The sequence below is a fragment of the Mirounga angustirostris genome, unplaced genomic scaffold (genome assembly GCF_029215605.1).
Source record: "Mirounga angustirostris isolate CCGP_5_RB_7025 unplaced genomic scaffold, mMirAng1.0.hap1 SCAF_5, whole genome shotgun sequence".
Taxonomy (NCBI): Eukaryota; Metazoa; Chordata; class Mammalia; order Carnivora; family Phocidae; genus Mirounga; species Mirounga angustirostris.
In genome coordinates, this window is record NW_026991713.1 from 65294064 (window position 1) to 65366152 (window position 72089).

The window sequence follows — 72089 nt, forward strand, 5'->3', positions numbered from 1 at the left end:
CTGTGGGGATGTGGCATAAGGCATGCAGACTACAGAGAAGGAGACAGACACATGGGCAATGGCAGGACTGTGGACCATGGTAGTGGTGTGCTGTGATGGTTAGGATGGGCTAGTTGCTGTAACAAACTGTAACATTATTAACTTAATGCTATTTGACTCAGCTCAGTAGACAGTTATTTCCCTCTTGCATTACAGACTCATGCAGGTGTTTGAAAGGCAGTCATCACATGGCTCCGACAATCTCCATGGCCTTGGAGTTCTCTTCTGGATCCTTGGCATCTAGTCAACAGATGGAAGAAAGAGACAACTGGAGTGTTGCACAGAAAGGTTTTTTGGGCTAGGTTTGGAAGTGGTCCCCACAAGCCATTTGTCAGAGCTTAGTCACATTTTCTCCACAGAATGCCATGGCTAGGCAGCCACTTTCTGGCAACAATTCTACACGATGGAAGGGGAGTATTAATCCTTTGGTGAACAGTCAACTGTTTCTGGGACTTACACGCAGAGGAGGACTGTAAGAAGAGAGCTCAGAAGAGAGATAAAGCCAGCTGTGTGTGTGGTGGGGGAGGGAAGGGATATTATGGGGGGGGGATGGATGGCTTCCCAGAAGAATTGATATTTAAACTGAGTTTTAGAGAAAAATAAGATTTAAGTCAGGAGGGCAGTGAGAAAGGACAATTTAAATAGTAGAAGCAACATGTGCAAAGGCACTGGAGTATTCATTCATTTGTCTAGCCAACAAATCTTCATAAAATTGCCTTTAAGGTGCTAGGAACCATTCCAAATGGGGAATGCTGCTATACATAAGACAGACAAGTTTCTCACACTCATCACCCTATATTCTAGTGAAGGGAGATAAACTTTAAACAAACAAACAAACAAAAAAGTACACAACTTGTTATACAGGGGAGAACTGCCTGACTTTAAGTAGGATTGGAGCTAATGGTGTATGTTGAATGTGGTGGTGCAAGAAGTGAGAAATGATGAGATTGGAGGAGATAGAAAAGACCAGCCAGGAAAGGACCTTTCATGCATGAAGGGGCATCAGGAAGAGGAGACAGGCTCAGCTTTGAATTGTGGAAAGGTCTTTTTTCTATAACATCACAGAAAAAAGCCAAAAAATTAGGATTTCTACTCTGTATTGTTTTATTAGACAGTAGTGGGTACAATTTATTAACTTAATGTTATTTGATTTATGCATTTAAGTTAGTTGGCTTCACTACTTCCATTTCTTACATCCTCCATCTGTCTTGGTCCTGGGTGGCCCTTGATGTTGCCTGACCAGGGAACAGGAACAGGACAGCACAGGGAAACTCCTCAGAGCCTTCTGTTGGCCCCCACCACCATCTCCGAGCCAGGCTGGAGCCAGAACCCCTCTGCTGGGGTGCTCCTTTCGTTTTACCTCTTCACATTTCACTTTCATTCAGCCCTCAAATGAGATGGCTCAACATTCTTCATGACCAAGCTGGAATTTTAGCTACCATTTTTGATTTTGAACTAAAAAAAAAAAAAAAAAAAAAAAAAATCAAATAGCAATGGATAGTTTAGAACTGATTTGCTATTCCAATAGAAGTGTACAGATATATTTGGGATTTGGGGGACTAGGAAAGAAAAAGAATATTGTCGTAACAAATGCAATTATTATTACACAGAACAACTTTCTTGAAGACCAGAGTGTCAATCTTCCTACGTTTTTAAATTAACTTACAAATGATGTGACTAAACGTGCCTATTCTCTGATTACAGCTCTGTGTATAGCTGTGGCTCCTGGCGTTTTTAGCATGCAATTTTATAGTAACGTTTTGTAATAGGAACATGGCTGTCTTCTAAAAGAGATTTGAAATATTTCTCAGAATAAATATGGCCATCAGCTGGGCAGGAGACTGTTAGAAAGAGAATTTGGTTTCCTAAGGTATATCATCAGTAGAAGTGGCTTTATGTTTAAGACCTTCCCCCCTTAGGTAGAAAAATGGAACCACAGTAGTCAAGGCAGAACATTATGCTTGTCATCTTCCAGATTCAAATGATTGGGCTTTAACCTGAGTGTAATGAAATTTCAAAGATGAAGTGAGAAGGGCAACTCCGTAGAGCATGGAGGGAGGAAGGAAAAGCATCAGAGAGGCATCCCACGATAACTCTATTCACTCCAAATGTTCTGGAAATGTGACAGATGCTGCTGCTAAGGCAGGGCTTCAGGTTGTGGAGCATTCGCTCTGGGCAGCACCAGAAGATGTCCCTGTGGAAGGAGCTGGGCTCCTACACCTATCCACTGCAAAGGAAAGGAAGCAGGAAGTTTGGAGACTGACTTGTTTCCTTAGCGAAGCCGGCCAAATCTAGGCAGAGATCAGAAGCCTGAAATGAACAGTCCTTCAAAGTTCAAGGTGTCCAAGAAAGAAAACCGATTCCTTTCTGTTGTGTATTTTTAATGAGAAATGATGTGCTAGGTATGAGTATGAATTGAAAACCAGTGTGATCAATTGCTACATGTAGACGCTACATTTAGTGTCAGGTTCTTTAGTTTCCTAAAGTCTAGAACAGTTCCTCAGTTGTTGTTTTTTTTAAGGATTTTATTTATTTATTTGTCAGAGAGAGACACAGCGGGAGAGGGAACACAAGCAGGGGGAGTGAAAGAGGGAGAAGCAGACTCCCCGCGGAGCAGGGAGCCCCATGTGGGACTCGATCCCAGGACCCTGGGATCATGACCTGAGCCAAAGGCAGACGCTTAACCAACTGAGGCACCCAGGTGCCCCAGTTCCTCAGTCTTTACTCCATGACCTTCTGAAGATTTTGAATATTGTTGACCCATTATGTTGAAGAATATCTCTTGATTTGGGTTGTCTGATATTTCCTCATGATCAGATTCAAGACTGTGCATTTTGGGAGAAATATCACAAAAATTTTGTGTGTTCTCATTTCATAATTTCAAGTTGTTCCATTACTGATGATGTCGACTCTGATCACTTGATCAAGGTGGTCCACTATAGTTACTCTTTTTCCCTGTGTGACTAATAAATAGGTGGCGGGAAGAGACTTTGGAAGCCCTGTTCCTCAACAAACTTTGGATTAATTAATTCATATCATGGTTTCCTATTCTATTCGTGGATTATGGTTTGTTACTATCATTACTGTGAGGCTCCAACGGTGCCAGATTTGACTAGTAGGAGCCTCTTCAGGATTGCTTCGGTGTCCTTTTGAGATGGTTCCATTATTCTGGGAGTATTTCCTAGCTTTCTGGCACAAGGTGTTCAAAAGTTGGACTTTCCCTGCCCCAGCCCTGGAATCAGCCACTTCTCCAAGGATACCTGGTTCCTTTTACTGGAGAATGATGTTTAGAAACTAAGATTTATGTGCTAGCTGTGCTTGGTATTATTGTGGTGTCTGCTCTCAGGCCATATCAGTGGACAGATGAATATATATATGTGTGTGTGTGTGTGTGTATAAATTTACATCTATATTTCTATCTCTATGAATATACTGTGAAAACTGAGGTCACCTTAATAGCTCCAGTTCCTATTTAATATCACAGGATTCATTCCAGTTTTCTCTCTTTCTCTTATTTGTTACTTCTTTCTCTGACATGGAGTAATCTGGCTCCCATTTTTCTTAATAGAGTCACTTATTTGCCCAGTCCACCTTTTTGCAATCAATCTCCAATCTCCCATCTGCTTAAAGTCGAAGCTCTGTATTGTTAAATTTGAATTGGAAATTTCCATATGAACATATGATTTAAAAATATACACATGTATATTTCCTCCTACCTTTATCCATTGAAGGGCCTAGAAGCATTGACAATCCAGGGGCAGTGAGTACCCCTAGCAAGCAGATTTTGATTTCTAACTCTCATTCTCACTGAAAAGAATCAGGACTTTTTAGGAAAATGGCTGATTCTGGGTCTGGGTGAAGGAATGAGCCTGGGATACCTTGCTGGGCTAGAAAAAGAGCCAATTTAAAGAGGAGTCTTATAGGACAAAAATGGAAAAATTTGAACTTCAAAAAGAGTGACTGCAATGGGATGAAACATGCTAACTATACAAATCTGTAAGTCTATAAAATGATACTCAGAAAAGAGAAAACCAAAGACAAAACAAAACAAACAAAACACCATTTGTCACCTATTCCTTACTCTGAGAAGTGATAATTCAAGATAAATAATTATTTACTTTGCCTTTCCAGAAGGAGCAGTTGATGAGATAAATCTCTCTCTTGCTCTTCCTCTCTCTCTTTCTCTCTCATAAAGGTCATCAGCTAATAAATATAGAATGAATGATAGAAATGGAAAAAATAATCACCATTTTTCAACCCCTAATGAAGGAATTGATTAAGGCAAGAATCATCCGTGGTTGATAAAGCCATTAGGTGCTATATTGATGGAGAATTAGATGCTGTAGTGCAGCTGAAGTATTGCTCCACAGATGATCTGATGGTTTAAAAAGAAAATGGAAATTTACAGTGGAGGGAGGAAGCTAGCTCTGGTTTACCGATAATGGTTCAATTAGATATGATACACCTCACAATGTGTTGCAATGTCATGCAGCATAAATAATGATATCTTGCTTAAAATGTTTAACCTGGATGTGATCCAGAGCTCCAAACAGGGAGCTTTACAGGATGCATGCATGAGCGGAATAAATTACATGACACTACAAATACAGAAAGTGGGCCATTCTGAGGGACGCCTGGCCTCATCTGTCTAAGTTAATATCATGCCAAAGAGTGGGGCAGGGGGAGCATTGTTTTAGGTCATAAATGACGAGAGATATAACAATCAAACATAATGTGGATTGGATCTTGGTAGGACTAAACTGGGAGAAACATACATTTTTGGAGCAATTGGCAAAATTTGAATATGGATTAAGTATTAGAAAATAATAATAAAGAATTATCATGATTTTTCAAAGCAGTATAATGATATTGATTTTAACAAGGAAAATATTCTTTTTTTTTAAGATTTTATTTATTTATTTGAGAGAGAGAATGAGAGAGAGAGAGAGAGCATGAGAAGGGGGAGGGTCAGAGGGAGAAGCAGACTCCCTGCTGAACAGGGAGTCCAATGCGGGACTCAATCCCGGGTCTCCAGGATCATGACCTGAGCCGAAGGCAGTCGCTTAACCAACTGAGCCACCCAGGCGCCCACAAGGAAAATATTCTTATTTTTGTGATGTCCATATAATTTATTTAAAATACTTCAGTAAAAAAATTGGTGAGGCAAATATGATAAAAATGTCAACAACTATTAATCTACATGATAGCTATATGGGTGTTATTATACTCTATTTTTCTCTGTTTGAAAATATCATAATAAAAAGTTAAAAATAATTCTGATTCCCAGTCCCCAACCCAGACCTACTGATTGAGCCTAACCCTCAGTTGGCATCTTATTTTATCAAGTGTGCTATCTCAGTGAGGGACCAGATGAATAAATGTACTTTTCATCTGTGTCATCTTCTTCAACAAATATTGATCAGGTCCCTACTGAGAGCCATGGACTTTTCTAGGTCCTAAAAATTCAGCAGTGAACGAACAGATACAAGGGATCTTAAACCCATGGACCTAGCATCTTGCCTTCTCCATAGTAGAATTCTTTAAAACAAACAAACAAACAAGCAAACTTTTAAGAATTGTTAAATATAACAAAAAACACAGAAAATGGACAGCATAATGACTTGTTGGACAGTAACAACCTTTGCCCCATACAGGACCCAGAACCCTCTCAGTCAGCCAGGACTCTTCCATGTCCCCCAGCCCCCAAGTCACAAACCTCTTCCTCCCCAGAAGAGTAGGTTTTAGAAGGCTATCGTAAGTTCAGAACCCTGCCCTTAATATTCTTCTGAGTAGGACTCGACCCCTCAAAAGTGAGGTTTTACATTGTTCCTTTGGTTCAACAGATTTTCATCTCAAAGTTTTACAAAACAGTACAATTCAGACATGCATTATTAGACATGCGATTTTCACTTCATCATTTCAGGTAAATTGAGCAGCTCTGGGGCAGACTCATTCCTGATTCATAGCTAATTCTGAGAACATAGTATCATAAAGGATCTTCAGATGCAAACTCATAATTCTAGTGGGTTGGGATGAAGAAATTAAGATGTTATTTAAAATAACCTCAGTGCCAGCTTCAGATGAATAAACTTAGGGTCTCGAGAGACTGTCTGCAGAGTGATTATGCTGTAGTGCTGGTAAAAGGTGACCCGAAGCATTGCTCGTTACCTGGGCTGCCCGAATCAAGTGAAAAATACGCTTCTCTCCTTAGGAAAAAAACAAAAAAGAACCCCCAAAAAACAAAACCCAACAAAAAACTTTCAGAGAACTTTAATATTCTCTACGTTTTATTTGATTTTTTTCTCTTCTCATTTAAGTCTTTCAGTTCCAGACGTGAAATATTGTAAAAATGGGCAACATGTTCCCTGCCCGACTGTTCTCAGAATGCCCAAATCTTGGTTAACAACCACAAGGATGGAAAAGTAGAGATGAGCGCATTCTGTCTGGAAGTTTCAAAGCTCTCATCCTAGGTAATGCTAAATGCACAATGACACACTACCTTCCCCAGGCTGTTGCGTGCCCTGAATAAAATACTAAGCACATAGTGCAGCATGGGGGGGGGTACCCCCAGGAGTGTAGGAAGAGTTTGTGGGGCTGCTGAGGTGGCGGGAAGGGTTCCATACTGGGTGGGACCTGGTCTCCCCTTCCAGCAACTCCATCTCCCACCTGGATGGCCAGGGGCCCATCTCTATGAGGTGAAGCCTCAGTCCCCTCCTGGGTAAGTGGAGGCAGATTCCTCACAGGGATGCTGTGAGGATGCACGTGACACCTGCCATTGACTTCGTGCTTCCTGTGGGCCACCGTGTCCCTCACACCTGCTGTCTCCCATATTCTCAGCGTTCCCACCCACGCCCCTGTGACTCATGAGCAGCTAGAAAACGGATGAAGCCTAAGCATTTTGAAAAGGGCGCGCTTTACCCTTTCCACTCCCAGCCCCTCAGAGAGTAGGCTGCTCGATTGCATCCTGAGTCCTCAGTTAATAGTTTTAGTCTCTCTCCAATTACTTAATCTCTCAAAACCTGAATTTCCTCACATGAAAAATGAGGATGAAAGGAGGACCTCCCCACTGGGTTGGCGTGAGGATTAAATGAGGTGACGAGTTTTTGCTTTGTGAGTCAGGTGAGAGGTGAGTCAGGAATATTCCGCCAAGTCTGGAGCCGGAGGCCCCGTTGCCCATGTGGCAGGCTTCGCTGTGCTGCGAGGACCCCCATCTCACCCCTCCTGGTCTGAAGGAGGGGGAGACGACTTGGGAGGAGCAGTCGGCGCTCCAGGATGACAAATGTCGTTTTCAGTATGTGACGGGAACTCCTGCTACGGTCCAGGCTTCCCACAGCAAGCCCTGGAAAACATCGGTGAGAGATGGGGAAAACACAACTGTATTTCCCTTCTCTTTCTATCTGTCACTGCCTTTCTCTGATCAATAAACGTCTCCCAGCTCTTGCCTCTGGCAGCTTCCTTGGGGTGTAGAGCCTGGCGCTTCAAGTTTTAATGAGGAATAATAGCCACATTAAGTACCCCCTCCCCACCCGCCTTGTGCAAAGCCTTATATTTGCTTTCTGGAAGAAAAATAGAAGTGTATCATGTTGTCGGTCTTGGGCTGGACATTAGATAAAAACAGTCAAATTGCAACAACATTTCAGCAATAGGCTCTGGGGTTTCGGAGAGTGAGGGGTTGGGAAGGGTGGCTCCTCACAGAAGGAGCATGGGCTGTTTTCTCTCTGAAAGTCTTAAAGGGCCTTTTGTATCAGAAAGCCATTGGGCCCTCAAGTTGTGTACTGTCTACATTTTATTTCTCTTCATGGTGCTCATTTGAATGCAGGATGTGTGCCCAAGGACTAGGGGGAATCAGGCTGCCCTGAGGACCCTCACCTCCCCTGACTCTCTCCTCTGGCCATTGGCCTAAAGTTTGTCACCTGCCATCATCCCCAGAAGGCCACTGGTGAGGGATTACGTGGGAGGTATTCCTTCCCAATGGCAAAATCCAGAAGAGAGCTTACATGTCCTACAGGGTTCTTTCTCACCTTAGGATTTTAAGCAATACCTACAATTTCATCTGAAGGGATGGTCATAATGATGTGACTGCTTACACTTGTAGGAACACCTCATTACTTAGAGAAATAGAAAATCTCAGTCTTCATGACATCCCTATGCAGTAGGCTGGCAAAGAGACGTTATTCCAATCTTATAAATGAGAAGATCGACTGAGGGCTTGAGCTACTTACTTAGGGATACATGGTAGTCCATTTTGCCTCAGCAAAATCGTCAGACCAAGGGTGTAAAATAGTTCCTAAATGCACCCTGGTATCCAGTGGCTTTGGAAACAGAATCTTTGCTTGGATGGAAGGAAACTGATATTTATTGAGTGCTTACTCTGTCCAGGGCACCAATGATAAGTCGATTTACCTGTATTCTTTCATGATGGGCAACCACCTTCTTGTGTTTTTATGTATGAATTATCCCCACTTTACAGAGAGAACTGAGGTTCAGGGAGTGTATGTGGCTTGCCCTAGAGGGAGGTGGAGATGGATTTGAACCCGTCTTCTCTTATTCCAAAGCCCAGAACGGCCAGGGATCATGGAACACAACTTCTGACTAGACTTTACTAGCAGGGTCATCATAACAGAGCTTCCCTCAAGCAAGGGAGGTCTTGGCTGGGTGTGGTTGTGCAACCCGGGCCTGATTGTCCCAAGAGCCACAAACCCTCTGTGACGAACCGGGCACATCATCTTTGTGGAGATTCGTGGAAATCCTGCGTTAATGTCACTGTTGACAATTTAACGTATTTATGCTTTAGGCCATATTTCTTCATGCAGTAGTCAAATCATTTAAAAACGCATTTAAGTAGGCCTATTTATTAGTTATGCTTCATCTGACTGATAAACACAATCTGTTGGACTGGCTTGAACTAAAAATGTATTTATTATTAAAACATTACTGAAATATAACCAATTTCCTGGTTTCTTGGGTTTACATGAAATCTCATGGTGTTGATACATTGTCCACTCTGATATTTAAATATTTAATTAGGCTCAAAATAAATCATTTTTTCTCTCTTTGTAACTCTTGCTTTGTCATGAAGTTTGTTTGGCTTAATGGCTGGTTAGATCTCCCCATAACAAACTCTTTTATAACTCCATATTTTTTTTTTCCCTAAGAAGACAGAAGTTATAAATATGCATGGAGCAGGAGGCTGTGGGGAAAAAGCAATTTGCAGCTCTTGGTAAATTTGGACGAACCACGCACAGCATCAGAGAACGGAGAAGTGTTGCCGTGTGCGCAAATGAGTATGGTTGTTTGTTGGAAAATCAGCACTGGGGGTAAAAGTCCAATGGATTGAAAAAAAATTTACACGGAATCCTTTTTCTTCAAAGTTTTGAACTGTTTGATTCATGAAGGAAATATATTTAGGTAGGTGCTGCTGAATTGGGTTTTTAAATGGACCCTTACGTAAAGTTTCTTTCCTGTTCAGGAATTCTGAGCTTAGGAAGAAGTGTAGAAGAAATTTGTTTCCATCTTCTTGATAGAGGTCCAAAAGGTAAAGTGACTTGTCTAAGGACACAGCTGGTTGGGGCAGAGGCAGAATGTTGTTCCTGCCCCAAATGAGGTGAGCTTGCCTGTGTAAGAAACAGGAAATTCACATGTTGGTGAATGGAAAGTTTCCGCACCTGAATGGTAACCCACAAGAGGGTGACTGGTAATGTATATATTTATAATGTTACATACCTGTAAAAATTTCAAACAATATAAATATGTATAAGGTATGTAAAAGTGAAAGCCTACCTCTTCCTGGCCCCTTCTCATCTCACTTCCCAGAGCTCACCACCAATATCCTGGTTTATAGCCATCTGGATTTTTCTAGGCACATTTAAAACTCTCCCCTCTTGCCCAAGACACACAAAATTTACTTTTAAAAATTAAAATTAAACTGTTTATATATACATAATCTTCTGTTATCTACTTTTTCATAGCAAATTTTTAAAAAAGTTATTATGATCTATTTTATAATCTATTTCAAGAAAATAGATCATGGGCTTCTTCCCATGTCAATATATATAAGCCTATCTCCCTTCCTTGTGTGGTATTCCAGTAGGTAGAACAGAATTTATTTAACCAGTTTCCTATTGGTATAAACCTTGCTGTATTCTATTTGCAAATCATGACCATGGCATATTCTTTTTTTTTTAAAGATTTTATTTATTTATTTGAGAGAGAGAATGAGAGAGAGAGAGAGAGAGCATGAGAGGGGGAGGGTCAGAGGGAGAAGCAGACTCCCTGCCGAGCAGGGAGCCCGATGCGGGACTCGATCCTGGGACTCCAGGATCATGACCTGAGCCGAAGGCAGTCGCTTAACCAACTGAGCCACCCAGGCGCCCAGACCATGGCATATTCTATTAGCAGAGTCCAACACTATCCAGCCTGCCTCTTCCCTCCCCTTGTAGTTGTAAGAGTTCCTTCTACCCACCTCTGACCGTCATTCAGTCTTTGGTTCGATATTTCCAGTGAGGCATTAAAGTCACCACCAGTATATGCTGGGCACAACGCAACACGCTGCTCTAAAATGCAACATAATTTGTGCTCCTGTAGTGATTCAGAGTTTTGCAGAACTGTAGGCTCATTATTAAGAATATGAACAGCCATTATTCCGTAGAAGCCAGGCAGTGCTGGTTACTAGAAGCTTGGACTGAGAAATTTCAAAATCAGTTATCAGCAACTCTCCATCTGAAAAATACTGCTAATTCTTTCTTCTCTTTTCTTTTAATATGACAGTAGAGGAAGTGAGTGTCTGAAATTAATAAACTTAAAAAATTCTACATATGATCCCTTATGTCATTCATAATTCAACGGACATTTATCGAGTGCATGCTCTATGGCAGGTTCTGTATTAGCCCTGAGGCTTCAATGCACATCACACATGGCTTCCACCCTGAGGTGCCCCAGATGCTGATGTCTGAAAAGACAGTGTGTTCTTTGGTAGGTATTGGATGCTTTGCTAATATTAAGAAAAGGAAAGAAAGACAGACAAGATGAACATGGAGAAAGAGGAAGAGAAGAGGAAGAGGAGGAGGAAGGGGGGAGAGGAGAACTTCCTTCTGAACCCTGTATACCTGGAGCAGTGGTTTTCATATTTCAGTGGGTATCAGAAAGGCTAGCATGCTTGTAGTCAAGCCTCTTGCCTAAGTTATTAAGAAGGAAGGAAAGAAAGAAAAAGAAAGAAGGAAGAAGACAAAAACTCAGCTCACAGCGATCTCTCCTTTGTCTCCCCAGTGCTTCCCTCCCCTCAACCGTCCGTTCCTGCCCCCCCCCCACCAAGGGCTTTACCGTCCCCCAGCCGCTCTCCAGGGGGAGTGAGGGGCCACATCTGCAAGAATTCAGGCTCCCTGCTTCTCCTCGCCTGCTTGGTTTATTGGACTTCCCATGTCATATTTTATTTTATCGAGTCCCACTGCTAAAAAGCAGAACAAACCAACCAAATTTGAAAGATATTGGCCTGGAGGATGAAGCCCAGGCCCCAGCCTGGCATTTAAGACCACCCCCTGTCATCTGGCTCAGCCTCTCCTTCCCAGTTCACCTCCAGCTGCTCCGCAGTGGGACCCTCCTCTCTTTGGATCTTCTTTGGAAGAGAAGAACCAAACACCCTGCCATCTTGCTGCTTTTCCTTGTGACAAGTGCATCCAATGCCTGAGCCCTCAGCTCCAGGGCCCCCCCCCCCAGATTCTACCTCCACCCACCCTGGGGAGCCAGCCAGGGCAGCCTGCTAGGTTCCTGCTGGAGCCTGCTTCTTGTGATGTCCTTTGTGTGGGTGTTAAAACCAAAATGAGGCCCTGTGGCCTGAGGACTAGGGGTTTGGACTCTGAAATCAGAGCACCTGGGTCCTTTCTCACAATCTGTGACCCTGATGAGCAAGCTCATGAGCTTTGCAAGCCTTCGATTCCTCACCTATTAATCATTCCCATTTTATAGGGTTACTGTGGGGATTAACTCTCTCCAGTGGCTTCCCATCTCACCCTGAGTAAAAAAAAAAAAGCTAAAGTGGTAACAAAGCCTCTTGCCCCCCAAGGTCCAACACAGTCTGCCTCCCTCACACCCCACTCCCTTATAGCCTCATTACCTTTCCTGCCTCATTTATACTCTTCGTTGCTCATTCCTCTTGAGTTCTTCCTTAAACATGTCAAGCACACTCCTACCCCAGGGCCTTTGCACTGGCTGTTGCCTTTCCCTGGAATGTTCTTTCCCTCAGTATCACATTGCTCCTTCTCATCTCCTTCCACAATTTGCTCAAATGTGGCCTTCTCATTGAAGTCTTCCCTCCCAGGCCACTTTATCTAAAATGACCACCTCCCCCAACACACCAATGGCACTCTCTTTCCCTCTTTCAGATTTTCCTCCTCCACCATACTATAGTACTTATCACTATGTAACCATAATTCATCTATTTATTGTATTTTTTGTCTGCCTGGATTTTTATCTCTTATTCACTCCAGCATCCAGAACACTGCCTGGCACACAGTGGGTACTCAATAAATATTTGAACACATTAATGAATGATGAAAGAGATAATGCAGGCAGATAATTTTGAGGGACATGAGCTTTTGATGATTTGGAGCCTCCGTTTGCTGGTTATGTAGCCTAGTTGTTTTTGTACACATGTGGAAAATCATATTTGGAGGGAGTCACAAGGACTAAACTCACAAGTGTTGTTCTGTCCTACTTTTTTTTTCTTTAAGATTTTATTTATTTATTTGAGGGAGGGAGAAAGAGAGAACACATGAGCAGGGGCAGAGGGAGAGGGAGAAGCAGACTCCCCGCTGAGCATGGAGCCCATCACGGGACTTGATCCCAGGACCCCGAGGTCATGACCTGAGCTGAAGGCAGACGCTTAACCGACTGAGCCACCCAGGCGCCGCTGTCCTACTTATTTGTTTGCAGTGAGCCACACTTGGCCCAGGTCCAGCTCCTGCCACTGGGGAAAGGAATCCTCTTCTTGGTGTACACATCTGTGCAGGAGCCCAAAGGCTCCTCAGGAGACTGCCTGATGCATGAGGAACCAGAGCAGAGAGAGCTGGTTATTCTCCAAAGACCCTTCTCATTTATGATTCATCTGTGTTTATGGTTCCTTTGGTTTAAAGAATAAGGAAATGTCAGAATCTCCTTTCTTTGGAAGATCCTGAAAAACTGCTATAACTTTTTACTCTCTGACTCTGCTTTTTCTGTTCTTTGGGGGCCATGGCCTATGCTTACGAGCCAAGAGTGCTTCCTTCCTTTCATTATTTCCTCCTTTTGAGTTACATATCTTCAAGATTACAGACCATCTTTCACTGATTTTATTGTAGGTTGCTCTTCCCTAAGGGACCTATTCCCCACCCCTACTTTTTTTTAAGTAGGCTCCATGCCCAGGATGAAGCCCAACGTGGGGCTTGAACTCATGACCCTGAGATCAAGACCTGAGCTGAGATCAAGAGTCTGATGTTTAAATGACTGAGCCACCGAGGCACCCCAAAGGATCTATTTCTTAAGACCCTTGGGAAAGTGATTCAAATGTGATAGACCCCCATGCACTTTTCAGCTGAGATCAGATAACATTCCTCATAGCTTAAATAAGATGGCAGATGAATACCTTTGCCACTGGAACTATTCTGCAATTTTTCATACTGATAAGCACTAATCCTTATCAACCTCATAACTTAAATGAACTTCATAGATGCCTCAGTTCATTCTGGCTGCTGTAACAAAATATCACTGCCTGGATGGCTTATACACAATGGAAATTTATTTCTCACAGTCCTGGATGCTGGAATGTCCAAGATCAAGGTGCCAACATGGTTGTGTTCTGGAGAGGGCCCTCTTTCTGGTCCATAGCTGGTGCTTCTCCCTGTGTCCTCACATGGTGGAAAGGGCTAGGGGCTTCTGTGCAGTCTTTTCTAGAAGGCTCTGATTCAATAATGCAGATACCTCATGACCTAATCACCTTCCAAAGGCCCCATCTCCTAACACCATCACCTTTCGGGGTTAGGATTCAACATACGAGTTTGGGGAGCACAAACATTCATAGCAATAGACACAATTCCATCTGATTAGACTCAAAAAACATGGGACCCCATTTTAAAAATGACAATCATTTCATGCACTGTAGGCATTTAACCTCATTGTCATAGCTCTCTTCTCTCTATCCTGCAGTTCTGGGTTTCCAGGCTGACATTTCATATGAGGAGCAAAGGAACTTAGCCTTCCATTCATTGTGAATCCTCCAACTTGCTCTTGAAACTTTTACTGACCTCTCCTTAATACGTGGCTCTATGATAGTAGCCTGCTTTGGCTCAGGCTGAATGAGTTCTGTATGGATTCATAGTTGTTGATATTAATTCAAGTCATGATTACTATTGTAGTGACCCTTAGCACCTCTATCACAACACATAATTACCATTTCTTTTTTTGTGGTGGGAAAAACTAAGATCTAGTGTCTTAGCAAGTCTGATGTTCATAATACAGGACTGTTGTCTATAATTACTATTACGTGCATGACATCTCCAGGACTTATTTATCCACTAGTTGCAAGCTTGTACCATTAAACAATATCTCTCCTTTTGTCCTACCTCCAGTTCCTGGTACCACCATTCTATGCACTGTTTTTAAGAGTTCTTCTTTTTTAGGCTGCATATATAAGTGAGATAATATAGTATTTGTCTTCCTTTATCTGACTTATCTCACTGAGCATAATGTCCTCAAGGTCCATCCATGTTTTTGCAAATAGCAGGATCTCCTTTCTCATGGGTGAATAATATTATATATACATATAAGTCACATCTTCTTTACCACTCATCTATCGACAGACACTTAGGTTGTTTCTGGCTTATCTTTTGATGATTCAACTAACAGTGTCCAGGAGCATAAAGCAGGGTTGTATTCTGCAACCCCTTTTGTATTAGTTCAATATTAACTATTTGAAACTGACTTTAGTAAATGTGGATGCTTGTTCATTGTCCATAAAAATAGTTGAGTTTCTTCCTGTACACTAATATTAATGTCACAAACTGAAAGTGGCCTGGGGGGTGATGCATCCTATGATCACACCACTAACAGTAAAACTAGTCTTTTTTTTTCCCACACCACTCAGAAGTGTTTTATTAAAAACAAAAATGAAACAAAAAAACCCTTTAAATCAGTAAGTCTGATTAAATTCAATATTAACTCAAGTTCTCAAAAACCCATCAGGGAAAGCCAACAGGTACATCAGAGAAAGCAGGCAGCTGCTGACAAGTCTTCAGTGGAAAAGTCAGTTGCACACTTACTTAAGCTGCCCTAATGATTATCAAGCCCACGTTCTGTTTTTCAAAAACAGGTTTCAAGGAAAGCACACGGACACCCCCAGTAGTACAAAGATGGAACAATGAAGTTCAAGGAAACAGGAAAAGCCAAATATGACAATACACACCAATAATCTATAAAATAAAATAAGTCTTTCCATCCTGGAAGAAAATGGGAAACCTCATGAATGTTAACACATAAAAAGAGAACCAACCCCTCTTGGAGCAACCCTAAACATTTTCCCAATGACTAAGCCACAAGTGACAGCTTAGGACACCATTAACATATAGTTTTTACATACAATATGTATGTAAATTAGAGGGTTTTTTTACTCAATTAGCATTTTTTTCTTTTGATCGTTTCCCTAATTTTCTCTAGCAACATTTTTCCTTTGGTTTGACCAGTTGAACTCAAAAGTTTTGGAACCTAAAGTGAGTATCAACTCCTACTGGAATACAACTTGGGAAATGCAATCCTAGAAAACGCAAATTTTAACTGAAGTGGCTTGACAAAGTTAAGCATCCATTCTCAATGTGACAATGTCCGCCATATTAATCACTAGGTGAATGGCTTCTCTTGGCTGGATCACATGACCCAGAATGGTAATGGCATACACTGTGGTGAGGTATTGCAGAACTATATGTACAAATACCCACCTACTTAAGCTTTCAATAAATACAACCATTTTAAAACATCTAAAACCATTTCAGTAAAATAAATAAAAAAATATTGCATTTCTATTGGTCTGTTTTGCCTCTTGAACTAGCTTGGAGTGTTGTTCATGACAGAAGACACAACAGTTAATTAGTTGCTACTCCAAGCTCCATAGGCTTCAATATTTCCTGCTCTTCAAGCCTCAGCACCTTTTTTGCAATGATAATGGTATTCTTCATCAGCATTGCCACTGTCATGGGACCAACACCCCTGGGACTGGAGTGATGTCACTAGCTTTCTTTCTGACTCCTTCAAAATCCACATCTCCAACCAACTTGGGGTTAACAGTTATGGGATCCTGAAGTCTATTTATTCCCATATTGGTGACTACTGCTCCCTCCTTTAAAAAATTTATTTTATTTTATTTAAATTCAATTAATTAACATATAATGTATTATTAGGTTCAGAGATAGAGTTCAGTGACTCATCAGTCTTATATAACACCCAGTGCTCATTATATCATGTACCCTCCTTAATGTCCATCACCCAGTTACCCCATCCCCTCACCCCCATCCCCTCCAGCAACCCTCAGTTTGTTTCCTATAGTTAAGGGTCTCTTATGGTTTGTCTCCCTCTCTGATTTCATCTTGTTTTATTTTTCCCTCCCTTCCCCTATGTTCCTCTGTTTCGTTTCTTAAATTCCACATATGAGGGGCGCCTGGGTGGCTCAGTTGGTTAAGCGACTGCCTTCAGCTCAGGTCATGATCCTGGAGTCCCAGGATCGAGTCCTGCATTGGGCATCCTGCTCAGCAGGGAGTCTGCTTCTCCCTCTGACCCTCCTCCCTCTCATGTGCTCTCTCTCTCTCTCAAATAAATAAAAAAACTCTTTTTAAAAAAAATTCCACATATGAGTGAAATCATATGATAATTGTCTTTCTCTGATTGACTTATTTTGCTTAGCATAATACTCTCTAGTTCCATCCACATCTTTGCAAATGGCAAGACTGCATTTTTTTGATGTCTGAGTAACATTCCATTGGAGGTATATACCACATCTTCTTTATCCATTCATCTGTCAATAGACATCTAGGTTCTTTCCATAGTTTGGCTATTGTGGACATTGTTGCTATAAACATTGGGGTGAAGGTGCCCTTTTGCATCACTACATTTGTATCTTTGGGGTAAATACCCAGTAGTGCAATTGCTGAGTTGTAGGTTAGCTCTATTTTCAACTTTTTGAGGAACCTCCATAGCGTTTTCTGGAGTAGCTACACCAGCTTGCATTCCCACCAACAGTGTAAGAGGTTTCCCCTTTCTCCACCTCCTTGCCAACATTTGTTGTTTCCTGACGTGTTAATTTTAGCCATTCTGACTGGGGTGAGGTGGTATCTCATTGTGGTTCCTATTTGTATTTCCCTGATGCCAAGTGATGTTGTGCTGCTCCCTCCTTGATCATAGCTGCTGTGATCAGATTTGGACTGCCTGTAGCAGAGACCACTATATCTGCAAGAACCGTATGTTTCCTCGGTTGCTCTTTGGGAGGGTTCGGATGAGACACGGTAACGGTGGCATTGCCTCCAGGGCCTTCACACGCCCCATCTGTGTGTAGTAGCTGTGCAATGGGCATGCCAACATTTTTGACCTTCCAGCCACAACCACATTCTTCCCTGGGATTGGAATGCCAATTTGCTTAATTATTTCCTAGACACTCCATGAGGTCATCGGTAACATGGACTACTGTCCAAACACATTTGCCCTACACAAATGACATGAAAGCCATCAACATCCTTGTCTGGAGAAACAGCATTATAGATCTCTTCCTAGTCAGTGTGCTCTGGAAGAGGCAGCTGAACAAGGAGGCCACCTGTGTTATCATTATTTAATTTATTGATTCAATTCAACAGGTCTTCCTCTGAAACTGAAGCCGGTTTCACAATGGTGAGGCGATTTCCACATCTGCAGCTGCCCTGGTTTTGTTGAGGTTGGAGGGGTGACTTGCAGGATTCTCACCAACCAGAACCACACTCCCAACCACCTTGCAGCTTGTGGCCCAATGTCACCCATTCTTCCACCTCCTGCCACACTTCCTGCTTGATCTGTGGGCAAGTTTCCTTCCAGAAATGACAACAGCTTCATTTCGATTACTGAGAGGTGGAAAGGGCAATGGCGGAGGCGGCAGCTCTTTAGGGGCCAGGGGGGCAGCCAGGGGACAGCCGGTGGCCGATGTGGACACAGTGGGGTGGGGGGATGCAGCTGCCCTCACCTGTGCTGGTGTCTGCCTGGTGAGTCTGGTCTTCAGTCAACTATTTTAATATTAAAATAATTATTATGTGGCTGTTCTCCAAATGTAGTGATTCTAAGCTTAATAATTCCATTCAACCAGCTAATTTTTAAATTAAAGCAGCAATATCCCAACTGTTTTAATTACATCCTCATGAGTGAAAAAATGTATCCGCATGCTCTCCCAATCCGTATGGATTTATTTATAAATTATATACCCATGCCAGGATATCAATATGTTATCTACATTAGAAAGCATGCATAAAACGGCAATTTAAAAAGATGACATACAGATAAAAATGAGTGGTTTTTTTCTTACTTTACTCATTACTAGAACAATATCACTCAATTATGATGATGACTAAGCTGCTTCCTTTTAAAAATGCCTTGCTAATCCTGATGGCTTCATGCTCCCCCCGGTAGCTAATACAACAGGCACAACACAAACTCAAGGCACAGCTAATAATTAACAAGAGGGGAGGTAAATCCATATTTTAGGTAGTCTTCCTATTAAGCTTAAGTTTGGAGGTTGATGTTTGGTCGGATAGATCAGAACCTTGCTTTACCTCATAATGTGGCTGATAAAAAGCTCGCCCCTCTGAAGGATCAGAGACGTGCAGGTTGTGCCATTTCCTTTTTGTTTACTTATGCTTGTTATTTGGGGGGATTTGTCTTTAATCCTCTCCATTTTGTGAAAGGTAGTTTAGTTGAAACCAGATGCTCCATGCCATACACCCACCGAGACACATCTGAACTCCAACATGTGGCCATTGGGTGAGAGTGAACAGCAACAACAAAAAATGTGTCAACTCCTTGCTTGAGGAACTTTCCACATCCCCATACCTAGAGAACCACGGAGGGGGGTGGGGTTGGGTCCCAGGCAGGTCACACCTGGCAAGCTGACCAAGCAGGTGAGGGGCCTGGATCAACGAAAATATTTAAATAGTAGTACAACTCGACTCATTTCATGGTTACGTATAAATGTAGATCTAAGTGCATCCTGTGTTACAGGGCCCCTAGAGACTCCAGGCAGAAAGGTATTTGCTACTAGCTCACCCTGGAAAGTTCACTGGGAACCACTGCTGCTTATAAATGGACGTCCCAGAAAGCTGCTTCTCAGGCGCCAGGTGCTTCCATCATAACTTCACAGGTTTGCCTTACCTACACATCCTCTGTACTCTTCATATTGATATCGATGTTGATGTATTTTTTAAGTTACATTTATTTTAAAAATTTTAAAAAAGAAACATTGTGCTGCCGGCATGAATGGAAAACTTCGTCTCACTTCCCTCTCTCCTGTTTCGCAAACCCCCGGTCTTCTGACCACAGTCTGCACCTCGCAGCTGCGAGCCCAGCGGGCTCCTTGCCCGCCTCCCTGCAATACCCAGCATTCGGTGCGGCCCGGCGACGCCCGGGATGGGAAAGTGCATCGCACTGCACCTGTTGACGGGCTTCTCCGCGATCAGTGCCCAGAGGGTGGGGAGGGTGAATGTGCCTTCACAGATCACCTTGTAGACCGTGTTTGAGGAAGCACCTCTTTTTTTGTTTACTTCCAGGAAATACAGAACCAAATATAAGACTCAAATATAGTCGTGGTATTGTCCTTATGGCTTGGGTATTTGGGCTAGTGTCCCTTATCACTCCTGACCCTGGGTCTTGATTTCCAACCATCACTTATGTTTTTCTCAGTTCTTATTCATTGTTTGTATTTATGGTTTGCTGGCATTTTTTGTGGCTGCATTCTTGTACCAAGCCACTGCAAAGCTTTGTGGAATGGGGCAGAAGTACATAAGATATCTCACATGACATTCCCTGCCCCCAGAGGTCATTACTGACTTCATCTCTCATGAGGATAGAAGTCTGTGTATCTTATGGAGGACAGCAGTAAGGACGTGTGGGATGTCTTATTATATCTACTTCATGACATTTCACAATCTACTGTATAAATTCTACACAGAGACCGGCCCGCTTATTACTCAAAACAAGCCTATGTAAAGGGCACACCAAAAGAATGTGGTAGAAGTGTTAGATGGCCAGTTCTCCCAAGAGACCATTTTCTCTCTCTGTCTCTAGCTTTCTTTCTTTCCCTCCCTCTCTCCCTTCCTCACTCTTTCTCTTATCCCTTCTATTCCCCTCCTTTCCCTCCTCTCCCCTTCTTCCCTCCTCTCTTCCCCTGTTTCTCCTTCATCCCCTGCCCCCACCATAAGAACAATCCTGGGCTAGCCTGCTGGAGGTTGAGATAAATCTCCTGAAACAGAACCAGTTTGTCACAGCTGAAAGCCATCTTAAAATTGCCAGTGGACCCCAGCCGAGCTCAGCTGAGCCTCTCCCAGAACCACCTAGCCATAGATTTGTGAGAAATCATAAGTGGTGGTTGTTTTTAGCCACTAAGTTCTGGGGTGGTTTGCTGTGTGGCAATAGCTAACTGATCTAGAGATTCAGAGGTTGAGGTTACGTGACAGTCTGTTGGTGGCAGAGCTAGGAGAAGAATCTGGCTGCTGCTTATTCCTGGTCTAGGAGTTTGTCTATCATAGCATACTTCTGAATCGATCCACCCGCCTGCCCCTCGAGGAGCTGAGCTTCTGTCCTTGGAAGAGTGGCCGATGGTGTATTCTGTCCCCTCATGGAGTCAATGGCGGCCACATGGATGACCGCATGACATCCTTAGGCAACGAAGGTCTGTTTAGATTTGTAGAACGAATCTCTGTTTTGGAAGACATATCAAAAAATCTTTGGTGGTTCTGTAACTATCTGGCATCTCCATCTGCCCGTTTTTTTACATAAAAATCCCATAAACCAAATCAAATTAGCTCTACTTGATTTTCCATCTTAACATGTAGTGGTAAAATAAAACATGCACATTGTCATCTGGAGGTCACGGAATACATCAATTCCCCATGTTGTTGTGACTCTGAGATGCCTTCAGGGAACGTTGGGAGGTGGCTCTCCCTCCCACTGCACCTTGGCTGGTTGCTTCACTTCTGGCTGTGGTACAAAATGTCAGCCTACGGCTGATACTCGGCTTGATTTCTAAGACCAGGCTCATTGGCATGCTTTGTAAAATCTCCTATCAGCATAGTAAGAAAGGTCACTTAACAATGAGACAGTCAATACGTTTCCACCCCAAGAATGAAGTTTGGTGTAAAAAGAAGTAAAAATAGTGCCAGGAAGAAATTATCAGCTCATCAACATGTTTATTAAATGCATCATACTTGGAGCACCAGATGTGAGAAAGGCAAAGGCTAAATGCCAGCAGCAGGGTTGCTAAGTAAATTATTTCTTGTTGCTGGTAATGAGAGGTTGTACTTGGTGGGAGTTGCCATGAAATTATATGTTTCTGCTGTTTTGTTCCTCAATGAACCGTGATCAACTCTAGGAACTGTTTGGATTAAGTTTTCCCTTTGGTGTTGATAGAAAAGAAAATTCCCTCTAAAAGAAAACCTTTATAAGCTCCAATTTCTTTTTTCTGAATTCACAATTTCCTTATGTCTTCATTTTGGGGTGTTGGTGACAGAGCAATACATGAATTCAGCTGATTAATAAATGTATCAAATGTAATTTTATGATTACCTCCAAGTCTCCCTTTTCCTTATACCTTGCAAAAAAACTACTGTTGACTTGAGTTATGCTCAGGACTTAGAATGGGCAGAAAGAAAGAAGATCCTAGAAAGATGAGACTTTGTTAGCATTTTCAAATCATATGTCTGCTGGAGAAATGGGAAAATCTTACAATAAAGCTGCTGATTTGATTAAGAAGACTACTAATTACACACTGTAGCAACACCCTCATGCACAATCTCCTATTCATAGATCTGGCATTTCCCCCATTTCTTGTTTAGAAAAACATTTTCTGGCTTAGTTGAGAAGAACAAGTCATTAGAAGCTCCAGTAAACAATTCTGTGTGGGGTGTCCATTTGAGCAAGCAGCTGTCCTTTGAAAATTGCCCTTTATTGTTTGAAGCTCCCAATTTTGCAGTCAGGAGGTCGTATAAAATCAATTAAGTCAGAGGATCTCTGGGTAATCAGTTCCAAGAACTGTTGCCCCAGCTGCGATTATTTGCTGACTGTGGCAGCTTACCCCTGTTCCTGTCACTGGCACCCACACATTAGCCTTCACCTCCTGGCAGGAGTGTGGTCCCGCCCCCCTGAGCTTGTCTCCTTCGCCCCCCTTGCTGGGTGGGCGGTTGGGCGCAGGCTGCCAGTCCCTGAGACTTCCCCTGGCTGCACTCTCCAGAGATGCCAGGAGGATGCCCTGCTGGGTTAACAGGTTGTGACTTTCACTTCCTCCTCACTGGCAGGTAGGAAGCTGGAAGGAAGGACCGCAAATTGCTGTGTTGCTATGGCAACCAGAGCTGCTCTTCAGAAAAGCTGTTGAAGAGAAAAAGCTTCTCTAGTCTTCTGATTATCCTTCTGTATTTTCCCCCTTTCTTCTCTCCTTATTAGGCACCTCAAGCAATCATTTCTCCTAATAACTCTGTACACCTCCTCCTTAAGGAAATCACTCACACCGAGGCTGAAGCAACTGATAAGTGTTCATCCTTTAATTTAAGGTACAAATTCTTAAACCAAAAGAAGAAACTCTCATAATATCGAATGTTCTGATTTTATGCATCATTTGGCTGGATGAAGAAGTATTTTTGATGTAGAGGGTAGAGACTTCTTCATTTATTCATTCACTAAACATGTATTAAATACTCACCAATAAGTACCAGGTGAAATGCTAAGCCTTGAGGATTCAGAGACACAGAAGACATTGTTTCTATCTCAGTCTGGTGGAAAGGCAGATATGAAAATAAATAGTCACAATAAGGTAGTGCTGGTGTCTGATAAAAGCCCATCTGGCCCTGTGGGGCCTCAGGGATGGGTGAGTCATTCTGCTGGGAAGGGTGTGAGCGTCAGGAAAGGCTCAGTACGCAGGCGAGTGGAGAGGCACGCACAGGTATGTGGTATGTACCCCTTACACGCTCTCCTGAGTTCATTCTCTCAGTTTCATTTACTGGCTAGTGGGTTGAGACCGTAGAAAGCCCAGGCAGTCTTTGTGAGATAAAGTGTAAATATGATTCAGAGAAAGCTGGGGTGTCACTTGTGAGTGTTTGGAAGCCACGTGGAGATGGTAGTGACGGAAGCTGGGAGGCTGGAGGCTGGCAATGAGGGGAACCACTTGGGGACCCTCATGGGGGAAAGTCCAGGCTAGAACATTCAACTGGACCTGGGGGTGGGGGCAGAGTTGGGGACAACCAGAGGCTAGTGTGGGAGGCGTAGTTGGTGTGAGGTGATCAAGCCTGTGGGGGTATGGGAGTGTGAGATTGGTGGGGACACCAATGAGAAAAGATCCATCTGACTATTATGAAGGCCAGGAGTGTAGTGGCATGGTTAACAGCTGGGCTCGGGAATTCAACAGATGTGGTTTGTCTCTGCTCTACTACCACTAGCTGGAGCCTTTGAACAAATAGGAATCTTTCCGGGCCTGTCTTCTCAGCTGTACAGTGGGGAATTAGAGATCTGTTATGGGTTGAATTGTGTCCTCCTTCCCAATTCACATGTTGAAGTCCTACCCCCCTCCCGGCATTGTGTTTGGAGATAGGGTCTCCAGAATGTGACTCTATTTGGAGACAGAGTCTTTTAAAGTTTAAATGAGCTCATTAGGGTGGGCCCTCGTACAATATGACCCATGTCCTTATATGAATTTGGACACAGACACAGACAGAGGGAAGATAATGTGAGGACCCAGGGCGAAGATAGCCATCTACAGCCAAGGAGAGAGGCCGGGAGCAGCCCCTTCCCTCACAGCCCTTGGTAGGACACCTTGATCTGGGACTTCTAAGCTCCAGAACTGTGAGAAAATAAATCTCTTTTGTTAAGCACCACCCAGTCTGTGGTGCTTTAACTAATACGTAGAGTTGTCGTGAGGATTAAATAATTTATATAATATAGCAAAACACCTGATAATATTCAGTATGTGGTAGCTGTTATCAATAACAATGAAATTGGCTCCACTTTAAACAAAAATAAATCCTAACTCACTTGCATTATTAGACTGATAAGGCTATCAAGATTACTTGTGTCTCTGCTTAACTGAGTGTCAGAGGGTCCTTTTTTTCCATTCTGATGTTTAAATCTTTTAAATATGCCTCATCCATCCTTATACTGATTAAAATTAAAGCTTTTTGTTTTTTTTTTTTTACTTACAGGCCCGAGTGCCTCTATTTAATTGCAAGAGATTGAAATTGAACGTGTCCTGCTTATAGAAAGAAGTTTTGTTTTGTTTTGTTTTTAATAAGTCAGTCAAGTTGTCAATGTTTTCTAATGACTTGCTTCTTTTTTTTTTTTCACAACAGAGTGCTGAAAATTCCAGTTAACTTTAAGGTTCTAGGCAATTGAATAAATCCAATGTGTCAACATTCTTTGCTTTCCTTGGGCACATTCTGCAAAACACAGTCTTACATAACTGCTCTACATTGTGAGGACTCAAACTTGTGTCTGGAACTTTAATTATAATAAAAAAAATATGCAAATTACTATCATTGTCTCTATTTATTTTGGACCAGCTGCTTCTAAACAATTAACAAACAAATCATGTAAATGTAATTAGGAGAAATACCAGGCTCAGAGCAGAAAACAGAAAAAATTGAATTCTGTTTACAGTCTTCCAGATTATGCTTCTCCATTGCATTTATAAGAGCTGGTACCAAACAGTAAATTTCACTTTATCATTACCCTGATCTGACATTTCTACTTATCTTCTAAGAGTGAAATTTATTTAGTTTCTTTCTCTCCCTTGAGAAGAAGGTTATAAACCACAGAACAAATGATCTTTATTGGTTCTTATCTACCCAAGAAAAGTCTGTGCCCAGAATTTCAAGGAAAGAAGAATGGGGAAGGAAGATTATGGGAAGATGTAACTCAGACTGCCAGGAGGAGGGAATACAGGACCTTTAGTGGGTAGGGTGGATTCAAATGCCATTTCTCCCAACAGGATGTGAAGCCTAGTGCACTACTCCTTGAATCTGGGCTGTACTTTGCAACTAGCTTTGGCAAATTGAACAGTGTGATTTCCAAGCAAGGCCTCAAGAGTACTTACAGCTTCTGCTCTCATTTTCCTGCATCATTGTCCTGAGATTGCCATGTAAAGAAGTTTGCTTGAGTCACCTGGAAAATGACAGAGCACATGAAAAGAGACCCAGCTGACAGTCAGCACCAACTGCCAGACATAAGAGGGAGGCATCTTAGACTATCCAGCTCCAGTCCCAGGCAAGTCCAGGAGAATAATCTAGCTGAGTCTAGCCCATATTGCTGTCCTACCAGATTGAGAGTCAGTAAAAGGAATGTGGTTTTAAGTCACTAAGTTTTGGGTTATTTGTTACACAGCAATAAATATCTGATACAAAAGCACATAGGATATTGACAAAACATTTTACAAAATCCAACAGTCATGATGAAAACATCCAACAAAAATTTACAAAAATTGTAAAATTGTTAATTAAATGTGTAGATTATGTAAAACATACTGACTAGAAAATATAAATTGAATTTGGCAAGGCAAGGGAAGGCAAACCTGAAAATAATCAAACATTTTAGGTGTAGAATACAATTTGACCTATGTAGTTGTTTCAAAACTCATCAGTTTCTTGAAAATCATTGTTAAGGCTGATACAAAAAGTACATTTCTAGTTTTACAGATTCTAATTTAATGGTTAAATTACTATGCATTATGCAGGCTGTAAAACTGGTCTTATTTATTTTATATACTTTTCTCATTCAGAACACTTTTCATTACGTTTCATTGTGTTGAAAGGACGGTCTTATGCATCTGTTTCAGTGCCATATTTTGGAGGCAATCTTTTGCTAATAGTTAAAGAACTGTTGTCTTAAGAGTGAAATAATAATTCATTAAAAGGATCTGTGAAATAAAAAAAAAATCTTATTAGAAGTTAATTTCCTTAACCTGATAAAAGCTATCTATGAAAAGCCCTTGAAGAACATCATACTTAATTGTGAAAGACCGAATGCTTCCCCTCTAAGGTCATAAACTCAACAAGGATGTCCACTCTCACCACTTCCATTCACCATTGTGCTGAAGATTCTAGCTAAGACAATTAGTGAAGAAAAAGAAATAAAATGCATCCGGATTGTAAAGGAAGAAATAAGATATTCTACTTGCAGAAGATATGATCTCCCATATGGAAAATCCTAAGGAATCCACTAAAAAATTATTAAAACTGACAAATGAGTTTAGGAAGGAGTAAGATGCCAGATCAATGTACAAATATAATTGTCTTTCTATACACTTGCAATGAATAGTCAGAAAATGAAATTAAGAAAACAATTCCATTGACAATAGCATCAACAAGAATAAAATACTTATATATTTGTTTAACATAAGAAATCCAAGACTTGTATAGTTAAAACTGTAAAACACTATTGAAAGAAAACAAAGATCTAAATAAATGGAAAGACATCATGTTCATTAATGAGAAGACTTAACATTGTTGAGATGGCAATACTCCCCAAACAGATCTACAGATTCAACAAAATCCTTACAGTCCTTATCAAATCACAGCTGACCTTTTTTGTAGAAATTGACAAGCTGATCATAAAATTCATGTAGAAATGCAAAATACCCAGATTTGATCAAACAATCTTGAAAAAGAAAAGCAAAGTTAGACTCACTTCCAGATTGAAGAAGTTACTACAAACCTACAGCAGTCAGGACAGTGTGTTACTGGCTAAGTATAGACATATAGGTAAGTGGAATAGACTTAATGGTCCAGAAATAAACCTTCATATTTATGTTCAACTGATTTTTGACAATGCACCCAGATAATTACACAGAGAAAGAATGGTCTTCTCAAGAAATGGTACTGGGACAAATGGATATGTACATACAAATTAATGACTTTAGAGCCCTACCTTACACCACACATACACAGTAACTCAAAATGGATGATAGAAGAGCTAAAACTATAAATCTCCTGGAAAAAATATAGGAACAAATCTTTACGACTGGGTTAGGCGACTGTTTCTTTTTCTTTCTTTTTTTGTTTTAGAGATTTATTTATTTATTTGAGAGAGAGCGAGAGAGAGGCAGAGGGAGAGGGAGAAGGGGAGAGAGAATCCTAAGCAGACTCCAAGCTAAGCACAGAGCCCAACATGCGGCTCAATCGCAGGACCCTGTGATCATGGCCTGAGCCAAAATCAAGAGTCAGATGCTTAACTGGCTGAGTCATCCAGGTGCCCCCAACTGTTCCTTAGACAAAAAAATCAAAAGCACAAGTGACAAAAGAAAAAATAAGTAGGATTTCATCAAAATTATAAACATTTGTGCCTTAAAGGACACCATCAAGAAAGTAAAAGGAAAACCTGCAGAATGTGAGAAAACACTTGCAAATCATATTTCTGATAAGGGACTTTTATTCACCATATATAAAGTAACTTCCAACTCTAATAAAAAGAGAAATAACTCAATTTAAAGATGGGCAAAGGATTTCAATAGACATTTCTCCAAAGAAGATCTATAGATGGCCAGTAAGGACAAAGAAAAGTGCTCTACATGACTAGTCTTTAGGGAAATCAAAACCACAGTGACATACCACTTCACATCCACTAGTCTGGCTATAATAAAAAAGACAGAAAACAGGTATTTGGAAAGATGTGTAGAAATTGGAACCCTCTATACATTGCTGGTCAGAATGTAAAATAGTGTGGCCACTTTTGAAAACAGTTTGGTATTTTCTCAAAATGTTAAACATAGAGTTACCATATAGCCCAGCAATTCCACACCTAGGTATATACCCAAGAGAAAGAAAAATGGATGTCCAGACAAAAATGTGTACATTCCTGTTCAAAGCAATGTTATTCATAATAGCGAGAAACTAAAACAACCCACATTTCTATCAGAATGGATAAACAAAATGTGGTATATCCATCCAATGGAATATTATTCTGCCATAAAAAGATTGATATGTGCTCTGACATGGGGGAACCTGGAACACTACTACACTGAGTGGAAGAAGCTGGTCATAAAAGGCCACGTGTTGCATGATCTCATTTATATGAAATGTTCAGAATTGGCAAATCTATAGAGACAGAAAGTCTGAGGCCTGGGGGTAGGTGGGGGGAGGGTTGGAGAATGTTGAGTGCCAGCTAGCAGCCATGGGGTTTCATTTTGAGGTGACAAAAATGTTCTCAAATCAGATTTTGGTGACAGTCGCACAACTTCAAATAAACTAAGAAATCACTGAGCTGCACGCTTTAAATGGATGAATTTTATAGCATGTGAATAATATGATAACAAAGCTATTTTTTAAAAAGTGCATAGGTGCTTACCCATCTATACAGCATGTTTTTGCCATCAATGCCTCTGCCTCATTCCATTTTCAGTGTCCAAGAACGGTGTGAGCTGGGTGTCGCTCGATAAAAGAGATCTTCAGTGACATCTCCTAAAGGCCCCTCCACAGATAATACCCAAATCTCATTTCAGATAGATGGCTTACCCAAACAGGTCTAAGGTGACAGGCTTCACGGCTGCAGCAAGTTTCCGTGGTGTGTCCTCATGCCAGCCACTGTGATGAGCTGGGACATGGCGGGGGGGTGATGTGGGGGGAAGGGACCCAGTCCTTTCCCACAGGGAGCGTCTGGCCACCTGGAAATTCAGACCTGCAGACAATGATGGGGCAGAGTCTTATGACTACAGTTCCCTGAGTGGTGGAGGTGGCAATGCAGAGGGTGAGGGATGATTGAATTTGGAAGAACCAGCTAAGAGTCACTGAGAAAGTGACCTATGAGCTCGGGCTTGAGGACTCGGTGGGGGCTGTCGAGTGTCCAGGGCTGAGTGTGTGTGAGGAAAGGGCATTGCTGGGGAGCTCTTTCTCCTGTTGTTCTCTGTCCTCGCCACCCCTCTCCTCCCCACCCCTAGTGGTTTATTGTGTCAGCTCAGGGCTCTCTTCCCATGGGGGGTCATCCTAGAATTGCAGCTCCAGCCACAGACGGAAGCGAAGCTGGAGCTGGGTCCTGACTGTTCTCGATGTCTGCTTAGCTGTGTGGCCTTGTGTAACCTCCAGACCTCAGGTAACTGCTGGTGGCAGCTTTTATTTCCGGCCCTCTTTTGCTGTTGGGACAGCCCTACCCCAGCCCCTGAGTTTTAAGAAGCAAGTCTGGCTCCAGGTCCCTCCCTTCAATGAGACACTGTTAGTCTCTGATCTCATGGGACCTAACATGTCCGGCTGTTCGGCCTGCTCTGGAAACTGAGGCCTGTGACTGCTGCCTGCTTATCACTTTGACTTTCTGCTCCATGTTGTGCCCTCAGAGGTGTTATTCTTGTTTTCGAAGCTGACAAAGTTCTTTTGGTTTTCTTTTTATAAGTTCATGCCATGTCTAAGAGGGGGACCAAGCGTGAATTTACAGTGATGCCCTTGGATGATATACCCCAGTCAGGATGTGATGCACTGGTAAGCGAAGGCCAGTGATCTAGGGCGGATTGGATACCTAGATAGGTTACCAAAATAAGTTACAACCTAATCTGTGACCTAAAAGAAAGAGCATTAATTTTATGAGGAGCTCTCTGATAAAAGAATTCCAGGGGGAAAGAGCTTTGGGAAATGGCACATAGCATATTCTACTCAGAGATTCAAAGTGAATATTAGCAGACTAAGGCTCTGAAAAGTCTTATAGTAAATAAACTTCTTTGTCTTTATTTAATCTGGTATTTCTCAAATTTTCTTGACCATGTAACAATTTTTTTTTTCCATAAAGCCCATTAATAGCTCATGAACACTTTGGCAAATACCGGCTCCCAAAATCCTCTCGTTATTAACATAGAATCACATTGCTTCCAAAGCTAGTTTCTAGAAGATGTAGGAAGAAATGGATAGTGTATCAATTAAAATGAAGTTTAGAGGGCGCCTGGGTGGCTCAGTTGGTTAGACATCTGCCTTCAGCTCAGGTCATGATCTCAGGGTCCTGGGATCGAGCCCCGCATCGGGCTCCCCGCTCCGCGGGAAGCCTGCTTCTCCCTCTCCCTCTGCCTGCCACTCCCCCTGCTCGTGTTCTCTCTCTCTCTCTCTGTCAAATAAATAAACAAAATCTTAAAAAAAAAAAAAAAAGAAATTTAGAGACTCAGAAGACTCTAGGCCCATTTAAAGTCTTTTGGCTCCTCTCTTTGCTCTGAACAAATTTTCTAACAGTGTCTCAGAATTTGGACATGGTTTATTCTGGAACCACTCCTTCTCTGGTTAGAAGGCTTCCTGGGGCACCTTTGCATGGCAGCTCTGTCCTGCTTCAGTTGCTATGAGCCTCAGCTTGTCAGACAGCTGGCTTGCTCGTCTTGTCTCTGTTGGTGCCCACTTTTCACAATGAGCAACTGTAGGGGGCACAGGAATTTCTCTTTCAGCTCCCGAATGGGTTCCAGAAGAAAGCGAGCTCTTGAGCAAGATGAGGGCTGTTTAACACTGTCCATTCCTGAAAGGCACATATGCTGTTTGCCCAACTACAGACTCGGCAATACCTACTGCGTGATGGGCACATGGGGTTCATGTGCTGGTTCTCCGCTGCTGGTCTGCCCCTCCCCCGTTTCCATTCCTAACCCAAAGGATCTTTAAGAATCTTCTGAGAGCTAAAGACAAGAGTAATGTACCTAAGCTCCCACGCTGTCAGAAAATGCTTTCTGTTTAAATGTTGGTCTCCTCTGCTGGCCACTAAGGATAGAAGCTGTGTCTCATTTCTCTTATTTCTTCCACAACAGGCACAGATGATAATCCATAGTAGCTGCTCAGTAAATAAATGTAATATGAATGAATGCTTTCCATAGGGGTTAAAATAATTTTTGAATAATATCAAACTTCTAAAAAAGTACATGAGGGATCCCTGGGTGGCTCAGTCAGTTAAGTGTCTCACTCCTGATTTTGGCTACGGTCATGATCTCAGGGTGGTGAGACTGAGCCCTGCGTCGGGCTCCACGCTCTGTGCAGTCTGCTTGGGATTCTCTCTCTCCCTCTGCCCCTCCCCCTGCTCACACGTCTGTTCTCTCTCTCTCTCTCTCTCTAAATAAAATCTTAAAAAAAAAAAGTACTTGAATCGGACAGTGATCATTACCAAAGATTTGAAATAGTAGTTTCTCCCCAAACAGTAAGATGACAGAGATTGATTCTTAACTTGGGTCCTCAGTCCCTTCTCTTCTATCCTCCCAATCCCTAGCTTTTTCTTTTGAAAAAAATGTGAATTGCAGAAAAGTTGAAAGAATAATATAGTGAATACCCGGAACACTTCCACGTAGAGTCCCCAATAATTATCATTATTATATGCAAGAAAATTAACATTATTTGAAAACAGTCCGTATTCTAATTTCCCCAACTGTCCCCCTCCCCCAACCCTTTACAACCATTCCCCCCCTCCCCTCCCATTCAAGATTCCATCAGGGATTTCGCATTGCATTTGATGATGGAGGACCTGCCACAGGGCTCCACAGGGCCCGGAATAGTAGCACCTCCTTAGTGGGCTGGGCCCGCTGACTACTCAGGGCGCTATTTTATTATCCAGCGTACCTCCCCAGGTCCCTCTCTCCAGCTTGTGCTGCCTATAAATTACAACCAGGTTTCTCTGTGTTTTCAGTTTGTTAGAGATTTTAATGAAATAGCATTTAAGATGCTGACATTCCTAAGATGAATAAATCTTACCCAGCCCAAACAATGGTGACTTCAACATTCCCGATTTTATTTCCTTGTGTACAAGGAGTCTAAAAATAGCAAGTTTCCTATTAGCCTTCCCTTCCATCATCACTAGAGTTTGGTATTTGTTCTCATGGTAGAAAATGGCTGCCAGAACTTCAGCCATCACATCTGTGTTTCAGGTAGTAGGACTGAGAAAGGGAAAGAGAAGGTCTGGTCCCCGTTTAAAAAGGAAACTCCCTGGAAACAGCACATCATGCTTCTTACATCTCATTATCAAAAAAGTAGTCACATGACCACAGCTATCTGCAAGGGAGATTTTAAAAAAATGTAATCTTAGCTAGGTGGTAATGTGCCTAGCAAAAATTGGGGTTCTGTTACCAAAGAAGGACAAGGTATTGGGTGACAACTAGCAGTCTTTGTCTGCCATATCTCCCTTATTGGGGGGTGGTGCATAGGTCTTCAGCTTAACAAAGATTATTCGTTGGTTCTGGTTCCCTGGGGAAGATGCAGTATTAAGTGTTGTGAGGGCTTACATTTCCCATTTTATTTAACAATATTAGGTCTAGGGGGGAGTAAATATTTATCAATCGATTTAGAATAAAAATTCTTCATCATTTCATTAAAACCATAATAATTTATGTAAGCATGGTTGAGAAAGCATGGGCTTGGGTCAGAGAGACTGGGTTTGCCCTGTGCCCACCGTGAGGGTCCAATGGTACACCTGAATGGGTTCAATAACTAGTCAACAAATAGTAACTGTTCGCCCGCCTTCCTGTCTTCCTGTCTTCCCTTCTTCCTCTCTTCCTCCCATCAGGATTCCATGTCCTGGCAGAGAGGCCTCATTAAGATCTGCTGCTTCCCAATTGCTCTTTAAAGCCAGCTGTGTCTGGCTAAATGGAAAAGGACGCGGCCAAGGGGCCATTTGCTGACTCGTGTGCCTCTCTGGGTGAGGCTGCCTGGATCTCGAGCTTTAAGTAGGACACTTCTTATGTGAGGGGGGAGTTTCAGTAAGAGCTTAGAATAAACATACCCTCCATTTTTTTTTGTTGGTTTTGTTTTCATGTAGCAAGCTTTCAGCTATGGAGGCGGTAGGAAGAGGTTCAGTGAGTGATTTAGGTTTCCTGGGCCCCTGACTTTATGTAGAGTGCACCTTCTTTCTGAGGTAGACCCACAAAAGGCTCAGGAACATCCCCTTCAGTTCCAGACAATTCCCAGCTCAGCTGTTTCTCTGGAAACCACTGCCTGAATCATGCAAGCTGCTGAGCACAAAGAGTAGAAGGGGAAGCTTTTTTGTAAAACATCTGTACAGCGTCCACTTCGAGCGGGGATGGGGAGTGGTGGGGAAAATGAATGGTTATTTTGACAGGCTGACTCTTTAAGCTGAGGCACTAAAAGTACGTTTCACATTGTTAAATACAACTTCCCTTCTTTGCTCAAAGCTGAGATGTGACAATGGTTGATTATTATGTACAGGCTACTGTATTTGACTCTTTCTTAGTAGTTCACATGGGAGGATATTAATCACAGATGTCTTCTGAGGCTTGGATAGAGTGATTTTGGTCTTCTTAATAGGTTTGACATGAAATTGGGGAAGTACCTACTAAAATGTTGACAACCTCGCCACCATGTTAGGAATATTTATTATCTTTGGGAATCTCAGGGACTAAACATATGAATAATTTTGGGGACTACCTCTTTAGCTAGATGCCTTTTAAGTGGAAGGATTGATTCTTGATTCCCTGAGTAGTAAATGTGGAGAACCAGAGTGGTGAAGTGGATAGAGTTTTGGATTTAGAGTTGGACAACGTGGTTGAAAGCCCCGCCTTAGAAATTGGAGTGAACTTGATAAGGGTCACTTTGAGATTCATGATAAGTAATTTGGGGGTCAGGCATTGACTCTGGTGTTTCAGCTATGCTCTATTATTTAATTCTGACACTGATTCTAGAAAGTGCTTTCACTTTAATCTCAAATATTTGGTTAGTCTCAGTTAGATCCACCTGATGCGTTCCCCTATGCTGCATGTCTTTACATGGGACACTTAATGTTATTTTTGTAACCATAAAAACTAAAGCCACACACAAAAGATGGCAGAGCCAAAATGAGAAGTAGCTTAGGTCCATGATCATACCATAAAACAACTCTCCCAACCTTGGACTAAAGAACCTAGGACTTCTGGTAATACGAGGAAAACAAGTCTCTATGTGTTTAGTTTCTCTTGGTTGGGTTTCTGTTATTTGTGGCTATATACATTTCTAACTGATGCTGCCCCTTCCCCATAAATTGTGTATTGTGATCGCTCAGAAAGGGGGACAGATTAGGCAAACTTTCATGTAACACAGTTTGAATATAAAGAAATGTGTTTTTCTCCCCCTCTCACTTCCTTTTCTGAAATGGTTCCTTGACATGTGTTTGTTATGACAAAAGGAATTACGTTCAGAAACCAGGACTCTTTTTTCTTTGCTATAATGTTGATGATTTCTTCAATTCTAAAATTTTTTCCTGCTTCTCACAATTTGGTAAAAATTAAAGATGATGTCTTCCTTAGAGATCAGCAGCTTTTGCTCCATTTATGACAAAAATCATTTAAAAATGAGAATTATTAAGTTATTTTTTCTGACATAACTATGTTTGCTGAACAATTTGTGAACAAATCAAACTGTAACCTTTTCTGGTCCTGAATGAACAAGGTTTCCTACAGCTTTAAAGGCTGCTGAATTTTTTAAAAAATTCACTAAAAGTATCCTTAGAGGTTTATAAATTAAAAGAGACTTTATGGAAATATCAACCAGTTGCAATTCATGGGGACCTTATTTGGATACTGACTTGAACAAACAATATGTTAAACAAATTTATGAAACATTAAGACAGTAGTGGAATGTTTGTGACTTTTATGGAATTATCATTAATTTTTCGGTGTGGTGATAATAGTGTGATGATATTTTGGAGCCTTTATCTTTCAGAGATACATAGTGAACTATTTATGGACAAAACATCTTAGATTTGTCCATGAACTCATAACATGGCCATGAGGCTCATTGTTGATTCTGGGCACTAAGGTTCATTGTTCTAGTCTCTCAGCTGTTATATACAGTTGACATTTCCTGTAATAACAATATGAAAGCAAGCAAACAAAGGTGATTAGAGGAGTGATGGCATTACAAAGGAAAAATTAATTGGGGGTTCCACACACTGTCCCAACAACAAGTAAAAAGCTGAACACATTGAAAAATCAATAAGTCTTCCAGGAGCCATGAGAGAAGTGGTGAAGCAGGGCACACAGCAGCCCTCAGGAGTGGAGAACAGGCAGCAAATACAGAGAATCACAGCTTACCTGAGCAGAGACTCAGAAACTACCATGGGAAGCAGTGCTGGGTAGGCAAACCACAACTGTAATTGGCCAATTGCAAGTCCGAGTTAAAAACTCCACAGTCTTTAGTTTTTTTGTGAGATTTACCTCTAGGAGCTTGTTCAGGTTCTTACAGTAAATATCAAAGGAAAATCCCCTCATGCTCTTAGCCAGGGAAAGGGGAAAAAAAATCATTTTGAAATACACCAGAGCACTCTATCCCTAACAAGGTCTGTCCTCAGGAGAAACTAATTAATGAGACCTGACCTGCTGGGCTGTTATCAGAGCCTAACTGACCTGGGGAAATTCTAGTCTACTCTAGTCATCCTCGTCCACACAGAGGGAGAGAGAAAAAATTTAAACACCTGTGACGTTCACAGTTCAGAGGCATTGGCTCACTAAAGACTGAGACTTAATCATAAGACTGCAGAATGCCCTCCCCTCTGTGCACATCTTACCAGCACGTTGCTAAAGGCCTACTTACAGCAGTTCCTTTTACTTGGTATATCATGTCTGGCTATCAAGAAAAATATTATAAAACATACTCAAAAGCAAAAAACACAATTTGAAGAGACAGAGCAAATATCAGAACTAGATATGGCAGGGATTTTGGAATTATCAGACCTAAAATATATAACAACTATGATTAATATACTAAGGGATCTAATGGATAAAGTAGATAGCATACAAGGACATATGGGCAATGTAAGTAGACAGATGGAAATCCAAAAAGAAAACCAAAAAGAAATAGTAGAGAGAAAAAAAAAAAGCACTGTAAAAGAAATGAAGACTGCTTTTGATGGGCTTACTAGTAGTCCGCACATGACTGAGGAAAGAATTTCTGAGCTTGAGGATATCTCAATAGAAACTCCCAAAACTGAAAAACAAAGATAAAAAAGTCTGAAGAAACAGAACAGAATATCCAAGGCCTGTGGAAGAACTACAACAGTGTAACATACATGTAATAGGACTGCTGGAGAAGAAGAGAGAAAGAAACAGAAGATGTATTTGTAATATAATTACTGATAATTTCCCTAAATTAATGTCAGACACCAAACCACAGATCCAGGGAGCTCAGAGAACACCAAGCATGATAAATATCCCCAAAACTACACCTAGGTATATTATTTTCAAACTATAGGAAATCAAAGTGCTGAAAAAAGCCAGAGGAAAAACACCTTCATTATAGAGGAATGAAGATAAGAATTACAGCTGACTTTTCCTCAGAAACCATGCAAACAAGAAGACAGTGGGGGGCAATATTTAAAGTGTTGGGAGAAACAACTACCAATATACAATTCTGCATCCTTCAAAAATGAAGGAGAAATAAAGACTTTTCAGACAAAAATTGAGGAATTTGTTGCCAGTAGACCTGCCTTGAAAGAAATGTTAAAAGAAGTTCTTTAGAGAGAAGGAACATAACATAGATCAGAAACTCAGATCTACATAAAGAAAGGAAGAGCATCAAAGAAAGATTAAGTCAGAGTAAAAAAAACTCTTATTTTTCTTATTCTTAATCGATCTCTCTCAGATAATAGTTTGTTCAAAATAATAATACTAATATATATATATAATTATATATGCTTATATGTAAGTGAAATGAATGACAATGGCACAAGGGATGGGTAAGAGGAATTAATTATTTTTGTTATTATAACGTACTCACACTACCTGTGAAATGATACAGTGTTATTTGAAAGTGGACTTCTATGAGTTGTAAATGTATATTGCAAACTGGGAAAACACTCCTGTGTTTCTCCTTTGTGTTTACACTGCTATCATACAATAATTCTAATTGTGGGATTTTCCATATGTCAAACAATTTTGTCAAACACCAGCTGGTTGTCCTATAATTTGATTTAATTCAGACACTAACATGAGTTAGTGCAGACAATACAGGTTAAGGGCTCAGTCCCACAAGACTGCCTTCCACTTTAGGTGCCAACCACAAGTAGTAGGTCCCCCGGTTACCCACAACTTCTGCTGACTTGGCTGCAAATTGGAGGTTTCCATGATCCCCTCCTTGAATTCAGTCATTTGCTAGAACAGCTCATAGAACTCAGGGAAACACTTATTTATATTTACCAGTTTATGTTGCATAATAAATATGTTTATGTTTATCAATTTCTATTATACAATAAAGGATATGATAAAGGATACAGATAAAGAGCCAGATGTAGGGTGAGATCTGAAAGGGTCTTGATCACAGGAGCTTCTGTTTCTGTGGAGCTGGGCTGCACCCCCCTCCTGGTATGTAAATATGTTCATCAAACTGAAAGCTCCCTGAACACTGTACTTTTGAAATTTTTATGGAGGTCTCATCATGTAGGTATTATGGATTAGTAACTCAATCTCCAGCCCCTCTAACCTTCCCAGAGGATGGGTGTTGGGGCTGAAAGTTCTGAGCTTCTAATCATGGCTTGATCTTTCTGGTGTTCAACCCCCCCATGCAGGAGCCCCCCAAGAGTCTCATTAGAACAAAAAACATTCTTATCACCCAGGAAATTCTAAGAAATCTAGGAACTTGGAGTCAGATGTTCCTAGCATAAATAAATGGAGAGATATTCCATGTTCATGGATAGGAAGATTCAATATTGTCAAAATGTCAATTCTTTCCAACTTGTTCTATAAATTCAAAGAAAACCCAAACAAAACCCTAGCAAGTTATTTTGTAAGTAATGACAACTGATTCTGAAGTTTGTATGAAGAATCAAAAGACCCAGAAGAGCAAACACAATATTGGAGAGGAAAAATTAATTTGGAGAACTGACATTATATTCTTTCAAGACTTACTATAAAGTTACGGAAATAAAGATGGTATGGTATTGGTAAAAGAATAGACAGATAGATAAATGGAATAGAATAGAGAGCTCAGCAATAGACCCACACAAATATAGTCAACTGATCTTTGACAAAGAAGCCAAGGCAATACAATGGAGCAAAGATAGTCTCTTTGACAAATGGTGCCAAACAACTAGACTACCACAGGCAAATAAATGAATCTAGACATAGACCTTACATCTTTCACAAAAATTAACTCAAAATCAATCATACACCTAAATGTAATATGCCAAGCTATAAAACTCCTAAAAGAAAACACAGGAGCAAATTTAGATAAATTTGGGTATGGTAACGACTTTTTAGTTATATCTAAAGACATTATTGATGAAAGAAATAATTGATAAGATGGACTCGATTAAAGTAAGAAAAACTTCAACCCTGTGATAGGTAATGTCAAGAGAATCAGAAGACGAGCTATAGACTGGGAGAAAATATTTGCAAAAGACACATCTGATAAAGGACTGGTGGGAAGGGATGAATAGGCAGAGCACAGAGGATTTAAGGGCAGTGAAAATAGTTGCTTTGATATTATAATAATGGATATATGTCATTATACACTTGTCCAAACCATAGAACGTATAATACCAAAGCAAACCCTCATATAAACTATGGACTTTGGGTGATTATGATGTACCAGTATAAGTTCATCAGTTCTAAGGAATATTTCACTCTGGTGAGTGATGTTGATAATGGGAGAAGCTCTGCATGTGTAAGGACAGGGGTATATGGGGAATCTCTGTACCTTCCTCTCAATTTTGCTGTAAATCTAAAAACTGCTGCCAAAAAAGTTTTTTTTAAAGTACTAAATAGATTGAAGTCAGAAATGTTACTCACCTCTTAAAAAATTGGGAAAAAAATCCCCAATTTTCTTCATGAGAACCTTCATATAGCTAACCCAGCCTCTAAAGACCTCTCGTGTGATGCTTCTTACATCATAGCTGTTCCAGTCATTTTCCAGTTTCTGGACTTCCCTTTCAGTGATGCTTTCTGTGGTTTATCAGACCCCCAGCATAGCTTCTTGCACAAAAGGCAGAAGATGCCAATATCCTGGGAACTCAGAAAGACAAAGGAGAATTGAAGGGAGCTGCCTATTAGAATGCATTCCCTTCCAAACTAGTTGTGCACATATGCCCTGGAGGCCAGAAGAAATACCAGCTGGTCATGCTGAGTCCATCCCATGAAGTGCAGTGTGTCTCAGCCCTTGCCCCTCAGTGGTGTGGTCCGAGAGGCTGAGCTCCTGGAGGGCCACCGTGGATCTCTGAGTGTTTCCCTCTGTAATCCCCACCACTTGCACCAGACAAAGGCAGGTGCTTGAGCGCTTTTAAAGTGAAATATGTCTGTTCTTGAAAAACACCTCTCTGGAGGGTCCAAGGGAGGATGTTACATAGCACAGCACATGGCTCCATTCCCCCAAATCACTTTTAGAGGTCTCTCCCTCCCCTACAATTCTCACAAAAGCTGCCCTCAAATTGTCCCCCCTCCTCCTGTCAGGTCCAAGCTGCACCATCCCCGACCCCTCTCCCCATACCACTCCCCACCCCCCCACCTCCGCCCTCTGGTTAGGACCCTTTTTCCAAATAGTGTAATCTCTAGGCCCAACCTCTTTAAAAGAGAGGAGAGAGAAAATGGTAAATAATATATTTACAGTTTAATATTTTTATTCTAATTCAAACAATACAGAAGTGCCAAATAAAATATTAATATTTCCTCATGCCCTCTTCTCCTCAATCCCACTCACCAGATTTTAAAGATCACCCACAAAGATGGCCTTGGAGCCTTCTACACTCTCCTCTATTCAAAGGTAATCATCCATTTCTAGATCTGTATATAGTTTCAGCAGAAACAGGAAAAATGGATCTTTCAAAGCTGTCATATGTATGTGCCCCTTGTTCTAGGAAGAGATCGAGCTTTTGTTTAGGGAAACAAAACCCTTTCGTGGGCTTTTTGTAAATGCAGAGCCACGGTCTAGAGCCCAGTTCACAGGGAGAGATGGAGACTGAGAAGCACTAAGATGCTTTGCATGATACAATAAAAGGATGTCCTCAGTAAGTGGAGAATGGTATGACCTGGGATTCCTTAAGAATCTTTGAAAATATTGGGAGGCCCCTGGAATTGGGAGGCTACTATCCTAGAGGATGAAGGCTTGAATCATCTGGATGTCATAGGTAAGGGTGGCCCGGGAAGGCCGGAGAACTGGGAGCATCAGCTGCTCTGAGACTGTGCTGTATACACTCTTTTGCACCTTGGTGCTTCCCCTTAGCATTCTGACACATCTTCCCTCTCCAAGCTTAGTGGGCTTATCACAACTTCTCAGTGATAGTGAGTGAAGTAGCCGTCCAGAATACAAGGAGATAGCTCATTAGTAGGTGAAAATAAATGGATATTACTGGGCAGGGAAGTAAATTAACTTTGCTTCAAATGTAAATGTTCCTGCAGGAGCTGGAAGTGCATTTTAATGACCTTCTTATGGCCAAATATAAAACACATCAGATCAGTGCCTGTCTTCTTTTCTAGACTTTAATTTCCTCCTTTGAACAAAAGGACAATGAGACATCTGATTCGGAACAGAATGTGTTGCACGGTTGTTAAATGTGAAGGGGAAAAGATTGAAGCTCTAAAAATGTGTGCTCAATTTTTTCATCAACAGGAGGTCTCTGCAAAATTATCGCCCTCAATGAGGCTCTGTTGTTGGGTTATCAGACGTCCCAGGCCCTCGGGAAATGAAAGGACTTGAGGTTGGTTGCCGTCTGTTGCTGGGCACTGCCCCCCCAACCCCCAACGCCCTTGGTTGCCCTTTGGACTGGCTCCTTGCCTCGGTACACACTTGGCCTTTCTCCCAAGTCCTGTCCTCAGGACCTGTGGGCTCTCCAGAAACACTCACCTGCTGTTCTAATTCCTGAGACTCCGCTTGGTCATGAACAGAAGTTTCATCTTGGAGTTTAAGACCTGGGCTCGAGCCTTGTTTCATCTCTGCCTTTCAAACTGTTTTATGCTCTAGGAAGTGGATTAATAGTAGGTCCTTACAGCCTTAGAATGGTGATGGGTGATAATGGATGTGGACACACTTACTAAGTTTTTGAGAGTTATAGAAGAGCAAGACATTTGGCATTTACAAAAGCATCTGGATTTACAACCCCTGTCACAGTGGTGATGACTTCTTAAATGTCATCACCATCTGGGCCTTGGATAGGTAAGTGGTTTGATTCACAGTCCTGGGCTCCTCCCTCCTTCCATGATGCCTTTCCTGGCTCTTGTCCTTTGTCCAAACATTCAGTCCCCCATCACCCATTTCTCCAGGATGCTGCTGAGGAAGTTGTGTTCTGAACTCTTACTGAGAAATTAAACAAAAATAATGGCCTGATGCCTTTATTGTTCCACATGATAACTGTGTATATCTATCTCATGAATCTTATTTATTGTAAAGCAGTGTAACGGTAACAGGAAATGAAAAAAACTCCACCACCGTTCCACCCTTGACCATGCCAACCATTTCCATTCCTTGAGTTCCCTGCTGGTCTTTGTCCATATGCTACCGGCTTTACAGAGCAGTAACTCATAGCACAGCTACAATACAGCCTCTGCTTTAGTAGTACGAGTATGTTAGTTTGCCATGTTATTACATAGCTCTCAGAATCATAATATTTAATGGTCATATGATATTTCATACCATGGCTATATTAGGACTTATTTAACCATTCTTCCCTTTTTGGATATGTGGGTTGTTTCCATTTTTCTCCATTATCAGCAGCTTTGAGAAATAGATACCTTCAATTCTTTTCTCCTTTTGAATGATTTCCAAAGAATAAATTCCAAAGAATTGAACTGAGTCAAAGGCTAAGAACAATTTTAGGGATGAACAATTCACTTAACAACCATGTTCTGAGGATCTGCTGTGCTAGGTCTTGAATTGTTACACATGAAAGTCGTACAGCCTGCACTCAATGAACTCAGCATCTAGTGGCAAAAAAAGACATCTGTTATCACAATTACCCCCCATTAAGTGTCTGTTCAGTGCCAGGCAGTATGCCACCAGGTGTTTACATATATTATTTTAATCCCACAATATCGCTAAGGGTAACATTGTTGCATTCCTATTTGGCAGAAAACTGAGGTTCAGAGAAGTTAAGTAACTTGCCCAAGGTCACACAGCCAGTGAGAGACTGAGCTGGGGATTCAAACCAAGGTCTACCTGATTTCAAAGCTCATGGGCTCTCATCAGGCTGCCCAGTCCCTCTTCATACACAGATATTTGCTAAATTGTTTCCCCCGAAGAGTGTGCAATGTTGTAGTCATTTTTGGTCAACAGCATGAGTCTTTGTATTTCATTTCTACTGACAGCATAAGGTGTAATTATTTTCCCAACCAATTATGTAGGTTTTTCAAATGTAAAAGTATAAGTATTATTATGCTTTAGAGAGGCTTTTAAGAGCTTAATGCAAAAGATTGACTAATACAATGCCTCAGAGAGTGTGGAAAGGCTTGCCCTCAAATCCCACTCTGGGAGGGGCCGCTTAGTCCTAGGGTTTTGCCTTGATGAAGGCAGAACTCATTCACGTGGTTTCTGGAACTGGTCCAGTTGATGTCATCATCCCTACCATAAAGGGATTTGTGGGATGTACTCAATCATTAGCAGATTTCAAAGGCTATGAGGTTCTTCAGCTTATCGGGATGATCCAGGGCATGCAAACTGCATCATAATACATTTTGTTTTTAAAACTTTTATTACACAAGGGATTCATATTCACTGTAGACAAACCATGTAATCAAATAAGCCAAAGAAGATAAAAAGCAGTCATAATTCCACCTCTGAGATACAGTATCGCTGTATGTATTTTGTACTATATCCCTTATATATATGATCTTTCCATACACAGTTTTCTGTGAACTGGTTTCCCCATTCAAAATATTCCCTACACATCTCCCCAAGTCACTGAGATAGTGTTCTCTAATGGCTTCAGTGGTGTTTTGTTCTGGCATAATATACTTAATAAATTCTCTATTATTGGATATTTAGGTGGATTTTATCATTTTGCCACAGCACTACAATAAGCAGTCTTATGGTTAAATCTCTTATCCACATGTTTACTTGCTTTCTCAGGTTAAATTCCTCTAAGTATAACTACTGGGTCAGAAGGCATGTGGTTTTTAAAAGGCTTTTATCAATATTGATAAATTATCTGCCGCAAAGACTTTATCAATTTACGCTTCCCAAACTCTTGGACACCATTACATACAGTACTTAATTTTGTTCCCACCACCTTAATAGTCCTATACATGATCTCATTTTAGTTTTAATTTGTATTTCTCTGGCTAAAGGGATGCTGAGTATTTTTTCATGCATTTTTTTTTTTTGGCAAAATGCCCTTATTTTAAATACATGTTTGACCAAATGCCCGTTTCTACCTCACCACGTGTGGTTAGGCTAGCTTCGATGCACCATGAAATCTGGAAGCTTCCATTCTAACAGATGTCCATTCTAGAGGTGTTTGGGAACATGGCAGCAATGATGAACACCTTGGAGAGGAAAAGATGACAGAAAGAGATTTTTCTGGAAGTAGGATTTTACTGTGTTGCTGTGGCTGGAATCAAATTATTGTTGAATGAAAAAATGGTGAGAGTCCTAAAGGGTCTTGTGTTTAACCTAAAAGAGCTTCAGCAGCTATGAATTCTTGAGCTGCTGACTTACCCACATACCATTTCTATTTGTTGGTGCTTCACTCCGGGGATCTGTTGCCAAATGTTACTTTCTTCTCCTCTTGAGAGTTACACATTTTAATTAGTCAAGGAGGGAGTGGGATGTTCTGTTGCCTGCCAGATGACAAGTCTTGGCTAAGAAAGGAAATCAGTAAAAACATTAAGGCCATTTAAATAGAGTTGCCTCTGTTTCCGGAAATGAAATCTCTCAAGGAAGTCTTAGCGTGATGGGACTGTAATAAGGACTTTGTATTTTACTTATGCTATTTCAGTAAACATCTTTAGAATTATGGACCAGAGGCAGATAATGCTAGTGCTTACAGTTACATATGACTGAATATCAGCACCGTGTCTTTAATACACAAAACTGAAAAATAATATTTAAGGCATTACTCGCTATGAAAGCCAAAGTGATGGCCAACGTGCTTACATCTTACGTGTCAACACCAGTTGTATTTTCAAGGTATTCAACTTGAATACTAAACCTTTCCATTTATTTATTTATTTATTTATTTATTTATTTATTTATTTATTTATGCAAAAGACAGTTTTTAGAGTCCAGTTTATGCCAGAGACGATACTAAGCAGTGAAGATAGTGAGATATGGCTGCAATCCAACAGGAAATTATATCTGGAGAGGGCAGTCGGATAGACAAACAGCTGTAATATAAAGCATGACACAAATGCTGAGCAAGAGAGAAACAAAATATAAAGTGGGTCTAAAAGGGTAAAATCACTGCATGAAAAAGTTAACTCTATGCCTCATTTCCGGTATTATGAGTATATGAGGTTCAAACAACTTAAAACACACAACTTAAATTCTGTTGTTAAAGGTGGTTATCTCTGCAGGATGGGTTGATAGGCAGAATACAGGAGCCTTTCCTTGCCCTCAGCCTCCGAAGCGGTCCTGGCCTTGAACCCCAGTTTGTGTCTGCTGAAGTTTCTGGACCTCCTGGGTGCTGAGGGCTGATAGCTGGGGCCGTGAGTATTTAAAGACGTCTTATGTCCAAGCTTAGCTACATTGGATCATAGGGAATTCTGTTTCCTAGGTTTTGACAAATTCAGTTACATCCCAATATATGTCTACTGGGATTGAGAAAACCCAACTTTACAGGCTATATTATTTTAGTTCCTTACTTTGGCTTCAGAGGCATTAGAATATATGAAGACCCATATGGACTCAGGAGCCTTGTGAGTTGCAGAATGCCAGGAGACGTGAGTCACCCTATGGTGTCTTCTGGGCAGTTGTATACGTGGCTTGTCTCACACAAAAGTCTGTTCTCAGAGCATTGCTGACTTCTGGTTTACAATTGTGACTGTCTTGTGGATCACTTAAGAAAATCTATTTTGTGTTTTTTTTTTTTTTTTTGCATTAAAGATTATAAGCATTGAGTGTTATATGTATAGTTCGTATGTTGGCTAAATGAAGTCATTGTGTTCTATTCCAGTAGTAATTATATTTTCAGTGTAATTACTATGAAGAGAATACATAGCTTTCAGCAGGTCATCAAAGAGGTCAGTGATCCCCCAAAATGTTGAGGTGAATTTCAGCCCAGGTACAGGTCTCTGAGTACAAGTAAGGGAGGGTTTTCTGATGCATAGGACACTGTCAGAAGCTGTGAAATTACACCAATATGGCACCCACTGATTTTCCAGGTCAACACTGTGCCTCTGAAGAAATGCCATTTATATGGTGCTGCCTGTGAATTATTGCTTATATTTTCTTTTATTAGGTTGAACAATATGAAATTGCTGCTATTTGACCACCTTTTACCTGCAAAAATCTGAATGCAAATGGTTCAACGCAATAGAGAAAACCAAGTACTTAGGTTGAGCCCTTTCAAGAAGGAAAATGGAAATTCCTCTTAAATCCATTTGTGACTTTGCCACTTTTTCTCCTTTTTCTCAGGACTGCCATGCCAAACATCTGAATCACAACAACCATCGACTCTCCGTAAGGAGTTCGATGACTGATTCTTAAGGACAAGACTTTAATCATGACAAGATGAATTCTGGGCTCCGGGGCCAGCTAGAACAGATGCTAGGATTAAGGAAAGAGAAGAGAAGAGAACAATTTCATGTCAAAACCTTACTGGGCTGAGCTATAGGAATGTAACATGCAAGAGCTGGGAAATGCTCTGTATACTTTACTTGACATTAGTCTGGCCCTCACACAAGCATTTTGTATAGTTTGCAGCCCTGTGATTTGACAGGTGAGGGGAAACAGGAGTGAGGACCAGAGAAATGCTACACCATTGATTAAAGGGCCAGAACATCATTCCTTTGAATAAAAGGATAAAGAGCCTGGCGTTCTTTCGCCTGGAAAAGAGAAGGATGGGAAGTGATTTAGTATCTGTTGTATTTAAGGCATCACTAGGACCACTGCCATGATTCTCTACCTCAACAGAGGCCTGACTAAGGAGGAATGGACTTCAACCACAGGCAGGGATGGCTTCTTGATCATTATGGCAACAAATATAGGAGGTGCTAGGTGACATTTCAAGTACTCTTTTCCCCACCAACTGTGGAATCTTAGCATCATCCTTTGAAGATATCAAATCTGTTTCATCTTTATCTCTAACCAGTAGGAACAAGTGTCTTGGAGTGAGTCTTTAGGAATTAGGAACAGGCTGGAGGGAAAGAGTTTAGGGTGGGGGCAGAGACTTTTATGTTGTCTTAAACATGCTTGAGCTAAGGTCAGTCCTGCCTTGTGGTAAAATCACATAATCTCCCTGGATCTTTTCCCACCTGTCAATGGAAGGTGAATCAGGAAAAAATACCATCATCATATAATTTATTGAGATGAAATCCATATAGCTTAAAATTAACCACATTAAAGTGAATAATTCAGTGGGTTTTGTGCACTCGCAATATTGTACAAACACCACCTCTAGTTTCAAAACACTTCCATTAATCCAAAGTAAAACCTCTTACCCATTTAGCAGTTTCTCCCCATTCTCTCCTCCCCCGGTTAACCCCTGGCAATCACCTAATCTGCATTTTGTTTCTACAGATATATTTATTCTGGATGTTTCATATAAATGGAATCATGCGATATGTGACCTTCTGTGTCTGGCTTCTTTCTCTTAGCATGATGTTTTCAAGTTTCATCAACATTGAAGCCTATAGCAGTATTTTGTTCCTTTTTATGGCTGAATAATATTCCAGTGCACATTTTTACCACAATTTGCTTATCCATTCATCAGTTGATGGGCATTTGGGCTACTTCTTCCCAGCGTGGGGTCTGAACTCACGACCCTGAGATCAAAACCTGAGCTGGGATCAAGAGTTGGACGTTCAACCGACTGAGCCACCCAGACACCCTGGGCTATTTCTACCTTTTGGCTATTGTGAACAGGGATGCTATACACATGTATGCACACATACTGGTCTGAGCACCTGTTTTCAATTTTGGGGGTACATACCTAGCAGTTGAATTGTGAGGTCATAGAGTAATTCTATGTTTAACTTTTTGAGGAACTGCCAGACTATTCTTCATAGTGGCCATTCCCATCAGTAATGGTCTAGGGTTCCAGTTTCTTCACATCCTTGTCAACACCTGTTATTATCTAACTTTTGCTACGAGCCATCATAGTGGGTCTGAAGTAATATCTTATGGTGGTTTTGATTTGCATCTCCTTAATGACTAATGACACTGATCTTTTCATGTTTTTGTTGGCCTTTTGTATCTTCTTTGGAGAAATGGCTATTCAAGCCCTTTGTCCATTTAAAAAATTGAATTGTTTGTCTTTTTGTTGTTGAGCCATCTAATTCTCTATGTATGGTAGTCTAATTCTCCTCCAGGATTTTTAGAGGGTATTTTTTTTTCTTTGTCATGGATGCAAAATATAGTATGCATAAGAATCACCCAGAAAGTTTGTGTTAAAACACAGATTCATGGCCCGCCTACCTCTCCTCTCCTAGATTCTGACTCCAAAGGTCTGGGATGAGACCAAGATTTTGCATTTCCAACCAACTCCCAGATGATGCTGATGGTGTTGACCCATGGACCACATTTTGAGTAGTGCTATTAAGATAGACAGGTTGTTGAGTGGCTGCCCCATCCTTAAACTCCTATTCTGAGACCCTCCTCTTATTTTTTTCAGAATAATAGGTTCCTGTGGCCATACGTGTACTCCATGATTGCTTCCCTCAGCCACAGGCTGGTAGATCATAAGAGGGCGCCTGACCCAAGCTGGACCAGCCAGATTTTCTCTCTTGGGAATTTGTAATTGGGACTCAGAGATACTAGTCAGTTTTCTACTGGTTTCATGAATTGAATTGTGTAAGTGCTAAGCTGGGGTGTAACCATCCTCTGTCGTGTACTTATAGAAAAGTTACAAGGATAATGTAGAACTCCTGTGTATGTTTCACCCAGTTTCTCCTCATAGTAACATCTTAAATAACCACAGTATACACATCAAAGCTAAGAATTTAATATTGGTATGTTACTATTAACTAAATTTCAGATTTTTTTGGGATTTTTACCAGTTTTTGCACTAAATTATCTATCACCTACCCCCCCCTTTTGGATCCAATCCAGGATACCTCATTGAGTTTAGTCATCATGTTTTCTTAGTGTCTGGGTTTCTGACAATTTCCCAGATGTCCCTTGTTTACCATGACCTTGACAGTTTTAAGGAGTATGGACCAGATATTTTGTAGAATAATCCCAATTTGAATTTGCCTGATGTTTTTCTTATGGAGAAGCTGAGGTTAGTCATTTCTGGGAAGAAGTCCATAGAGGTGAGGTGCCCTCCTCATCATTTCTTATCGGGAGTATTATGATATCTACTTGACTTACTGCAGGTGATGTTAACCTCTATCATTTGGTTAAGGTACCGTCTGCCAGGTTGCTCCACTGATTTATCCCTTTTCATTCTGTTCTTTGGAAGTGAGTCATTAAGTCCAATCTCTACTCATGGAGAGGGGAATTAAGCTCTACCTCCTATTTTTTTTTTAAAGATTTTATTTATTTATTTGACAGATAGAGACATAGCGAGAGAGGGAACACGAGCAGGGGGGAGTGTGAGAGGGAGAAGCAGGCCTCCTGCCGTGCAGGGAGCCTAATGCAGGACTCGATCCCAGGACCCTGGGACCATGACCTGAGCCGAAGGCAGATGCTTAACGACTGAGCCACCCAGGCGCCCTAAGCTCTACCTCCTGGAGGGAGCAATATTTACATATATTATTTGAAATTTTGTAAGGAAGAATTGTCCTTTTTCCCTAAAAATGATTATTTATTCAATCATTTAATTATATTAATATGGGCTAGCCAATACGTTTATGCTTTGGTTTATAATCTAGTACTATGTTATTTGTTTTGCTGCTCAAATTGTTCCAGCTTTGGCCATTGGGAGCTCTTTTAGTTTGGCTTCTGTGTCCCTTTGACACCCTTGCCTCCTCCTTCCCTTCCTCCTCCTCCTTTTCTTCTTCCTTCTTTTTGCACTTCTTTACTTTCCAGGCACTGGAAGAACTCTCTCTCAATTTGTTCACTTAACAGAACAACCCCATGAGATAGGTTCCCAATATTCTCCCCATTCTACAGATGAGGAAACAGAGGTACAGAGGTGGCCATGTGCTCCGTGTGCCTGTGCTTGCAGGCACGTCACAGACACAGGGGGAATGGGAGAGGCTGCCCAGTGCCTGAGGGTTTTTTAGTTCTTGATTCCTGTGTCTCCTGAAACCTATCTGTACTTTTCTTGGGTTCTATGAGAAGTCCCTGTATCTTTACATGATTCTTTCTCTCCCCAGAGAGCTGCTTTGAGTGGAATTCTGTACATGCTGCTGGGTCAGAATTGACCCCACCATAGCTCACAGAGTCATCTTAAAACCTGAAGGAAGCAGAGTCACCATCATTTTATAGATGAAGCATCTAAAGTGCAATGAGAATCGGTGGATCAGAAATCAGCCCACCGACTGACTGCCAGTCCAGGGTTAGCTCTACAGGATTTCGCCACCTACTGAAGAGCTGGGCATATAAGGAAGGAGCTCAGAGTTTAGGTGAGCAGACAGTCCAGTGTTGAAATAGGGTTGCGCACCCAGTACAGTGCGGCTCAATGGAGAGACCCACTACCTCTCCCAGGCGTTGAGAGAAAAGACTTCCCCAAGAAGGCACTGTCGAAGCTCATGAAGCAGATGAGTCTTACCAGGGAGAGTAGGGGGGGAGAGACAGAGAAGTCCAGGCAAAGACCACTCAAGCACAGTGGGGTGGTGGTGGTAGCAAGAGCTGGGAGAGATGAGTGCTTCTGGTCACAGAAGATGATGGGGAAAATTCTGCTGAGTGTTCATTGTAACGTTTGTATGGGGTTTATAGTTGACAACATGGACTCATTTACACTAAGCTGGTTGCACCTCTGAACACTCTTCAGCATTGGCAAACAGGAGGGGCATTTACTTGTCCTTCTTCTGCTTTGTCTTGGGAACCGCCATTAGCCAGGTAGAAGTTGTAGATTTTTCAGAAGACCATTGAAGGAACAGGCTGCTTTTATTTTTTATTTTATTTTATTTAGGATTTTATTTATTTATTTATTTGACGGGGGGAGGGGCAAAGGGAGAGGGAGAGAGAGAATCCTAAGCAGAATTCCCACTGAGTATGGAGCCCCACGTGGGGCTCAATCCCACGACCCTGAGATCATGACCTGAGCCGAAATCAAGAGTCGTACACTTAACTGACTGAGCCACCCAGGTGCCCCATGGAACATGGCTGCTTTTAGAAAGGACTTTTCCCAAAAAGATCATAGAAGTGTTTGGCAACTTAGTAACGTGCAGGTTCCATAGCTTATTCACACTTTTAAGTGGAAGATCATTTGAACCTCAGCCTTTAGCCTACTGTCTTACTGATTTACAAACTGCTAGCACTGAGGGACATATGAATGCGGTGAGAGGAAACCAGAACACTTGTTCATGGTTGCTTTTAAAAGCAGATATTTAGGGTGCCTGGGTGGCTCAGTTGGTTAAGCGACTGCCTTCGGCTCAGGTCATGATCCTGGAGTCCCTGGATCGAGTCCCACATCGGGCTCCCTGCTCGGCAGGGAGTCTGCTTCTCCCTCTGACCCTCCTCCTTCTCATGCTCTCTGTCTCTCATTCTCTCTGTCTCAAATAAAAAAAAAAAATCTTTAAAAAAAAAGGAGATATTTACTGTATTTTTATGGCAGGTGGGAGAAAAAGTGTTAAAATGGTTTCTAATGAATTCAGATATTTAAATGATGAATGACTAATGTGTTTTGTAAGATACAAAATAAATGTCAATATTAAAATGCCAATAAATGATCAATGATTTAAACAAAAAGATTTATCTAGTCTCCTAATTCTGGACCTCCCTGTACCCTGTCACCAAAGTCCCCTGAGTGAGGTGTAGTGAGGGGTCAGGGGTCCTCACTGGCCCCACCTGCTACAGTGAGGCGTAAGAGACTCACCAATCCTGTTCCACATGGCAGCTGATAAAATCAGGTTGCCCCTGTCACTCTCCCTCTCCCACATACACCTAGCACATGTGGATGACTTAGTGTGGAAGGAATTGTACGTGTTAGGATGAATAAAGATAATAATAATAAATGATAAGAACAGCTAACATTTAAGCATTTGCTATGTGGCAGATAACGTTCTAAGCACTTTACCTTCATTAACTCAATTCTCAGAATCTGTCATAGAAGGTACACTAATAACATCCTCAATTTACAGATGAGGAAACTGAGGCACAAAGAACGTCACACAGCGTGTAGGTGGCACAGTGAGCACTTTGTCCCTGGCCACCGTAGTCACAGCTTTATATACTGCCCTTCGTACGGCTCCAATTCACATTGATATGTGTTCCGCATGTCTTTCTTTCATGGAATATGGTCTTTGTGGACATAGTTCTGTACTTCTGGAGACTTCTGAGGGGTGGAATTGGCAGAGAGCACCAAACTCAACTGCTGTAACTCTTCCTCCAAGATCGTTAGAAATGCAACATGGTGAAGAAATCTCTATCCCTCTCACAGATGGTTTGTGGATGCTTTACAGAGATTGCCGACATTGGTTAAGAGGATAGTGTGATAAACTTGCTTTGGTGAAGAATCTGGGCCTCCCGCGCTTGGCAGAGGGTTGACTGGCTCTGTGGTTTCAGGGAAGAAGCATGTGCATTGGGGGAAGGGGTGTAGTGGGTGTTGGGGGGGGTAGCTGTTGGGTAGGAAACAAGAAGGAAAGGTGTCCCCACTTTGAAGAGGGACGGCAGAGACCAAGGGGGAGCAGGAATCCCAAATGGCAGCATGAGAGCGAAAGCTCCGGAGAGAAAAATGCAAGAGGAAGATTTATTTTTATTTTTTTTTAAAGATTTTATTTATTTATTTGAGAGAGAGCGAGAGTGAGAGAGAGCATGAACAGGGGGAGAGGCAGATGGAGAAGGAGAGGCAGACTCCCCGCTGAGCAGGGACCCTGATGCGGGACTCAATCCCAGGGCCCCGAGATCATGACCTGAACCAAAGGCAGCTGCTTAAACCAACTGAGCGACCCAGGTGTCCCGCAAGAGGAAGATTTTGCGAGTGAAATGATGCGTGCTCTGCAGTGTGATCCCCTTGTAACTTCCCCGCACTCAGTCTTCAGTAACATTCATGAAAACTGGCAAAGGGTTATAGCACTGGTGTGGGGTCGAGACAGAAGCAGCCAGCTTGAACACAGGGAGGGTGACAGCTAGGTACAGGAGGAGGTAAGTAAAAGAAGCATGCATCAAGTTACCAGTGTTCTGTGATGCACACATATGTGTTATATATATAATAATATACAGGTTAATTACAGTGAAAAAGGCGTGTAATGAGCATGAAGTCAGGAGATGATTGACAAAAGCCGTTTTTGCTTGGCCTTCACCTCACTGCCCCCCTGGGATAAGACCATGGTCCCTTCCGGAGTCAGCTTCCACTGCCCTAGGATGTGCCACCTGGCTTCTTTCATGAAGGTCAGAAGCAAAGTCCCTTCCTCTGTGCCACCATCTTTCTCCTGCATGACACTGAGCCATTTCTCATCCCTGGAGACTCCCTCCTTGCCAGCAAGCTGCGGACATGTGGCTTGGTGGTACCCACTGGGTGGCTCTGCTTACCTTCACACCTGGTGACAGGGCCTTGGCTGAAATTGTAAGCTGGCCCCAGGTTTCCAGCCTCCTAAAGAACGAGGATCACCAGGGCAAATGCACCCGCAAAGCCTTTGGGTGGCTAACACGCAATTGTAAGGATTTTGATCAAGGTGACTTTTGTACTAATTTAAGCTTCCAGTAAAGAAAGAAGTGGAGTGACATCATACATTTAGTGGCTGGTTGTGCTCTGCAGCTTCACCAACTCTGGGTTCCTTCTGACCTGTTGGAGGTGAATCCTTCTGCAGAGAAGCCACATCCCTGGGACCCACGCCGTGGAGGAAACAGGCCAAGTCTTCCAGCGAGGGCCTCCCACTTCATGCCAGCAGCAGGGGAAGTGTGTGCCAAGCAGGGATTTTCTGGCTGTCAAAGCACTGAGGATGGAAGGCTTTCTTGAATAAGTCACAAAGGACATAGTCACGTCAACAGTGTTGCTGTTTAGGCTGTCCTGTTGCAAGGGGTGCAGACTCACTCATGCTACTCTAGGCAGTGATGGGGAATTTGCATTTAGGATTCTAGAGATAATTAGGGACTTGGCCACATGGCGAGGCCACATGGGCACTGAAGTATGATAAAACACCCAGTTTCCAGGAGGACGTGTGACCAATGTTCCTCAGGATGCAGAGCCACCCGAGGATTTTCTGGCCTTCACTGAGTGTTCTCCAAGTCCCAGGACCCAGTGCCTTGCTCTTCCTCTGCTCCTCTTTGTGCATCATTTTGTTTCTTTTTTCCTGAGCCCCTAACTGATTCTCTGCACAGCATGGCAGCTCACTTTTCCCAGAGCCAGAGATCTGACAGAGAGAGTACTCTGAAGACAGAAGCGATAGTTTTTTCCTAACCCAATCTTAGAAGTGACATATCTTCACTTCCACCTTATCTTAGTGGTCACAAAGACCAACCCCGGTAACAGGTGGGCGTGGTCTACACGTGTAGCTACCTGGAGGTGGAGATCATTGAGAGCCAAGTTGGAGGCTGGCTGCTGCATTACCTCTAGAACCATCAGATATTTTCTGCTCAGTACACTTGCCCTCTGACAACTATCCCAGTCCTCTTATGCTTCCTCCTGGGAGAAACTACATTTCTCAGACTCCCTTCTCAACAGGGTTCTGGATATGAGTTAGATTCGGCCAATGGGTTGATATTTGGGAAGCAGATGGAAGCAGAAGCCATTCATCGTCCAGTACATACAGCCTTCAGGGGATGAGTTTTCCAGTGTCTAGCCAGACCCCACCTCCCTCTGCCATTCGGTGGCTTTGGGGCTGTGGGGCAACGCTGATTTTGGCTGTGGCTCCTGAAGCTTTCTGTATGTCTGGTCAGCAACAACAACGTCCTAAACTCTGGGTTGTAGCTTGTGGCCATATGACCCAAACAACTTATTAGCAACCCCCTGGCTTTTGTTCTTCCAGGCCTCCTAACTCTTTTGTGAGCACACAATTTGTATGATATAAAGGAACATAGCTGTAAGCACATAATTCTAACCGTTTTGTAAGCATGTCATAGTACACATGCTTGTATACCTAGAAGGGTTTCTGTTTTTCTGGGCCGGGAGAAATAACAGTAGTATAGTAGTGAAATACATGGTCAGACTGCCTCTTCAAATTCTATCTCCACCACTTACTTGCTGGGTGGCATTGAACAATTACCTAACCTCATGAAACTTTGGTTCCTCATCTATAAAATTGGGATAATAATAGAATCTGTCTCATAGGGATGTTATGAGGATTAATGTGTTGAGACAGTGAATAAAAAATACTTAGCATGTACCTGGTGCATAGTAAGAGCTTAATAAATATGTATTATTATTATTATTATTATTTATTGCTACTACTGATATGCAGGTCAGAGACCCCAATCTCTAGAGCCCACATGAGAAGGCTTAGAGGGAAACCATGGACAAATCCAAGCTGTCTGGTCTCTCGTCTAAGTGGAGCAAGCATGTGGTATTTAGAATTGAAAGGGACAAGCATACCGCTGGGAGTTTAGTGAAGGTCAGCTCAGAAGCCCTGCAACAGGAGGGGAGCCAGAGAGCACAGACAGCAGGCCAGGTGTTGGAGGATGACCTACGACAGCAGGCTAGTTCTGAACCGCTAAACAGAGGACCACATGCTCGTACTATTACAAATGAATCCAGCCTCTCTACCAATGGCTGGAAACCCCAGTAAGGTATAGACAAGTAGGGCTTTTTCTGAGTCAAAAGATTGTCCACCCCATGAAGCAGAGAGACATGGATGGGACCCACATCCTCTCTCTAGACCCAAGAACCAAGACCACGCACCTGAGCTCTCAGTGGAGAACCAAGTCAAGTTCTTTCTGTGGTCAAGATGGCCAGGGTACCTTGCAAAGTTGATAGTGAACCTGGGGACATCTTCATCTCACAAAGCACAAGGAGGACAAGTAGCCTGCCCAAGGTTACACAGCCAATTAACCCAAATCTCCTCACCCCTATTCTGGCACATTCTTTTCTTAAACCCGGCTATACTGAGAAGTCAGTGGATATCTCAAGTTTGCTGGGCCTTTAATTACTGGGTTATTTGGTGAAGGAGCAAAAGGAAGGCTATAACTTTCCCTTAATTTTTGAGATTTATGTTGTGTTAGAACATGAGGAAGCAAGAAAGGTAATTACAAACATTCAAATTTCTGCCATTTGACAGAGTTATTAAGTTCCAGACAGAGGAGACATAATTGCTATGATGAAAGGCAATAGAAATTCTTCACTTGGGGTCTAAGTATCCTTAGAGGTTCTGTGCATGACTCCAAAGTGATGTGAGATTTTGTGCTTATGTGAGAATAAAGGCTTACAGCTTTCAATATATTCACAAGAGAATCCATAACCCAGAAAAGTTTAAGAAGAATGCTATTGAATTTCACATCCCAATAGCACTGGCTGGCTAGTTTATTCATTCATTAAGCGGACATTTATTGAACCTACTTGATACCATAAAGGCATTTAAAGTTCAGCACATTTAAAACCTGAGTCAGGATCTTCCCACGCAAACCTCCGCTCTTCTTGTGTTCTCTGTATTATCAGTAAGTGGCACCAGCACCCAGGAGCTCTGAAGGTCAGACGTCTGGGAGTCATCCTTGACACCTCCCAATCCCCAGCCCCCATTTTCAGTCCATCGGCAAACCCTGTCCCTGCTACCTCCTAATTCTCTCTCATATTCCACCATATCCCATCAAATCAGATCAAGTTGCTCATAATAGATTAATGTCTCATATTTTAGCAAGAGTGACAATTTTTTTTTAATTTTTTTTATTCTTATGTTAATCCCCATACATTACATCATTAGTTTTAGATGAAGTGTTCCATGATTCATTGTTTGTGCATAACACCCAGTGCTCCATGCAGAATGTGCCCTCCTCAATACCCACCACCAGGCTAACCCATCCTCCCACCCCCCTCCCCTCTAGAACCCTGTTTGTTTTTCAGAGTCCATCGTCTCTCATGGTTTGTCTACCCCTCAGATTTTCCCCGCTTCATTCTTCCCCTCCCGCTACCTTCTTCTTCTTCTTTTTTTTTTCTTAACATATATTGCATTATTTGTTTCAGAGGTACAGATCTGAGATTCAACAGTCTTGCACAATTCACAGCGCTTACCAGAGCACATACCCTCCCCAGTGTCTATCACCCAGTCACCCCATACCTCCCACCCCACCCCCCACTTCAGCAACCCTCAGTTTGTTTACTGCAAGTAAGAATTCCTCATATCAGTGAGATCATATGATACATGTCTTTCTCTGTTTGACTTATTTCGCTCAACATAATACCCTCCAGTTCCATCCACGTTGTTGCAAATGGCAAGATCTCATTCCTTTTGATGGCTGCATAATATTCCATTGTATATATATACCACATCTTCTTTATCCATTCATCTGTCGATGGACATCTTGGCTCTTTCCACAGTTTGGCTATTGTGGACATTGCTGCTATAAACATCGGGGTGCACGTACCCCTTCGGATCCCTACTTTTGTATCATTGGGGTAAATACCCAGTAGTGCAATTGTTGGATCATATGGTAGCTCTATTTTCAACTTTTTGAGGAACCTCCATACAGTTTTCCAGAGTGGCTGCACCAGCTTGCATTCCCACCAACAGTGTAGGAGGGTTCCCCTTTCTCCGCATCCCCGCCAACATCTGTCGTTTCCTGACTTGTTAATTTTAGCCATTCTGACTGGTGTGAGGTGGTATCTCATTGAGGTTTTGATTTGGATTTCCCTGATGCCAAGCGATATTGAGCACTTTTTCATGTGTCTGTTGGCCATTTGGAGGTCTTCTTTGGAAAAATGTCTGTTCATGTCTTCTGCCCATTTCTTGATTGGATTCTTTGTTCTTTGGGTGTTGAGCTTGATGAGTTCTTTATAGATTTTGGATACTAGCCCTTTATCTGATATGTCATTTGCAAATATCTTCTCCCATTCTGTCGGTTGTCTTTTGGTTTTGTTGACTGTTTCCTTTGCTTTGCAAAAGCTTTTTATCTTGATGAAGTCCCAATAGTTCATTTTTGCCCTTGCTTCCCTTGCCTTTGGCGATGTTTCTAGGAAGAAGTTGCTTCGGCTGAGATCAAAGAGGTTGCTGCCTGTGTTCTCCTTTAGGATTTTGATGGACTCCTGTCTCACATTGAGGTCTTTCAACCATTTGGAGTCTATTTTTATGTGTGGTGTAAGGAAATGGTCCAGTTTCATTCTTCTGCATGTGGCTATCCAATTTTCCCAACACCATTTGTTGAAGAGACTGTCTTTGTTCCATTGGACATTCTTTCCTGCTTTGTCAAAGATGAGTTGACCATAGAGTTGAGGGTCCATTTCTGGGCTCTCTATTCTGTTCCATCGATCTATGTGTCTGTTTTCGTGCCAGTACCATGCTGTCTTGATGATGACAGCTTTGTAATAGAGCTGGAAGTCTGGAATTGTGATGCCGCCGGCTTTGCTTTTCTTTTTCAACATTCCTCTGGCTATGCGGGGTCTTTTCTGGTTCCATACAAATTTTAGGATTATTTGTTCCATTTCTTTGAAAAAAGTGGATGGTATTTTGATGGGGATTGCATTGAATGTGTAGATTGCTCTAGGTAGCATTGACATCTTCACAATATTTGTTCTTCCAATCCATGAGCATGGAACATTTTTCCATTTCTTTGTGTCTTCCTCAATTTCTTTCATGAGTATTTTATAGTTTTCTGAGTACAGATCCTTTGTCTCTTTGGTTAGATTTATTCCTAGGTATCTTATGGTTTTGGGTGCAATTGTAAATGGGATCAACTCCTTAATTTCTCTTTCTTCTGTCTTGTTGTTGGTGTATAGGAATGCCACTGACTTCTGTGCATTGATTTTATATCCTGCCACTTTACTGAATTCCTGTATGAGTTCTAGCAGTTTTGGGGTGGAGTCTTTTGGGTTTTCCACATAAAGTATCATATCATCTGCAAGAGTGAGAGTTTGACTTCTTCTTTGCCAATTTGGATGCCTTTGATTTCTTTTTGTTGTCTGATTGCTGTGGCTAGGACTTCCAATACTATGTTGAATAGCAGTGGTGATAGTGGACATCCCTGCCGCGTTCCTGACCTTAGGGGGAAAGCTCTCAGTTTTTCCCCATTGAGAATGATATTCGCTGTAGGTTTTTCATAGATGGCTTTTATGATATTGAGGTATGTACCCTCGATCCCTATACTCTGAAGAGTTTTGATCAAGAAAGGATGCTGTACTTTGTCAAAAGCTTTTTCTGCATCTATTGAGAGGATCATATGATTCTTGTTCTTTCTTTTGTTAATGTATTGTATCACATTGATTGATTTGCGGATGTTGAACCAACCTTGCAGCCCAGGGATAAATCCCACTTGGTCATGGTGAATAATCCTTTTAATGTACTGTTGGATCCTATTGGCTAGTATTTTGGTGAGAATTTTTGCATCCACGTTCATCAGGGATATTGGTCTGTTATTCTCCTTTTTGATGGGATCTTTGTCTGGTTTTGGGATCAAGGTAATGCTGGCCTCATAAAATGAGTTTGGAAGTTTTCCTTCCATTTCTATTTTTTGGAACAGTTTCAGAGGAATAGGTATTAATTCTTCTTGAAATGTTTGGTAGAATTCCCCTGGGAAGCCATCTGGCCCTGGGCTTTTGTTTTTTGGGAGATTTTTGATGACTGCTTCAATTTCCTTAGTGGTTATAGGTCTGTTCAGGTTTTCTATTTCATCCTGGTTCAGTTTTGGTAGTTGATACATCTCTAGGAATGCCTCCATTTCTTCCAGGTTATCTAATTTGCTGGCATAGAGTTGCTCATAATATGTTCTTATAATTGTTTGTATTTCTTTGGTGTTGGTTGTGATCTCTCCTCTTTCATTCATGATTTTGTTGATTTGGGTCATTTCTCTTCTCTTTTTGATAAGTCTGGCCAGGGGTTTATCAATCTTGTTAATTCTTTCAAAGAACCAGCTCCTAGTTTCATTGATCTGTTCTACTGTTCTTTTAGTTTCTATTTCATTGATTTCTGCTCTGATCTTTATTATTTCTCTTCTCCTGCTGGGTTTAAGCTTTATTTGCTGTTCTTTCTCCAGCTCCTTTAGGTGTAGGGTTAGGTTGTGTACTTGAGACCTTTCTTGTTTCTTGAGAAAGGCTTGTATTGCTATATACTTTCCTCTTAGGACTGCCTTTGCTGCATCCCAAAGATTTTGAATAGTTGTGTTTTCATTTTCATTGGTTTCCATGTATTTTTTTAATTCTTCTTTAATTTCCTGGTTGACCCATTCATTCTTCAGTAGGATGCTCTTTAGCCTCCATGTATTTGAGTTCTTTCCGACTTTCCTCTTGTGATTGAGTTCTAGTTTCAAAGCATTGTGGTCTGAAAATAGGCAGGGAATGATCCCAATCTTTTGGTACCGGTTGAGACCTGATTTATGACCTAGGATGTGATCTATACTGGAGAATGTTCCATGGGCACTAGAGAAGAATGTGTATTCTGTTGCTTTGGGGTGGAATGTTCTGAATATGTCTGTGAAGTCCATTTGGTCCAGTGTGTCATTTAAAGTCTTTATTTCCTTGTTGATCTTTTGCTTAGACGATCTGTCCATTTCAGTGAGGGGGGTGTTAAAGTCCCCCACTATTATTGTATTGTTGTCGATGTGTTTCTTTGCTTTTGTTATTAATTGCCTTATATAATTGGCTGCTCCCATGTTAGGGGCATAGATATTTACAATTGTTAGATCTTCTTGTTGGATAGATCCTTTAAGTAGGATATAATGTCCTTCCTCATCTCTTATTACAGTCTTTGGTTTAAAATCTAATTTGTCTGATATAAGGATTGCCACCCCAGCTTTCTTTTGGTGTCCATTAGCATGGTAAGTGGTTTTCCACCCCCTCACTTTCAATCTGGGGGTGTCTTTGGTTCTAAAATGAGTCTCTTGCAGACAGCATATCGATGGGTCTTGTTTTTTAATCCAGTTTGATAGCCTGTGTCTTTTGATTGGGGCATTTAGCCCATTTACATTCAGGGTAACTATTGAAAGATAGGAATTTAGTGCCATTGTATTGCCTGTAAGGTGACTGTTACCGTATATTGTCTGTGTTCCTTTGTGGTCTATGTTGCTTTTAGGCTCTCTCTTTGCTTAGAGGACCCCTTTCAAGATTTCCTGTAGGGCTGGTTTTGTGTTTGCAAATTCCTTTAGTTTTTGTTTGTCCTGGAAGCTTTTCATCTCTCCTTCAATTTTCAATGACAGCCTAGCTGGATATAGTTTTCTTGGCTGCATATTTTTCTCATTTAGTGCTCTGAATATATCCTGCCAGTCCTCTCTGGCCTGCCAGGTCTCTGTGGATAGGTCTATTGACAATCTAATGTTTCTACCCTTGTAGGTTACATATCTCTTCTCCTGAGCTGCTTTCAGGATTTTCTCTTTGTCTATGAGACTCGTAAGTTTTACTATTAGATGTCGGGGTGTTGACCTATTTTTATTGATTTTGAGAGGGGTTCTCTGTGCTTCCTGGATTTTCATGCCTGTTTCCTTCCCCATATTAGGGAAGTTCTCTGCTATAATTTGCTCCATTATACCTTCTGCCCCCCTCTCTCTTTCTTCTTCTTCTGGGATCCCAATTATTCTAATGTTGTTTCGTCTTATGGTATCGCTTATCTCTCGAATTCTGCCCTCGTGATCCAGTAGTTGTTTATCTCTCTTTTTCTCAGCTTCTTTATTTTCCATCATTTCATCTTCTATATTACTGATTCTCTCTTCTGCCTCATTTATTCTAGCAGTTAGCACCCCCATTTTTTATTGCACCTCATTAATAGCCTTTTTGATTTCTACTTGGTTGGATTTTAGTTCTTTTACTTCTCCAGAAAGGGTTTCTCTAATAACTTCCATATTTTTTTCAAGCCCAGCTAGTATCTTTAAAGTGATGATTCTGAACTCTAGATCTGACATCGTACTAATGTCCGTATTGAGTAGGTCCCTGGCAGTCGGTACTACCTCTTGTTCTTTTTGTTGAGTTGATTTTTTCCATCTTGTCATTTTGTGCAGGGGAGAATAGATTAATGAGAGAACAAATTGCTAGCAGAGTAACAACGTCCCCAGAAAATATACTCTAAACAAATCAGAAAAGACCTGAAGCAGTGGGAAAAGAAAGGGAAAGAGAGAAAAAAGAAAAAGAAAAAAAAGAAAAAGAAAAAGATAAAGATAAAAACAAAAACAAACAAAACAAAACAACAACAACAACAAAACACCAGAATGTGATCAAATATGATCAGGCTGGTATATAGATCAGTGCCACACACTAGATTTGGGGTGTATTTTGGTCTTTTAGAAGAAAGTGCCTCCCAAAATTTTAAAAAAAGAAAAACTTATATATGTACAAAAATAAGGGTTGATATGATGAAGGGATGGAATATGACTGTAAAGACGGAAATTATAAAAAATTTTATAAAAGGAATTGATAAGAAGTTGTTTGAAAAAAGAAAGAAGAGGATTTAAAAAAGAAAAAAGAAAAAAAAAAGGGAGAGGATGTGATCAGGCAGGGGAATACAAAACACCATATACTAGAGATTTAGGGTATATTTTAATCTGTTAGAAGAAACTATCTCAAAATTTTAAAGAGAGAGCAACTTATATATATAAGCCAAAAATATGGGTAACTACTATGAAGGGATAGAATATGACTCTAAAAATGAAAAATAAATTTTTTTTTTTTTAAAAAAAGGAATTGATAAGATGTTGGTTGAAAAAGGGAAAAAGAAAAATTCAAAAAGAAATAAAAAGACAAAAAGACAGTTAAAAAAAATTAACTTTAAAAGACTAAAGAATCATGGTAAAAAAGCCGTGAATTCTATGTGCAGTATTCCCCTAGCGCTGGAGTTCTGCCGTTCTCATTGATCGGTAAACTTGGTCTTGGCTGGCTGTTCTCGCTGATCTTCTGGGGAGGGGCCTGTTGCCGTGGTTTCCAAAAGTCTCTGCCGGAGGCGGAATTGCCCCGCCCTTGCCCCCTCCCGGCTAAGTAATCTGCTCGGGTTTGCTCTCTGGGGCTTTTGTTCCCTGCGAGCTTTCCGTACAGCTTTGGAGGCGGAGAGTGAAAATGGCGGCCTCCCAATCTCCACCCCGGAGGGGCCGAGAACTTGGGCCCCGCTCCTCAGTGAGCCCCCAGAGAAAAGCTGTCAGTCACTCCCGTCTCCCTGGTCTCCGGCTGCACTCCGTGCTCACCCGGCCTGTGACTGCGCGTTTCTCTCTCTGGCACCCGACCCCGGGTGGAGTCTCCAAACCCAGCAGATCCCTGCGGTGCCCTCCCGCGCGGCTCCCCCCGGGGGAGGAAGGTGAGTCTCCCTGGATCTGCCGCTTGTTGGGTCCCTGCTCGAGGAGCAGGGGCCCGACTGGGCCGCGGATCACGGTTTATGGCCACCCCGAGCGGAGAGCCCGCGCCTGGGCTCCGCCTCTGCAGCCAGCTTCCCCGCTCTGATACCTGGGAGCTCTGCCACACTCAGGCACCCCCGGTCTTTCTGTGACCCCGAGGGTCCTGAGACCACACTGTCCCGGAGGGTTCCACCCCCCGCTTAGCCACCAGAGTGACGTCCCTCGGCGGAGCAGACTTTTAAAAGTTCCGATTTTGTGCTCCGTGGTTCTATCACTTGCCAGAAGCGGCCGACGGAGGCCCCTCCCCCGCCGTCTATCCTCCCGAATATCACCTCGGATTCACTTCTGTGCACGTCCTACCTTCCAGAAAGTGGTCGCTTTTCTGATGAGAGAGTTGTTGCTCTTCTTTTCTTCGATCTCCTGTTGAGTTTGTAGGTGTTCAGAATGGTTTGATCCCTATCCAGCTGAATTCCTGAGAGGAGACGAAATCCAGGTCTCCTACTCCTCCGCCATCTTGCTCCCCATCCAAGAGTGACAATTTTTAAAAAATTTTATTTTATTATGTTATTTTAGTCACCATACAATACATCATTGGTTTTTGATGCAGTGTTCCATGATTCATTGTTTGCATATAACACCCAGTCCTCCATGCAATACGTGCCCTCCTTAATACCCATCACCGGGCTAACCAATCCCCCCACCCCCTCCCCTCTAAAATCCTCAGTTTGTTTCTCAGAGTCCATAGTCTCTCATGGTTCGTCTCCCTTTCCGATTCCCCCCCTTCATTTTTCCCTTTCTACTATCTTCTTTTTTTTTTATTAACATATAATGGATTATTTGTTTCAGAAGTACAGGTCTGTGATTCATCAGTCTTACACAATTCACAGCGTTCACCATCGCACATACCCTCCCCAATGTCCATCACCGAGCCACCCCATCCGTCCTACCCCCCACAACTCCAGCAACCCTCAGTTTGTTTCCCGAGATTAAGAGTTTCTTATGGTTTGTATCCCTCTCTGGTTATATCTTATTTCATTTTTTCCTCACTTCCCCTATGATCCTCTGTCTTGTTTCTCAAATTCCTCATATCAGTGAGATCATATGATACTTGTCTTTCCCTGATTGACTTATTTCGCTTAGCATAATACCCTCTAGTTCCATCCACGTCATTGCAAATAGCAAGATTTCATTTTTTTGATGGTTGCATAATATTCCATTGTATATATATACACCACATCTTCTTTATCCATTCATCTGTTGATGGACATCTTGGCTCTTTCCATAGTTTGGCTATTGTGGACATTGCTGCTATAAACATTGGGGTGCATGTACCTCTTCAGATCACTACATTTATATCTTTGGGATAAATACCCAGTAGTGTAATTGCTGGGTCGTAGGGTAGCTCTATTTTCAACTTAAAAGTGACCATGTTTTATGTAAGCTTTTTATCAGGGAAAATTTTAACCCAATACTAAAGTAGTACCCCTTCCCTGACACCCACATACTAGCCTTAACATCTGTCAACTCATGGCCCATCCTGTTTCATCTACAGCCCCTCACGTTCCCCTCTCCTCAATGGATTATTCTGAAGCAAATTCCAGACATCACATCACGTGATCAGTAAATATTCCAGTATCCTTGAAAGTAATGAACTCCTGTTAAAAATCACAACTGGAAAGTTATGCCTCTTAATCCCCTTCATCTAGTTCAGCCATCCCTGCAACCACCTCCCCTCTTGCAACCCCCAGTTTGTTTTCTGTATTTATGATTCTTTTTCTGTTTTTGGGTTTTTTTTTTTCATCTGCTTTATTTCTTTAGATTCCACATGGAAATGAAATCATATGGTATTTGTCTTTCTTTCTTTGACTTATTTCACTTAGCATAATACCCTCCAGTCCATCCATTGTTGTCACAAACGCAAGATCTCATTCTTTTTATGGCTAATATTCCACTGTATCTATATCCATATCTATCTACCTGTACCTATCACATCTTTATCCATTCATCTATCAATGGACATCTGGTTTGCTTCTATTCTAGTTTTCTTTCACTCTAGTTTTCTTCTAGTTTGCTATTGTAAATAATGCTGCAATGAACATAGAGGGGATTATATCTGTTTGAATTAGTGTTTTCATTTTCTTTGGGTAAATATTCAGTAGTGGAATTACTAGATCCTATGGTATTTCTACTTTTAATTTTTTGAGGAAACTTCATACTGATTTTTACAGTGGTTGCACCAATTTACATTCCAACCAACAGTGCACAAGTGTTCCCTTTTCTCCACATCCTTGCCCACACTTGTATTTTTGATACTAGTCATTCTGAATGGTGTAAGTTGAGCATTCTTTTTATGTGCCTGTTGGCCATCTGTATGTCTTCTTTGGAAAAATGTCTATTCAAGTCCTCTATCCATGTTTAAATTGGATTATTTGTTTTTTTGGTGTTGAGTTGTAAAAGTTCTTTATATATTTTGAATATTAACCCTTATTTGGATACATCATTTGCAAATATCTTCTCCCATTCAGTAGGTCGCCCTTTGTTTTGTTGGTTTCCTTTGCTGTGCAAAAGCTTTTTATTTTGTTGTAGTTCCCAATAGTTATTTTTGCTTTCATTTTTCTCGCCTGAGGAGAAATATTCAGAAAAATGTTACTAAGGTTGATTTCCAATATTGCTTATGTTTTCTTTTAAAAGTTTTGTGGTTTCAGGGACGCCTGGGTGGCTCAGTCATTAAGCGTCTGCCTTCGGCTCAGGTAATGATCCCAGGGTCCTGGGAGAGAGCCCCACATTGGGCTTTAGGGTTTTCTATATACAGTATCATGTCATCTGTGAATAATGACAGTTTTATTTCTTTCTTACCAATTTGGATGCCTTTTATTTCTTTTTGTTGCATGATTGCTGTGGCTAGGACTTTCAGTATTATGTTGAATAAAAGTGGCAACAGTGGACATCCTCATCTTGTTTCTGATCTTAGAGGAAAAGCTTTCAGCCTTTCCACATTAAGTATGATGTTAGCCATGTCATATATGACTTGTCATATATGGTATGACATATATGTCAAATAATACACTGTTTGATTTGGAAGGGATGTTGGAGGCTGCCAGCCTTCTTGTTTTACATGTGTAGAGATTGATGCCTTTGAATGTCAGGCATGAGGCCATCAGGGCAAGCTGCAGACATAACCAGGGCTCTGTGCTCCTGTCTCTGGATTTAACTACTTTCTTTTTCACCACTCTTACTGTTCTATTCAGCATCCATCAAACAGGAATCACTATTTGTTGGCATTTTCATATTTCACTTGCACCAGGATAGTTGAGGTTTCCAGTGGTGACCCAAGAGAGCAACAGGTAAAACTGTGTTCAATGTTTGATTGTTCCATCATATCCTGAAAACTGAGCAATTCTCGTTCCTGCACTTGGTAACACTTCCTAGGCACTAACCTCATTTCAGTCTCATTCTGTACTGGAATGGTTCAGGAGGTATTTTAGGAGGATTCCTCACTCCTTCTTTGCTGTCCTCGTTTTTGTCTTAGTGGAACTTGAAATATCTCTTCTTTTGGGTAGGCAATCCTTTGGCTCCCCACATGGCAAACCCTTAATTGGAATTTTTAGGAAGCTATTTAATTAGGCAATGTGGATTAAGGTAAGGGTTGGACTGTGCATAAACTTAAGGATCACACCTCAGGTTTTAAGAGTCCCTCAACATTGCTCACAGGTACTGGCTGGACCACATTTCACTTTCTTGGCACCAACTTCCCCCCCACCCCAATCTATCCAGCCTTCCTCAGCTCCCCTTAATGCAATTCTCCAAGGCAGTATCTGATATGTAAAATCTCTCAATGTAAAATAAAAAAAAAAATTGAGAGGACAAACTAACTCTGGCTCCTTTATAACTATGTTGTCTTTTTTTTAACTTCCAGGCTCCTGGCTCAGCCTGTCCCTCTTTCTGATCTCTCATGGATCTTGCCCCTTTTAGGAAAAAAAAAATCAACATCTATTCCTCTGAAACAGCATTCTCTGTAGAGGTGATCTCAGACATCTAAGAATACCGTATTCCTTTACCAGAATAGTTTAGAGACAGTATTTTAATAAATCAATAGCTATTACAAACACAATTAATGTTTGCTCAGCACTGTGCTCAAAGCTGTGGATTTACAAGCCAGTAAGAGGTATGATCCTTGTTCCCATGTTACAGAAAGGAGCATGATTTAGGACCCAAGTTTAAAACCACTTACTCTTTGATCTTGAGCTTGCTCCACTTCTTCAGGTCTTAGTTTCCTTGCCTGTAAATGAGGCTGATAATCCTTCTGTTTCATGGAATTTTAGTCAGGATTTCATGAAAGAGTGAACAAATGAGTTGAACATAGTGTCAGCTGCATACTAAGGGCTCAATAAATTTGCCTAAATTACCATTGTTATTTAGAGAAGTAGAAACATATATTCGGGGTAAATGATGAAAACTGCAATGAAGAATTTAGATTTAATGGGGTTCGGAACGTCAGGAAAGTCATTTAATGTTCCTGAATGGGTGATATTAAGGCAGATATTTAGAAATCTAGATGTATCTTACCAGGGGAAGTGGATGAGAGAGGCAGAGAAGCCAGCTAGCTGTGGGGCAAAGAAGAGGGACTTAAGCTATGCTGAAAAGTAGAGGGGCGCTCTGAGTAGCATTTCCAGAAAGAACAAAGCAACTTGTGTCCATTTTGATTCAGGGAAGGAGGATGAGAGGAGAGCCAACATCACCTCCCATCCCCCTAAGGTGGGACGAGGAGAAAGAACTGTCCATGGTAGCCATCAGGTATTCGGGTAAACACATGTCTTTGTGTAGGAAGTATGACTTCCTACTTTGTGTAGGAAGTATGATGAGGTTTTTGTTTGTTTGACAGTCCAAAATATTTACCTGCAGTCCTTCTCAGAAGTTGGCCCTGAAGCAGCCTCACTATGTGGCTATTCCCAAAGGTAGACGATGGGGCCAGCATTAGAGTGAGAATCCAGTGCTTTCTTTTAGGGGAGCTTGGTCTATTTGTAATAAAAATCCCAACTAATTTGCACTTATAGACTTCATATTTATGAATGTAAATCACAAACAGGCAACTGGAAATCAGATCACAGATGCTTTCCCACTGAAACTCAGCATCTTGAGCTCAGAAACTTGGTAAATTAAAGGGCTGACTGGGGCTCATCCTACACGCAGCCAGAGTGCTTTGCTCCCTGAAGAGAAATGTCTTTCATTTGTGCAGAATTTGAGAGCAAACAAATTGCTCTTCCCTTTTCCCCCTCACTGGTATATCTCCAGTCTTTCAAGGTAAACAGGTCTCACTATCCTAATTTTCAGCGGAGGAAACTAAGGTCAGAAAAGTTGTAACGTAGCCAAGATCTTGAAAGAAATGTACACAGACACAAAGATTAGAATACAGGCCTTCTAATTCCAAGTGTTTTGTTCTTTGTTCCAAGTTGTAGGATGCTGCAGACCCCACCCTCTCCCTCTCTCGCCTCCTGCAGGGACCAAAATGCCTTGAGGTAGCACAAATCCAAGCACAGATGGCTCTCAGCACCACCAGCTGTGTGACCTTGGACAAATAACTTGGCTCTCTACTCTTCATTTTCTTCTTGTATAAAATTGAGGTAATTATAACCTAGCTCCAGGGCTTAAGGTAATTTAGATATGTCTTTAAAGTACTTAGCATATGCTAACTGCTTATTGAATGGTGGTTATTATTACCATTAAAATGATCCCTTTGGGTTAAGCTATTGCCGTTGTGTCTAGATGTAAAGAGGTCTCTTAGCAGGTCAAGCGCATTAACCTGCAGCCACAGGTAGCTTCGGAAGAAGGAACTGAGGCAGGCCAGACAGTTATGTTCCTAGAGAGAGAAGCTGGGGGGTGGCAGTGCCAGGAAGACGTGTCCAAGTGGGGCTCCTCAGGTGGGGGCTGAGACGGCCAGAACACTGGGCAGGAAACTGGGGTATGGCAGCTCAGGTCCCTGATGGGGGAAGTGGGGTCGCAGCAGAGATCAACCCCACTCTGTCATCTGTTTGCTGTGGGTTGGTGTTTGCTGATCGGAATCCCCAGGACATCTTCAAGTGAGTGAGGTTAAGAATCTTTTCAGTCACAGCTCAGGAGAAGCTGTGCAATTTTGAAGACCATTAAAGAAAAGTTCTTATTCAAGTGAGGAGGGGACACACTTTGAGAACCACCATAGACTAGTCTGAGTCTCCAGTCCCACCTCTACCCCCGTTGCCGGATAATAGCGCTAAGGAAGTATGAAGTCAAGCTGGAGTGCAAACTTGTTTTGGAAGAAATAGAGATGACTAATAAACCAAAGAAAATATTCTCACTGTCACTAGAAATGCAAGAAATGAGAATTAAATTAATTATTAGAGCATCAATAAAATACTTTATTTTTTTCAATTTAAATTCAATTAATTAACATATAGTGTATTATGAGGTTCAGAGGTAGAGGTCAGTGATTTATTAGTCTTTTATAACACCCAGTGCTCATTACATCACATGCCCTCCTTAATGCCCATCACCCAGTTACCCCATCCCCCCACTCCCATCTCCTCCAGCAACCCTCAGTTTGTTCCCTATGATTAAGAGTCTCTTATGGTTTGTCTTCCTCTCTGATTTCATCTTGTTTTCTATTTCCCTCCCTTCTCCTATGATCCTCTGTTTTGTTTCTTAAATTCCACATATGAATGAAATCATATGATAATTGTCTTTCTCTGACTTATTTCACTTAGCATAATACCCTCTAGTTCCATCCACGTCCTTGCAAATGGCAAGATTTCATTTTTTTGATGGCTGAATAATATTCCATTGTAGATATATACCACATCTTCTTTATCTACTCATCTGTTGATGGACATCTTGGCTCTTTCCATAGTTTTTGGCTATTGTAGACATTGCTGCTATAAACACTGGGGTGCAGGTGCCCCTTTGGATCATTACATTTGTATCTTTGGGGTAAATACCCAGTAGTGCAATTGCTGGGTCATATGGTAGCTCTATTTTCAACTTTCTGAGGAACCTCCATACTATTTTCCAGAGTGGCTGCACTTCAGAAGGGTTTTCACCAAGAGAGGATTGTGGTCAGAATTCAAAAAAATTTGCCTCTAACTCTCTGGGTACATCAGTGTGGAAATGGTTAAGATTCAAGATTTTTATTAAAAAAATAACAGAATACCCCAAAGTGGTATTGCAGTCACTATAGACATTATGCTCAGTGCTTCTGTCATTCACTCAGGTGTGTGTGCCTCCTTCTGGACCTGTCCCCACCCACCTCATCGCTCCTCTCTGCTCACTGCATTTTCCTGTTTCTGCTGCCAAGAACACCACCAGACTCCACTGTCTTCTTCCTTCCTGAGTCCTTTTATGCTTCTTGGCTGTGTTGCACATTTAGAGCATTTCATCCATTACGCATGTTTGAGTGCTTTGCAAACCAAGGCAAAATCTCTGCACTCAAGTTGTTTACAGGCCACTGGAGTTGAATAGAACAAAGATACATGCACACGTAACACAAGATAGAATGGGAAAAATGTCACATTTTGAATATAAATTAAATACTGCAGTCTTTCAAAGAATGAGGAAGGTAGATGTAGCTGTGAATTTCTTTCTGTCCCCCATTTTACAGATGGTAAATTTGAGGCCTGCAGGGAAGAAGGAGGGATCTTTGGTACCAGGAACTGGTTTATGTATGTAAGCTCAGGCACTTCCTCTGTGTCTGCCTTGGGTAGCAGGACTCTCAGTGGACCAGGGTGCCAGTGAGCATTCTGAGGAGCTCTAGTCAAACAAGGTGCTCTGCTTTTGGTGGTCAAGTGTTTGGGAAATGTATAAACCCTCTTCTGGGATGCTCAGGGTAGCCATTCACACATTGAAGTCTCCTACAAGTTCAACAGAGGAGAAAGCTTTATTCAACCTGGAGAGGCTAGAATCTCCCCACACCACTTCTCACCCCGCAGATCCAGCCTTCCAGTCAGAAAAGCCACCAAACACTCCTGGAGAGTCTCCATCTTTGTCAGTCACTCGATGACCATTCCTCTGCTCTTAATTTGGGAAACTAAGAAAAAAGGGGAGAAAAGTCTTTGAAGGTGAGCTTTTCCCCAACTCCTTCCTCTGGCTAGCTCACTTCTAAGGTAATTATTTGTGTTTTCATTATGAATAGTCTTCACTTATCTTTTTTGATTAAGAACATTTACCTCAGCGTGTTGGTTTGTGACAACATTCTGGATCATGTGTCTGAACCCAATTGTCATTACCTGTCATATAATCCCTTCTCTGGGAACTTTCTATTTAATCTTCTTTTCTACTTAATTTTTAAATACCACAATAATGTGTTACCTTTTATTTATTTTAATACTGTTTGTTTTTAAAATAGGTCATACTGGCCCATGGTACAACATTCAAAAGTCAAAAGGGTATGAGGTGAAAAGTGTCACCTTCAAACACTGTCCACCAGTAGCCCAGTTTATATTTGTGTGTGTGTATGTGTTTATTTTCCTTGCCTTTCTTCCCACACAAATGTACACAAATTGTTAGCATCTTGCTTTTTGCACTTAAAACTGCATCGTGTTAATAGTGCGTCATGAGTACATAGAAGGTCCTCATTTGTTTCTGTAGCTGTACGATATTGTATGTGCTGCAGTTTATTTAAAGATAACATTCAGGTTATTTCCAGCGTTTTGCTCTAGTCAGTGCTGTAGTAAATAATTTGAGAAATTGAGGACATTGGTAAAGTTAGCAGCAGCCTCCTGCCACTAAAACATATCCAGAAAGTTAGTTGATGATCTGTAAAAGCCTTTTTCATAATGTGTGACATAGCAAGGCAGCCCGTATAAATAAATCACTAATAAACTGGGGTAGGAAAAATTCAGATAATTTATACACACTGGTGAGCACACAGCATACAGGAAGCTAAAGGCAAAGGATCTAAGACCCACAAAGGGTCTGGTGGTTTTATTTCAGTGTGAGACAGAAGTGCCTCGGGGATGGTCACCAAATACTCTCAGGGGGCTCACATAGCAATGAAGTTGGTCATGTAGCATTAATATTTACTGGATTTCTCAAATTTTAAAACTAAGAATGTTAAACAATTTTTACTTTTACTTTTAACAATAAAATAATACAGCATATGACCTTTGAGCAATGAGGGGGTTAAGGGTGCCAATCCCCAGGCAGTCGAAAATCTGCACATAACTTTTGACTCTCCCAAAACTAATAGCCTACTGTTGATCTTACCAATAACATAAACAGTCAACTGACACGTATTTTGTATGTATGCGCATTGTTGAATTGAATACATATTGTATTCTTATCATAAAGTAAGTTAGAGAAAAGAAAATGTAT

The 72089-nt window shown here is 41.5% G+C and overlaps 1 long non-coding RNA gene and 1 pseudogene across 2 annotated transcripts; one reads left to right on the forward strand and one right to left on the reverse strand.

Moving 5' to 3' along the window:
* Window positions 1-15183: 15183 nt before the first annotated feature.
* On the reverse strand, window positions 15184-19039 carry LOC123839620 (bifunctional methylenetetrahydrofolate dehydrogenase/cyclohydrolase, mitochondrial-like; annotated as a pseudogene).
* A 245-nt stretch (window positions 19040-19284) lies between these two features.
* Window positions 19285-24755, forward strand: LOC135364334 (uncharacterized). 2 transcript variants are annotated; one of them, XR_010411213.1, is made up of 3 exons: window positions 19285-19426; window positions 22720-22826; window positions 23974-24755. It is a non-coding gene; the product is annotated as an uncharacterized LOC135364334 (long non-coding RNA). The 2 variants fall into 2 exon arrangements; XR_010411214.1 differs by having other exon boundaries at window positions 24615-24754.
* Window positions 24756-72089: the final 47334 nt, after the last annotated feature.